Source organism: Borostomias antarcticus (genome assembly GCF_949987555.1).
Source record: "Borostomias antarcticus genome assembly, chromosome: 1".
NCBI lineage: Eukaryota > Metazoa > Chordata > Actinopteri > Stomiiformes > Stomiidae > Borostomias > Borostomias antarcticus.
Genome location: NC_140234.1, coordinates 46,073,238 through 46,132,250, shown reverse-complemented (window position 1 = coordinate 46,132,250; position 59,013 = coordinate 46,073,238). Strand labels below are relative to the sequence as shown.

The window sequence follows — 59,013 nt, the reverse complement described above, 5'->3', positions numbered from 1 at the left end:
TTACGGCGCGTACTGTACTTAAATGCACGTACTGTACTTAAAAGTCAGATGTTAAACAGTCATTCCTTTATGTAGTCCAAAAGATCTCAGGCCATATTGAATGGAAATGGTTTATCTTGGTCTAACTGATATAAAACTGCCATGGTATCAGTAGCATATCTCCTCAAGAAAAAGTTAAAGGAGTAGTAAAGGGAAAATGCATGTTTAGCCCTGTTTTAAGGTTACGCATGATCATATACAATGGTTCAGATCAAAACGTTGACAAAGCTAGCATTTTCGAGAAAGTGGATAATTGCTCTACCACCGTTTTGGTCATACAATGGATGTGGATGGGCATCTTGAAAAATCATTCAAAAACATGTTAAACTCTTGATTTCAAAGACAAGAATCTCACCGAGGGTGTAATTGGTGTCTGTTGGTGTTCTGACATCAAATTCGCCACAAAGTATGAATCCTGTAGGGTTTTATTGATCATTTTATGAAATCCATTGACTTGTATTGAAGCGACCGTTGTAGATGTGTAGATCAATCTGCAGAGGGGATTCAGGAAGCGGAACTACTTACGGTAGCTATTGTTATTGTTTATGTTGCTAGGCTACCTAGTTTGCGGAAGTTTACACACGTATGTGCTGCGACTAAATAGTTATATGCTAAATATTTAAAAAAGCCTTTCCAGATGAACTAGAATCTTACTTTATGGCGAATTATATGTCAGAATGCCAACTAACACCTCTGTGAGTTTCTTGTCTTTGAAATCAAGATGTTTTTGAATGATTTTTCAAGATGCCCATCCACATCCATTGTATGACCAAAACGGTGGTAGAGCAATTATCAACTTTCTCGAAAATGCTAGCTTTGTCAACGTTTTGATCTGAACCATTGTATATGATCATAAGTAACCTTAAAACAGGGCTAAACATGCATTTTCCCTTTACTACTCCTTTAACTCTCAATGATAACCTGTGACCATATGGTGGTCCGCTGAGCCCCTCCAACTGGTCAATTAGAGAGGGGTGCCTTGCTATTTACTCAAACTACTGATAAGATGTTTGTTGCCCACCATAAACTGCTCCCTGGAGCTGCAATTGTGTGCCTCTGTTATTTTTGGCAACCCTTTTTACTACCACCTCCTCGGAAACAGTGGCATGCTACTAAGACTTTAGAATACCACCATTCAGAAGAAACCAGGAGACTGACCTGTGTTGCACATACGTCTACCACAGTTATTAATTAGCCTATGTATTGAGACTGCAGTAGTAACATCATTGACAAAGTCCAATTTTCCTCCAATTGAAGTAGCTCTCATCTTTGTTGATATCATAGCCAAAGAGTTAAGTTGTAATGTAATTTTAGTCTCTAAGTCTAAAGCAGCAGATCAGATGACTGTTGTTGTGGTTGTTGAGGAGGAGGAGCATATGAGGGTGATTAATGTCCTAACTTCTATCTGGGGGCTGGCTTGCTCAAATATGTCTATGGTCACATTTTGTCTGTTATCAATACAGTTGTGATAGGCCTAGTCATGAGAATGCTGACAAGACACACATACACCAGGAAAACAGTTTCAAAATACTCTCCTGTTAAAGGGATACCTCACTCAAAATAATGATATAGTATTGTCTTGCCTGCAGCTCATTCTAACAAATAGTTTCATTTTTTTTCAGTAGAGCTGAAGGTCAAGGTCAAGTTTATTTATATAGCACATGAAAAGTTGCACCAAAGTGCTTTACAGTATAAATGAAATAAAAACAGACAATACATACAAACAATACTGAATATAAAAGTGCACCATTTTAAAAACTACACAGTCATACCAGGGCCAGGGATGTATGGCTTAACTAGCCTTAGAAAGCCAGTGAAAACAGGTGAGTCTTTAGCTGTGATTTGAAAATATCTAGGGTCTGAACAGACCGAATTTGTAGCGGCAGGTTGTTCCACAGCTTCGGGGCAGCCACTGCAAAAGCTTGGTCGCCTTTAGTCCTGAGCCTAGACCTTGGGACATCCAGTTGAAGCTCATTTGATGACCTCAGTGCTCTATCTGGGGTGTGAACATGGAGAAGTTCAGCTAAGTACTGAGGGGGAGATTAAAGAAGACACTTTTGGTAAAAGACATAGACATGAATTTCAGAGGTGCAAAGAGTGGGGCAAAGGTCAATGAGGTGCAGCTGATGAGCTAAGATCCTTGCTCTGGTTCTAATGCTGTGTTTGGTCTTTGTGTGGTTTGGCCATGGTTTGGTCTTGTGCGACTAGTTGGCCTAGGCATTTGTCCTTGGTTAGGGTTCTGGTTGGATTTTTCCCTGCCATTAGTATTGTTATGGCATCCATCCACCAAAACTCAGGAGCACCAGCACCAGCCCTTCCCAGACCGTGTTGCTTTTATTAGGCTTTTCAAAAGGTTTTATGTTGTTAGGGACTCATTTTCCCAGTCTCACACCCACTCCCACTGGGGAAATGTGTGTTAACAGAATATTGGCCAAGGGAACAGGAAACAGCAACTGCAAGCCCTTAAAAATCGGATACATTTAAGGGCATTACAGGACACTTGCAAGCACAAATTCCCTTGTTTTGGCCAGGGAGCACATTATCTCATTTTATCAGCTGAACTCATAACATCATATGATAATCTAATATACACATGAGATCAGACAAGGAATTAAACAGTATGGAGTTTATTTTACACTATAATATACTGTATTTACCACTGTATTATCTTGCGTACCCTGAAATTACTGCTAAAAGTTCAAGGTGCTGACATGTGATGAGAGAGACCATGAAAAATGTGCTTGAAAGCCAATCAATATCAATCACAAAGGTTACAACTAAATAGCCAGCAAATTTCAGCAGACATGTTATTTGGATATGTCATTATTGTATGTCCAGTGTATAAGGTGAGGCGTGACTATTATGTACTCATATACAAATTTAAAATGCACACAAACATAAAAAATGTTCTGCAAATATAACAACTGTCCTGATTTTCTTTTATTATGAATAAAAGGTCTTTCAATGAGCACTCATGAAAAGAGACCAAATGTATCTGTTTATGTATCACAGTTTGTCAATAATTATACTGCCATTGCAATAGTTTCTCAGATATTACACAGGTGTCATTCAAACATGCATACATAATTATACATCCTGGTTGAATTCATAAAATTCAAAATATTTAAGTTCCCAAAACATTCAATGATTAAATTATACAATTTAACTTAAGTATTAACTGTTATTAAATGTTATAGCTGAGTTCTGCTAAATATCGGCAACATTTTGATTGAATACGTAATTTTATTTAGCCTACAGTGCAGTTTTAAACATGGATTACATCCACCAAGTGATAACACAGCTGAATCAACAATCTTGTAATGTACATTCATAGAGTAGCTGATGGGGATCCCAGTAAATACAGATCATCAATTAAATCCACACACTTCAGTTATTCATATTTTGAATTGTGTCAATATGTGAAATCAAACTTTCTTTTAAATCATGCCAAACCCCGCTATAGATTTTGGCTTGGTCCTGAGACAGAAAGTAAATATTTGGTATTAGTCTGATCTGAACAAATATCCCCAAATATTCTGTGTACAGCTAGAACCTAAATAGGAAATATAACCTTCACAACAGCAGAAAAGGCATAAATGTCAGGCTTGGTTAATTCAAGCAAAAACAATAACGATTTCATTCATTCATTCATTTCCATTTCTGAACTGTTAGAAAACACTAGAAAAAGGCAGATTACGTTTAAAACAAATTAGTTCCTGAATTATTGAGGTTCCCCAGCAAAGCACTCGTCTCTTTTTCCTTCTTCTCATCTCCTCAAGAGAGACAGCAGCTGTACTTTTCCACAGCACATGTGAAAAGCTTTAGGTTTCTAGATTGGAAGGCTTTAGGATCATAGGCTCAAAGGTTTGCAGACTGCTCCACTCTACACAGATATGGAGCCTTCTCTGAAGTTGGTCTTCCCTATGAGAACATTAAGCAGTGTTGCTCTGCCTTCTTGGGTCTCCTTCTGGGCTTCTTTGATGAGGTCATCCAGCCTGTCCTCATCTTCACGCCCCACTAGGTAGCCCTTGCCTCCATAACCATCGGCAACTATGTGATAATCTATGAGAAAGGGAACACCAACAGAAAAGACAAAATATATTGGTTGTCAGGTGTGAGTGCGATTCTTCACATACAGTACAATCTTCACTTGAAGAATTATATTATACAAAGGGGTTTAGTATTTTGAGTGGCATCCGACCTAAGGTTATTTTCTATGAACTATGGAATAACATTGCTTATCATGTGCACAACTAATATCAAGGATTCACAAGGTTACTATGACCTTAGTGAGTAAGGTTAGATGCCCTCATGGTAGTGGTGGTGGATGCTAAAATATTTTAGATTGCTATTCTTGCACTTTGCCTTCAGCACTAGATTATGCTCTTAGTCACTTGTTTTAGAAAGAAGAATCACCTGTGAGTTCTGGCAAGTAGTAGTACATTGGCTTTTCCTACGTTAAATGCAATTATTGTCAGTCGCTTTGGATAAAAGCGTCTGCTAAATGACTGTAATGTAATGTAAATGTAATGTAAGATCCAGACCTGTGAAGGCCAGGCCACAGGCTACATTGCTGCCCAGGATGGGCACCTGCTCCCTGGAGATCTGGCTCCAGCACGCATCATTGCCTACCAGGGCAATCACTGGAGTCTGGGAACAGTGAGAGAGAAGTCACTGATGTCTGTGAACTAGTGCTGATAATAGTGCATCCATTATTCATGACTGAATGCCGAAGACCTGGATGGTGTTCTAGAAGTGCACCTTATGCCTGGTGAAGGTGTCAAATTCTGCAATGCTGTATCCCAGAGACCCATCACCATAGATGATCCACACCTGGATGAGAAACGCCGTGTTATTCCACCTGGTAAGTATGCGAGTCAATAAAACCTACAACAAATACAAGACTATTATGGCCTGCTTTGAATCGTACCTCGGACTCAGGTCGGCAAAGTTTTGCCCCCAATGCAAACCCGCCTCCAACTCCCAGTGTCCCAAATGCCCCTGTTGGGATGAGGAGAATGTTAGGCTACCATAAAAAGACAGAGAGAAGTTACATTTTTGAGTCATGATGTGTGTTTGTGTGTGGGTGAGACACAAGTAAAAAATCAAGGTACAAACAGAATGTTCCAGACCTGGGTCCAGCCAGCGGAGCGGGCCTTTCGGTCTCATGATGTATGCAGCACTGCCAACAAAGTCCCCTCCGTCCGCCACAATGATGCTATCCTCGGCCAAAAGCTCGTCCACGCGGTGGAGCACGCTCAGAGGGTTCAAGTGGCGGTCCGTCTTCTCATCAGCCTTGGCCCTGGGAGTGAGGGCAATACACAGACCATTTCGACACACAAAGAAGACAACCGTATCATGAATGTGCTGTGGGCACCTGTAGACTGTACAAAAGCCACAGAATTAAGCAACTTTGAAAATCTGAACTCCATCAATCTTAAGCAGATGCATTGTATTAGTAAATGATGGTCCTCGGTTTGAAGATCGCATTTATATGTGGACTTTTACCTGTTGGCCTTCTCTTTGGTGACATCTCCTGTCTTGAGATTCTGGGGCCACTCCTCTGGGCATTTATGGCCCTTCAGGCCTTCGGAGAGGCGGAGGAGGAAGGAACCAGCATCACCTAAAAACAACAACAGATAAATGGTCATCATTGGGCAGCAATGGGACAAATACAGACATATTTTGTTCACAAAAACAGACAGTGTCTTCAGTCACTGAATGAACAAACCCTGAATGGCCACTGTGGGTTTCCAGAACATGTCAGAGTTCTTCAGCAGTTGGGTCCTGTCTCTGTTGATGGCGATGATCTTGCTGCGCCTATTTAGGACCCTGCCATAGCTCAACCTGAAGTCGCATACAGTACCTGCAAAACATGACAATTCAAACAGATTCAAAAGAATTAAGACATGGAAGAAAAACTAGATTCACCACAACAGTGCTCAGACTACTATGCATACAAATGGCCCATCAATTCCCTCTAGAGTATGCAATATAAAATGTTTTTCTAACTCTGACTTGGCACTTCTTATATCAAGTCAAGTCAGTTGTATTTGTCATATACTACCGTACATCATACAGGCACAATGTGTAGTGGAAATGTTCTTCCGTTAGCTCCCTAGTTTGTGCACACATTAAGCAATTTAAATGTAGTAAAAAGGAGTATGCAGTATGACGTGAAACAATGAGTTATGTATCTAGATCCAAGATACAGATAAACTGTACATGTGGAGGGAATAGTAATATCTCTGCCCAGAGGGTTATTCTCTTGAATTGAATTGACAATGAGAGTGCACGTAATGAGGATAGTCTGTCTCACCAGCCAGCAGCACAAGATCTGCATCCTTCAGGGCGTCTCGTCGATTCTGTCTGATGTGGATGGGACTGTCCCTTCCCAGCATGCCTCGTGACATGCCACCCAGGAAGCAGGGGATGCCCAGGGACTCCAGAGCCTTCCTGGAACACAATAAAAACAACACACTCAGACTGCTTGCACTGAACAAATGTTGGGTGTTATGAAGCCCCTTGTAATAGTACTGTAGGAAATACCTGATAACGTCCACAGGTGTTGGAGGTAGTGTTGCTTGGCTGCCCAGCAGAATGACAGGTTTCTTAGCTCTGCTCACCAGTTCAATACACTTCTGGACCTGGGAACGTTAATAAAGACAGTGAGCAACTGTCCTCTATTTCATCCTCTCATTCTTATATAATAAGCCATCATTCAACATGGTGGCTCCAGTACAATTATATGCCTAGATCATCACTACACTACACTCACTGTATAGTCTCACAGATCTGACAGAATGGCACAGGCAGCCTTACCTGGTCGTCTGTGGCCTGTGGGATGTTGACAGGAAGTGGGGACACATCTCTGCTTTCCCAGGCCCCAGCAAACAGGTTTATTAGATGGTTCTGAAGATACCTAGCAGACCAACGTTCCATTATGTTATCATCAACAACAGTTTTGCATATAGTGTGCAGGCTATAGTATGTAGGCCTTTATTGCACTGTGATGTTACGTTGATGTCAGTACAAAATTGAACTGCATGCCTGGTGTTATGTTTTATTCTCCATGCCAGGCAGTTAATGGCCTTCACAGGCTAAATTGTCATGGAACTGGACACAATAAAATAGGCTTACATAATTACATGTAAATCTAAATAAAACTTAATGGCTAAGTTACATCATGCTAAATGGTGCCAAAAGATCACCTGATAACTTACCAAGAGACAACTTTCCCCATCAGTCCTTTGGGGGGATTTTTGACTCCGAACTCCTTGGAGACCAGGTGGAAGGGGTAGAGGGTGTCAATGGGAAACTCTATGAATACTGGGCCCGGGGTTCCAGACTGGGCTATAGCCAGGGCCTTCCTCATTGTGGGGACAATCTCCCTCACATTCCTGATCGAGGCACAGAACTTACACAGAGGCTTGAAGAGGGACATCTGGTCTATGTCCTGCAGCGCTCCTCTACCCTGCACAACAACAGCAGTACACCAAGACGTCATGGCCATGCATCGGGAATGGATGGACTTTCCAACAGGAAAGCCTGTGGGTGTGTGAAATGGTACTTATTGTGTAATTTGTAAATGTGTAAATTGAGTATTGGAGTCTGTTAGTGAGCATAATCTTGGAGTTGGCAGCAATATTTCACTGTGACTGTACACGTATGTTACATGCGACAAAGAAATCTTGAATCTTGGTAGTGTCTTGGTTATATCAGCGGGATGACTCACTTGTAAACTTGGTTTGTAAACGCTGGCATTAACAGCTCGTGGTCAGAAGGCGGGTCATACTGCCAATTCACTTACCTGAAGCAGAGTGCCAGCAGCCCCACCCATGAGCAGCAGTGGAGACTCGGCCATCTGGGCGTTCTTCACTGCTGTGACCGTGTTAGTGAGGCCTGGCCCTGCCGTCACCGCAGCTACACCAACGGTGCCTGTGTGACAGAGAAAGACAGCCATCATTACAGTACGAACGAAGGGAAGTATCCTTGAGCAAAATGGTACACATCAACCACCAACAACTTTACCAGAGAGCCTGGCCACAGCGTCAGCCGCGAACACCGCTGTGGCCTCATGCCTGGTGTCCACAATGCGTATTCCCAGCTTCTCACAGGCCACCAGGATGGGGGAGATGTGTCCCCCGACCAGGGTGAACACAAACTTGACCCCGTGGGCACGCAGAACCTCGGCCACACTCTCTCCGCCATGGCGTGGGCTCTTGGTCTCAGTCTGTGGGAAGGATTGAAGGACTTTGGTATTTATCTGAATGGCAGCATGAAGACCTCAGGGCCAGTGGTGTTCATGCAATATGCTTAGGGTCAATTTCATTAAGCCAGTTTAGAGGAAGACCATAAATAAAAGTAAGTATGTTTCACAAATATCTGAAGGGAAGGGAATTTTACTGCACAAGAGGCCTAGGCCTGCTGAGGTTATCTGTCATAACGTTGCCTGCATATTTCACAATGCATTTTGTCCTTGGTCAGTGACACAACCTCAACCCTTCACCTAGTGTTGTGATAGCCTTTGTGTTAGATAGCCATTACACAGTTCAAAGTTGACTTCCTCTCACATTACATGAATGGAATCCCTACAACAGGGGCTGACCCAGCTCCTGATTACTGACCTTATCCTGGAACAGTATGCGGATGTCTAAAAATACGTTTTATATAGTAGCTATATAGTAGGTGGTTATTATTATAAATATAGAGTTTAAAGAGTGAAACAGAAGACATTTGGACAAGGAGACAAATATAGCCTAGTAACCCTACCGATCTTTAGTCTGAAACGTGTCAGTTGCACCCGAGTGTCAGGTTCAGGTGATCAGTGGAGAAAGCTTGAAATGAGTAGCGTTATTAGAATAAAACAAGACAATGCTTCTAAATTAAATAACCTACCTTGTGAAACAACTGGTACAACAAGCCAAGTTTGTAGGCAGCAAATATCAGTCCTCCAACGGTAAAACCTATAGAGCACCCTAGAACGGTGCCAATGTCGTGCCAAAGATCCATCTCGCGGTAACGTCTGTTTACTAAAATAAGGAAGCTGTTTTAATTAAGCTGTATTTACAGAGCAGCCTTGTCTACTCGTTGCAATATCCAAGTGTTTTTATTGAAAGAGGGAGCACCGACAACTGCTCAACCTGCATAAATTGTCCATGTAATTTCTAGAAATCCACTGCATAAAGCATTACAAGCTGCAGCAATTCATTTCCAATTTGAGTGCAAGCGCACTGCAATGCCTGTACGCAGACTACAGTCACAATCGGACAATTTCAAATGACTGATGAATGCTCTTCCTGCTGCTGTCACTGAGAGTTCCGTATATAACCTACTGCAACTCCAAGCACTCTTGTGGTGGACAACGCTGTAATTCACTACCGGGTCTTTGTGAATATGGCAACATTATCACAATGATGTACAAGCAATTCGTCCAATAGAAAGCTCCTTTGCTGATGGGGGCGTCACCAATTCGTGTCGGAGAGAGCTCTAGGCTAGGCTATTTTTTGTGCATGGCTGTAAGCCAGCGCACCACAGATAACATTTGTCAGGTTGTCTATCCCCATTTCCCTCCATCCTGTTGTTGACCTGCATTTCTATGTTGCCACCACAAGAGGCAGTGGTCCCAGCACACCAAAATAAATATGCTATGACATATTGCACCTTCAAGTTCTTTGGTAGTAGTTCTTTGGTAGTGTAGTGGATAAAGCATCTGACTCCCATGCGGAAGGTAAGGGGTTCAGGCCCTGGTGGGGAAGAATTTGGGAAATAATACCCACACCCTCTGCTAGCCTGTGGGTTTATTACTGTGTTCACTTTTGGCCTTTCCATCCCTCTCCCTCTCTCCTTTCACTCTCCTTTCCCCTTTTTTGGAAGTACTGGAGAGATTCCATTGGAACAAAAACACTATAACATCGCACATTTTCAAGTTCCTTGCTAGTGTAGTGGATAAAGTGCCCGACATCCATGCAGAAGATCCTGGTTGAGCATGAGCCTGTTTGATTTTTAACTTTAGCCACGACCTTTCTTCCTCTCCTCTCTGCCCCCTTTTTTTCAGACGGACGGGAGATATCCCATGGGAACAAAAGTTTTTTTTGTGTGTGTGTCACATTGTATACGCTTCCATCGTATTCTTTTTTCTTTTTTTTTTTAAAGATATATATTTTTTAAAGATATTATTTAGGGCTTTTCAGCTTTAATGGGACAGGACAGTTTGAGAGAGACAGGAAACGTGGGAGAGAGAGAGGGGGGAGGACATGTGGCACAGGACCCGAGCATCGAACCCTGGTCCGCCGCGCGAAGGACTAGCCTTCATATGGGGCACGCCTTACCCGGTGAGCTACCGGGGCGCCCCTGCTTCCATCATATTCTAAGTCATCTTCTATATCCTCAAAATCCGATAAATATTCAGACATATTGCACACCATATTCTAGGCACCAACAAGCCGATCGTAGCATAGATAATGTGAGCCGCGAGTGTAGCCTACAGACGGAGAATAGGCAGTCTGCGTGCTGCTCTGCGCATGCGTGCTGGAGCAAGTGGGGAAGCTTTATTTCGTTTCTAGAGACATTTCTAAATATCATATTACAGAGGCATGTGAAAACCACAACAAGCCCTCACTCTATGGAAGCACAACTAGCGATTCATAAAAATAGATTGATGAAAACAACCGTTTTGCGGCAGAAAATACATTTTTTAGAAGTTGCATTCTCGGTGCCCCGTCCGCCGCCATTACATGGATATACTTACATTTCTTCTACAGGCCTCCGAATTACACCAAAGTTATCTCGGTGAGTCAAACGTCTTATAATATGCCGTAAATAAGGTCCAGGTTGTCAAAAAAGAGCCTTCTCCTTTAATGGGGTGGATCAGTTTTTCATTTAGTTCCGACTATATGCTCCTGATGACATTATGTTCAAATGCAGCTGGATTTGAAAGATAGGCGCTGGCTTCGCCCCTATGCCCATGTTTTGTAGTATTTTATTCCAGACTAGGGCAGAGGCAACAGACACATGACACTGAAAAAAATTACCTCTTGCCCTGCACTGTTGCTGGGGCAGAGGTAAAAATAGTGCCTGGAGAGCACAGTCTCCGCCCATGAATGCATTTGGTGGCTCTGTGCGCACACGTGCATGTGAGCAGGACATGTTTGGTATTTCTGCATTTGTTAGGCCGAGAGCTTTATGCCAGCCCAAGCCCTGTGTCTCTGTGACCTTTCCATGTTGAGATGTGGCCATTTGAATTCCCCCCATTGACAATGAATGGGGGGATTTTTTTGCTCCTGAGCCGAAAAGTAAAAAAAAAAAATGAATGGAGGTGAATGGCCGGCCGTGTGATGGACCCGCCGCGTGATTCGGATGCATACTAAAATTTAATGGGTTCACCCCTCTACTGAGTTTCGTGAAAATAGGTCTGGTAATTTTGGTGTAATCCTAGCCTAAATAATTAAAACAAAATATTTATTGAAATGGAAACCGTGGTGTGTTGCGCAACAGTGGAGTTTATAGTATATCAGTCTTACCAGTATTATCAGTCTGCTGATTGGGTAAGATCCACCAAATGAGAGAAACCTACTTCAAAGCAAGCCCTTTGCACACCGTTTAGAGGAAAAATGCTGTTCAACTTGGAAACTGTAGTAAAATGGTGTACACCGTTTTCAGATTGAACTCACCCCGGGCTAGTTACCTTAACAGATGCGTTGCAGAAGAATCACAGACCAGTGGACACAACCAGTGAGATATCAATAGTTGCGTTGGTTGTATCAATATTACCATTACATGAAACATCACAATAACATTTTGCCACTATGGCCCACATCACAATGATACGGCTGGTACAGGTTCAGCCCCGACAAAACGTTGCAAAATGCTTATAGAAATGGAAATTATTATGCAAGCGTTGCACCTATGGCATCTGAGAAGATAAGCCGGTGTTAATATAACAGTCTGCTGATTGGATCACACCTTTGGCACACCCACCAAACGATAGAAAACCTACCTCAAAGCTTGTTTCACACCATTTCGAGGAAACATATCTTTCAACCCGGAAACTGTGGCAAAACAGTGCACACCATTTTCAGATTGAACTCACCCCTGATTTTGATATAAAATAGCTGGTCTTGAGCAAATTAAAATTAATCATGCCACACACTGATATCTTACAGTTTATTGCTTGTAAAACAGTGTCAGTATTATAAAACCATGTCAGACAAATCTGACTGAATATATTATTTTAAAAATCCTGCCCTTACTCATGACAATAGTAGCGTAACCAGCAAATTTAACAGCCTCTCTAATGATTTAATCTTAGCTATTAATATCTTCATTTCTGGTCAATATTCACGTTTAGCCTATGTGCCAATATTTACACAAAAAATACCTAAACATAATTAAGACATAACATAAAACAAAACATCACAGTCTATTGGAGAATGCCTAACTTTATTTTTATTTTTTGGTGAATATTGTTCTGATTGGCTGGGAGTTAAGCTTATATACATGGTAGCTGCATCTATGTCCTTGGTTTATTTCTGTATGTTGGTTGAATGTTATAAAGACTTTATACCCCTCATTGTTTCAACTTAGTGAGGTTGATGATTTCAAAGCAGTGTACAAAATAGATGTTTGTAAACATCAATTGTTCTTCCATGGGCAGAATGGTCAGCAAATAGTATCTTTTCACCAGCTCTATCTTCTTCAAACACGATGATCTAAGAAGATGCAAATTAAATACATCAACATTCAGTCTTTTTTGTGGAATGATGAGAAGCTCCACCAGTAGCACTATACACTACACATATTGTATGGCATACTATACTGTATGTTCTCTTCTGCATATTTGAGAACAGGATTTCTGTAAGAGAATAATCATTTCCACATATCTTTTTGTAATTGAGATGCTTCAGCTGTACCTGATTACTCCCGCTTTTGAGCCAAGGTCCAGGGAGGTAAAGGAACTGCTGGGGGCCAATGGACCAGTGGCGTCCAAGATTTTGCCCGTTAATAAAGATCACTCCTTTACTCCAGCCCTGTGGATGCACACTAAAAATCAGTGACTACAGATACTCAAGATCCACGGATACAGAATAGACAGAACCTACTCTCATAACTACAGAAGCTCATTGGCTGCTTTACTCACAGGCAGCCTGATGAAGGTGTCCCTGGGAGGGCCGTCCACATCCAGACTGGCCTGGAAGAACCCTGGGAAGGACGGCTTCTGGGAGACAGAGTTCCACTGGCCTGCGCTCATTCTGAAATATGGGAGAGCAATGATCAAGTATAAAATACCTTATGGTTAGACCTGCTGTTATGTAGATGAAAATAAATGATTGGGACAAACTTGTGTATGAAGCTTGGTTTCATATCCAAACAGTACATAGTGAAGCCCCTCAGAGGGGTGCTGTTCAAAAAGATGTCTCCCACGAGACCTGAAACACAAACATGTGTGGGTAGATATCGGTAGATAGTAGCCATGTTTCCATCCACACGTTTTATGCAAATTAAGTTTTATCATGTACTAAACAGAAACCAATGCAGCAAATGAGTACACGTTTTCTGCTGAAGAACTCTAAAATACCTTTTCGCTGTTCGTCCAGGGCTTTCCCATAATTCACTCTTCCACAGTTCTCCACCAGTAAACTCAATATTCTTGCCTCCTTCCAATTAAATTACATAGAAAACAAGAAATATACAACTGTGAACGGTAACCAGCAGCTACTGTACACATACAGTATAATAGTCTGTGTTCACATGCACGCATATACTACTGTACCTTCCCATCAGGCAGTGAAAACCCCCCAGTCTTGTAGTCCAGAATGCCAACAAAGTGTCTGTTCACGTACACCTGGAATAAAAGAGAGATAATGATACAGTATCACAAATCATCTACTGTTACAGGGTGTAAATTTCCTGACTCCATTCATATTTGATATGGTATATACGGCTTTCTGTCTGTCCTCACCAGGGCTCTGTCCCTGACATTGTTCCAGGAGTTCAGAAAGCCTCCACTGGTGATGGTGGTCTCATACAGAGTGTAGCCGTACGACTGACCGTTACCATTGTGGACTGGGAGGTTCTCCATGTTGACTGGTCTCACAGACCGGTAGGGCTAGATGATAAGGGAAAGCAGTAAATTTTTGTTACAAAATAAAGGAAATAGGTAGGTAGGTAGGTAGGTAGGTATTTCATTAATCCCTGAGGGGAAGTTACAGAAAGAACTGCCAACTGGTTCACCAGTGACAGCAGATAAGAGTGCTGGAGCCGACCTTAGTTAACTGCAGGCTCTCCCACAGTGACAGGTGCTGGTGGACGACAACAGGCTCGTAGGCTCGCCTGGCCTGGAGAGGGGGTACCTCCGGAATCTGATCAACTGAGACACAGAAACATCATACAGTGTTTGTGTGTTTGTGTGCGTGTGTGTGCGTGCGTGTGTTTGCGCACACATACATGCATGTGTGTGTGTGCATGTGTGAGACTCACTGTGGAATTTACGGAAAAGGTTCCTCAGAAGATGGAACTTGGTGGTATAATCTCCAGCTTCAGATAATGGAGCATCATAATCTGAGAGATAATTGGCAAGTTGGATTAGAGAAAGCTGATGGCGTTCCTTTCCATACTGAACTGGGTGATGGGACATATACTGTATAACCTACCGTAGCTGCCAACCTGAGGTTTGTAGGTACCAAAATCTACAGCTCCATTCATGAACCCAAAGCTGGTTCCCCCATGAAACATGTAGAGGTTGAGTGACACTCCTCTCTTGAGTATCTCTGTCACCACATCCAGCATATCTACCAAAGATGAGATGCGACAGACAGAATCCAGACAAGTTGGCATCTTTGGTACTATTTCAATTATTATTTGATATGATATAATTAGGGGTTGTATGGTAGAAATAAATTGTTGACACTTTATCTGACAGAGCATGTTACCTTCAGCGTGGAAAACATGATGAGCCTCTCCCCAGACATCAAACCACCCCGACCAATACTCCATCACCATCAGAGGTTTCTCAGGCTGGAATAAGAATAGAAGATACATGTAAAACTAGAAATGGTGCTCTGACAGCACAGACCTCTGGCCATGAATGCATTTTGTGGCTCTGTGCGCGCTCACATGCGTGCGAGCGGGATATGTTTGGTAAAATATACAATAAAACAGGAAATGGAAAGCTGGATACTAACCTGCATATTAGCCAAGTACTGTATAGCACCATAAGACAGCTTTTGGAGATTAATGGTCTTGACAGCTTCAGAGGAGAAGACAATAGTCTTAACAATAGTTTAGACGACAATATTTATTCTGGCAGCAGTAGTTTTATAGAGGTGAAATGCGATGGAAATTTTTGCAATCTAGCAATAGAAAATCAATACCTCCTTCTACCCCTCCACATTTCAGGCCCTCCCGATTGTCAGATGTCAGCAGTAGTTCATTTATCCCCCTAGACAGCAGAGCCTGCCATAAGAGGAGAATACTCGTTTTCACTCTGGATTCAGAGGCCATTGCAGGTGCCTTGAACAGCAAATAGCAACAAAGCACACGGGGAGGGAGAAAAACAGCATTGTGCAGCGCTGCATTGGCTTACAGCACTTTGATATGGAACGTTTTTGCATATCAACAGATTTGCAGTTGATAGTTTGACCCAATAATTTCCCCACCTCTTTTATGAATGGCATGTAGGCTACATCTCTTGCATATGACCCATACTCGTTCTCCACTTGAACCGCAATGATGGGTCCTCCTTCCTCAAACTAACAAAACAAACAGAGAGAGAGAACAAACACTGACAGCTATACAGTAACCCAGGAGTATTGTTCTGAACATGACCCCAGCGTGGCTCATTGCTTAAATATATTATACTGTATTATATATGTATATGAAATATATGTAGGAAATATGTACCTCTTGCTCTTGAACAAAATGTTCTGACTTGACATTGCAACCGGATAATCTGGTTCACTCACCAACAGAGGCTTGACGATTGGGATGAGTTTGTCAAAGTAGGAGTTAACCGCCTCTGTGAAACCAGGGTAGGTTGTCCTCAACCTCATGTCTCTGTCACGTAGTAACCAGCTAAAAAGAAACACTACAAATATGTCTTACAGTGCCACATTTTAGTGACGAAGCAAATGTGACACCTAGAGTTAAAGATGTTAAGTCATAGAAGCAGCTTGCCTGGGCAGCCCCCCTAAGTCCCACTCAGCACAGATGTAGGGTCCCGGACGCAGAATCACCCACAGCTCCAGCTCTGCTGCGAGGCTGATGTATGCCCTGAAATACAAAGACACAGAGGTTGCGTCAAAGAGAGACAACAACTAAATAGCTCTAAATATATCATCGTCTAGAAGAGGAGCTATACAATGGTCGCAGTGCCAGTAAAGCCCACAACATTTTCAAAGACCCCAGGAACCCCAAGCCCAGCCCGTTTCAGCTGCTGCCATCTGGCAAACGGTACCGCAGCTTGAAGGCCTGGACCTGCAGGCTCCGGGACAGCTTTTCCCACCAGGTAAGCAGGCTCTTGAACAATGGACACTAAAGGCCTGTTGCCTGCCTGCCGGTACAGACACACTCAGACTTGGACTGTATAGACTCAAACAGTGCACACACAAGCACACACTAACATGCAAACAGTGCATATTTGCACTTTTCACAAACCTACACTTTACACACACACACCACACACACACACACACCGTATTTTAACTTTTTATTGTATTGTATAGCACTGTTCTATTGTATTACACTGTTCTTTATTATTATTATTATTATTATTATTATTATTATTAGTAGTAGTAGTAGTAGTAGTAGTAGTAGTAATAGTAGTAGTAGTAGTATTAGTATTGTTATTGTTATCATCTTGTATTATTATTTAGTTGTTGCTGCAAGGCTGAGAAGCCATAAGAAGCCAAGTATTTACTCTATTATACTTGTATGAAGGACATAACTATAAAGAGATGTTGAATGTTAAGGGTCAGCTTTCCTTACTCTAAATCCAACTGGTCTTGGAAATTGAAAACCCCTCTCTCTGGTTCATGTAGGTTCCATGGTACGTATCTGAAATAGAGAGATAGAGAGAGTATATATACTGTATGTATGTATAGAATCTTCAGAGGCTCTCCATATAATATTAAAGCAACAGGGATTCCTGATCAGATGTGTGTGTGTGTGTGTGTGTGTGGGGGGGGGGGGGGGGGGGGGGGGTCCTACGTGGTGAGAGTATTGACCCCACAGGCCTTCATCTTCAGCAGCCGGTCCTTCCAGTAGGCCCTGGGGACACGGAAGTAGTGGATGGACCCCCCCAGGATGTGGAAGGGCTCCCCCTCCAGGGTAAACTGAGAGGAGGTGGCTCTCAGACCCTCTGAACGGATCATTCTCCTCACTGCTGGTGGATGCCTGAGGGGAAAAGGGGGCAAAAACACATATTTTCTAAAACACTTTGCAGACAATGGCAACACTAATATATCTGTAATTCAATGAATATGTAATTCAATTATGGTTTTTATAAGGAATATCATGTGAGATATGGAATCAAATGCATTTCCATAAACATGCTTTACAGTAAGGCATCATCCATTACATAAAGGTACATTACGTAAAGAATCAGAGACTGATATGTTAGGACATACTTAAATACCAGTGATTTATAATAAGCACTGTAGCTGAAGCAGAGTTATACAGTATATCAAATTCTCACAATGTCCACCTGGCCGCTGGTTATTCAAGAATAAATTCAAATGTAGCCTACAGTTTGAGGGCGACTTACCACAGATGATGTTACCATACAGAAAAGCCCATCTGAAAAGTTTCAGAAATAGAAGCAGTTTTCAAAACAGCCAACAGACTACCTACACTGAAGAAATGCCTGCGCTGACAGCTTTAACGAAGGGTGAGCTGAATGTAGTAAGGTCCAGAACACTATGAACAAGGAGGACCATTGTTATATCGGAAAACAAATATACTGCTGTTCGTTTTGTGATGAGGCAGTAGTGGACTGTGTGTGTGTGTGTGCGTGCGTGTGAGAGAGAGAGAGAGAGAGAGAGAGAGAGAGAGAGAGAGAGAGAGAAAACATAGATAGGCCTAGTGGTTTTTAGTTATTTGTAGATTTTAAAGATATTAGAGTAGGCTACTGTACAGCTTTGCAAGAGGCTTAGGAGCAAGATGTAACATTATAAGCAATGATGGTGTGATACCTTCACTTCAGGGCTGTAGTGGTAAATACAGAGGTGGGTAAACTGTCCAGTGCAGAGTTTACCCACCGTGTTCCCCTCATTGATTAATAGAGTTGATCAGAAAGTAGGTGAGTAAACTCTCAGCCTTATTTTAAAGAGGTGGGTAAACTGAGTCTACTTGGGTTTTTCACTATAGCCCTGCTTCACTTCTTTCTGCTTTCAACACTACTTAGGCTACTTGTCATTTATTGCCTCCTAGTGGATACGATTAGAACACATAGTCCTAATGTAATTCTGAAGACAATTTGCACACGGCTAAAAAATACAGTCCGTGTTGCAGTAATGTAGTCAGATAAAGTAGAACTATGTAAATGCAGTAGTTTGCTTGTAGTGGGTGGTTAAACTAACAGTTGTGACATTGAATCTCTAAAGCTTTAAACCTTTTCGAGTGTCGATTAGATAGGATAGCCTAATGTTCACCGGGAGCTTTATCAACTAAATTAATTTCCTGTCTTAGCAAACTCAACTCATGGTCGTTCGTCTGTCCCTCAAACGACGATATGCCATCAATTCGGAAGGTAAGAAATATGGAACACTGGTTTCAAGCGCGTGGGAAGTTGTCCAGAGTGGGTAGGGCAAGTTGCTGTTCGCACTCGGAAAAATTATATGACAACGGGTGCGCATGTGTGTCTCTCTCATGTTGCACGGGTGCTTATTGGTGGCTTGATTGGGAACAGTTAAACTTTGGGTAAAAAAAACAAAAACATTACGGAGCCCGAATTAACTAATCACTGTGTAGGCTAATATCCTATTGTAATTTAGAGTAGTCCAGACAAAGAAAAAGTTTGCAGTATTAGCCTAGGCAAGGCAAGGCAAGGCAAGTTTATTTATATAGCACATTTCAGCCACAGGGCAATTCAAGGTGCTTTACATGAGACATTAAAAGCATTAAAACAAAAAGCAAGACATTATAGACATTTAAAACAAAAAGCAAGACAAATTAAAAGCATTAAAACAAAAAGCAAGACATATGGGCCTAGGCTACTATTAAAGCAATACATCGCGATATTTGGACCTTTACAAACATGTCTGGTGCTAATTCTCAATTAGATTTACTAGAAGTAGCCTAAGCTAAATCGTCCAAACAGTCTACTCAGAAAGATAATACATTGTGCCGAGTGGGACTTAGGGGGGCTGCCCAGGTTGGGCAGAGCTTCTCTGTGTGGATAAGAGATAAGAGACATATAACCTCTACTCATCAAATTACCTCAACAACTGTAATGCTCTCTGACTGCATCACACTCCCTACAGTCAGTCAGTGATACTGAGATAAACGTAAACTCTGCAGTTTGTTGGAGATAATTAAATGTGTTCAAATTAATGGCATAGAGGTGCACTTTCTGCATCTTCATGCTCTACAGTATAATCTTTTTAATCTGTTATTCTCAACCTCAGATCTAAATGGATGATGGCATATGTATCATCTTCTAGCAGGAGATAGTCATCACATTGAAGAATAAAATGAAAATGGTTCTTTTTGGGCCAGTTGTACCTCCAGGCAATCAGAGAAGTGTCACAACTTTGATGACGATCAAAACATAACTTCTGTGATTGCATCACAGACATTATGGTATTTATAATGTATCCGCGTGTTAGCAAATGAACCAGTGTACACTTAACCGCACAGCAAAAGTATAGGCTATGTTCTTGTAAATGGCAACGTTTGGTAGTTGTCCCAATCATCTTTCATTGCTGGAATGTTGCTCAGTTGGCTGCTGTGAGACGAAAACATGAAATTGAGGACAACTTACCCAGGGTTCACAGCGGCTGTCAACTCCTTCCTCAATCAGCTCATTCCCAGAGTTGGGCCATATCACCATTTATTTTATTTTAATACACCATTTGGTTTAAGAAGAACTGTGAGATGTGACCTTTACGTTGTCTTATACAAACATTATTATCACATATCACCACTGATGAAAACTATTAAAGTGTGTTAATTCTCAACGCTCAGAAATTTTTGGAATAAAGATGATTTGAGCTCGTTCACATTGTGAGCATAAGGGCTGGTGCCCTGGAATGAATAAAAAAAATCTAATTTGCTAATTCAATTTCAGTACACCAAGGGTGGCCCAATTATAGCAGTTCAAGTGGAGAATGAGTATGGCTCTCGGCAAAATATGCTGAATATATGCCATTTATAAAGGAGGTAGGACTCTTTCCCTCTCTCTCTCTTTCCCTCTCTCCCTCCCTCCCTATGTCTTCGTCTGTCTTGTCTCCCTCTCCCTTTCTCTCTCTTTCTCACTCTGTCTCCCCCAAAAAACAATAAAGACGACATCTTGATTTTAAAAAAAAAAAATCTCCTTCAGTTCACCATCAAAATGTCTTTGAAATAAGCACCTTATCTGCTTGTGTTATCACTCTAATCACAACTCTCCTCGTCACTCCAGGCTCTATTGTCCAGGGGCATCGGGCAGCTTCTCCTGACATCAGACAACCAGGATGGACTGCAGCGTGGACGAGTGAATGGAGGTATTGTCCTCACTGGCCAAAACAAGACTCGCACACACGCACTTGCACGTCTCATAGAAACTGGCCTGGTGAGTCAGACTGCACTACAGCAGTTAGCATTCTACCGTAAGCCAAGTCCGTGCCAAGGACGAGTCTGTGTCAGGCAGCAACTGAGAGGACCCAGCAGGCCTGCCTCTTCTCTCATTCCCTCCCCACTTGAAGTCTGAACACACTGGAGACAGATTAGTTTCCTCTCTTTAGATGGATACAGATTTAGCTTTGGGTAGAAAGCATGATAAATGTGTGGTATTGGTGCTGAGCAACGTTGTTGGATTTATTCAAGCTTACCGTTGTACAGTGTTGTTGTGAGGCCCAGTACATGTCTGATGATCAAGCAACCCAAGGGCCCTAGTCATGTACTGTACGTGCAACTAAATTACACTGACATTTTATTTTGCTCTGCCTCAAAAACATTAGAAACTATCAACTTCCAGAGGCTCAATCCAGATTGCATCAAGTATCTGGACGCAGTGCAAGTGAGTGGATGAATGTGGAGCTGACACAATTATTTCATCTATGTACAGTTGCTTGTGCATTGTCGTTTACCATTTGATTTACTTTGGTACCTGTGGGTAATCAAGATGCTGCTATTGAGTCAGTACAGTAAATTGTTTTGGGCGTCTGTCTTGTGTTGCCCAGACATATTAGTAATGTCAGATACTGTCAGTTATGCAGGATAGTCAATTAACAACAAATTCTACAGTGACCCCATACCTTCGGTAAGAAATCTCCTGATAAATCGGAAAGAAAAGCAATACGCAAATGAAACCTGATTCAGTTAGTCTTACCTAATACACAAGGTGTACACAATGTAATAGAAAACCTGTATTTAATCACTGTTGATCGTGCCAAAGAAATGAAATGACACAAGGTGTTTCAGCCACCTATGTGTTCTATTGTGCATTAGTTTTACTGCACCGTATGCTTGTGCAGCTGTCTGACTAACCTTCCTCCTCCGCCTGCAGCCTCAGAAGCCCAAGCTGGTGATGGAGTACTGGTCCGGCTGGTTCGACCTCTGGGGCGACCTTCATCACGTTTTTCCCGCAGAGGGTGAGGGAAGGTTGGCTTGAATCTCAAAAATCACTTTCCTCAATGCTATTTCGAGTTGGAGACGAGGAAAGATGTTTGATATACGAGCTGTGCTTCCTCCACCAGCAGGACTCCTCTATGCCCGGCATGTCTCCTGACTCATCGCTGGGGTCTCAGGGAGCTTAGCATATGGTCACTTCTTCTTTGAGCCGTGGTTCTGTCAGAAAGTAATATGACGCCAGTGCATACTGATTTGGCAGCCAACTGTAATAATCCAGATTTAGCCTGTATCCCCTCTCCTCAATTTGGACATGCTTCTCATATTCCGACGTATCTTTACATCCGTATCTAGAGTTATACACATATATATTATATGTTATATTATAGGTTTCCTTTCCACAAACAAACCATAGGTATTACGCACAGGTACAGTACGATGGCAGAATCATTAAATGTTCAATCAATCAAATTTTGATACATCAGTGAATGTGTGTAATAATACACCCAGCATTACTGCAGGTCTAACAGCCCTGTGTGTTAGATAAACCTGGCTCAGCCTCCACAGCAGGAGGGGTCAGTATGAGCGTGAGTCGATGGCTAACCCATATCATTAAAATCTACCACCACCATTATGATGGTAATTCAACAGTGTTTTGTGGTAAATCCATTGTTTTCTTGCAGTAGTCTCACTTGCAGTCTATCTACAGCTCGGCAATTTGTCAGGGTGGTTGAGAGTATTCCTGTCACGTTCATGAGCCTCCATTGGGCCCTCCGTGTTGTGATGATCACATAGTTATAAACTTAAGTATTGTTTTTTTTTACCCCCTCCTGTCACTGTCAGCAGTCATGTCACCGCAGGAAGCCAATCAGTTCCAGCTCTGCCACTCCGTTCAATTGTTATTCACTATCCCTCTGCCCTTGATTCAAATCGTTAAAGTCAGTCTAATTTGAATTTTTAATTACCTTGCGACACTATTCTGCACCCAGTATGGGCAGCCAATCAGTATGGGGTGGGGGTGGGGGCGGGCGGGGTGCAGGTGATTTGGAATGGGAAGGGTGTCGCTTGATGATGAATTACAGTTAGCTGTAATAACGTGCATCAAAGGTCATTGCATATCACAATAGAAATTGGATTGAGGGCAATGAGATTATTGAAACAAAGTTCAGCCCTACATCATAACATTATTGTCTCTCTACATTCATTCGACTGTGGATGTAATTGTGATCTTCATTTTGACAGATATGGTGGGTGTTGTGACCGAGATCCTGAAACAGGGCATGTCGATCAACCTCTACATGTTCCATGGAGGGACAAACTTTGGCTTCATGAATGGGGCATTCGCCACACACACCAGGCCAAAGCCAATGGTGACAAGCTATGGTTAGTTCTGATTCTTCATTTTCTATCAGTCTCTGAAGTGTATCAGTCAGCCACATGTTTTTGGTCAATGAGTAGGTTGATTTTTGAGATGCACTTGTCATTTGTCGGTTATGTCCCTATTGGCCAGTAGATGGTGCTGTGACACCTTAACAACTATTAACCTCAGGCTGCTTTTGAACGGTCCTGCCATAATGAATTCATTACCTCATAATGTGCTTGGGAAATGTAAATGAAAGGTGGCAGGGTGGGAGTTTATATCCTCCTCGGGGAGCTTAACATTCTAATAATTTTTGAAACACCTCACAGCAGAGAACCTGCATTTTTTGGCACTCAACCCTCACGTTATGTTTGTGTCCACTTCTTCAATTGCATTTCCGCCATCCTTACAAATCCCTCAAACAGCACCTGTCAAGATAACCTTAAAAATGTGCACCTCCTGTTGTCTGTAGATGTTTGTATAGAAGCGGGGGGATCGAGGTATCCCACCTAGCCTGCCCGCTGTTCTGATGTGTGTTATCTTCCAGATTACGACGCTCCATTATCCGAGGCTGGGGATTACACCACCAAATACTGGCTCCTGAGGAATTTATTCAGCAGCTACCACAGTGACTGTCACCGTGAGGGCCTCAGCTTCAGATCTCTCACCCCAACTCACGTAATGCTAGTCGGGGCCCTTGGGGCATTGTGCTCTGTCGAATGATGGATGGGATTTACTATAGGCTGGTTGGGTAGGTAGGAAGTGTGTGTGTGTGTGTGTGTGTGTGTGTGTGTGTGTGTGTGTGTGTGTGTGTGTGTGTGTTTGAGAGAGATATTGAGTGAGACTCCAGAAATAACACAATATTCAAGCACAGGTTTATGTTTGTTTGAATCTAGAACTCCTGGAAAGACATAGTATCAGTGTAATAAAAACTATTCATTCATTTATTAAGCCTATCAGAAGACATACTAAGTAGATCCACTGCCATGCTACTTAAACCTGTCCCAGTTCTCCCTGATCTACACAACAGTCTGGGAGGGCTAATCTCTGGAAGACGTTGAACAGTTAAAACAATACAATTTGTAAGCTTTGCTCCTGAAGGCAGCATAAAACATCCCTCTGCTCTGCAGTCAGAAGAACAGCAAGCTCTGGCCTGGCTGAGAGCAAGCTCTAAACTGTCTGATAGGCCTATGTTCGATTCACTAACCATAAACACATGACCTAGTTCTGTAATTAGATCAGGCGTTATACTGTATGTATAGCTATTGTTTGACTCTGAGATCGTATGCATTCTGTGCGTCACTCTAGCCTGCGGCTACAGACTGTTAGTATTATCTCCTTGTAATTCTGCATGAATAGAGCTAAATACGTCCAGTTCAATATCTACCACTTGTTTGACAACAACGTGACTCACTAAATAGTCCAAAAATACAATGAGCACCGCAAATATGCTATTGCTGGAACAAAGCTCTGGGGGTCCAGGCCTTTTGTGGTGATGATATGGAATATGGAAATATAGTTAGAAGTAAGCCCTCAGAACAGGATTTAACAGACAAAGATATACTGTGCTGAATACAGCATGAGCTGCATTGTATCTGTCCATAGCCAAGCTGAGCCTCATTAAACACCACTGGCTTGTAAACACCAGTGAAAGCAGATCCAGAGACCGGTGTCAGCCATGATCTTGAACAGACCAGCTAAGTGTCCCACATGTTGCACACATACAGAGGTGGTAGGGGAGCACTTTCAAGCTACACCCCAGAGTGCTGCTTTCAAGAGTACTTCAACACCATCAAAGGGCTGGATAACATCTCTTAGGATTAGGACTGGTAGCAACAAGAACCAGCAATGGTTATAAATGGGAAAATGGGTAGGTTTTGTGAAAGGTGCCTTGTAGTCGCTGCTATTTGTAAGGTGAAAATAGCATGTGGCTCTCAAAAGGCTCTCTTGTTCCTTGTTTTCTTATATGTATATTCACTACTGTATATATATTCCGTATTCCAACCTATGCTGTAATTTCCCACTACTGAAACGCCTGAACGGAATGTATTAAAGTATATATTATTAACAAAACCGCATTACCACTATTTGGGAAGACTAGTGTTAGCTACTAAGCAGCAAGGTACAGACTAGCGTTAGGACATGCACAATGTTCACGCAAAACATTTCTGGCGTCAATTTCCGGTGTTGAGGTCACGTGATTTCCTGTCAACTGTGGAGGCGCGTCTTGTGGAAGTCCGCCATTTTTTCTGCAGCTAGGTACTCTTGAAAGGCTCTGGCTAGTCTCAATGTTTTTTATGGATATTGATTGATGTGTTGGACATATGGTTTTCTAAATGCTACTTAAAATGCCGCAACTGTCAGTGTGTGTTGGACACATGCACACACACACATGCCTAGGGATAAACACATATAAACACACACACACACAGCGTATGATGTATCTTTGGGTTTCAGGTGAGCAGCTTCCGGAGGTACCCCCTCTCCAGGACAGGCGAGCCTACGAGCCTGTTGTCATCCACCAGCACCTGTCACTGTGGGAGAGCCTGCAGTTCATTAAGGTTGGCTCCAGCACTCTGCTCAACAAGCTGTGGCAAGGCAGGAAATTCACAGTATTGTTAGACCAGACTAGACTGCTTTACAGCATGCTTTTCGGGGCAGTTTATGTACAGGACAGATGTAGCATATCTGATATTTTCTTACAACATTAATTATTGACTCGCTACTGCAGTAATTTGCTCCCCTTTGAGACAACAAATTACACTTTCCCACTGTCCGTGAAGACACTAGTCTTAGTGACTGTAGAGTGAGAGGGCTGTATGCACTTGGGTTTGAAACATAGCTGCTTATTCCAGTCTGTAGCAAATGGTATAACATGCTTTGTTGTTTCCTCCAGCCCTTCAGGTCTGTGAGACCAGTCAACATGGAGAACCTCCCAGTCCACAATGGTAACGGTCAGTCGTACGGCTACACTCTGTATGAGACCACCATCACCAGTGGAGGCTTTCTGAACTCCTGGAACAATGTCAGAGACAGAGCCCTGGTGAGGACAGACAGAAAGCCGTATATACCATATCAAATATGAATGGAGTCATGGCGTTTAAGCCCTATGACAGTAGGTGATTTTTGATAGCATCATGTATTTTATTCTAGGTATTTGTGGACAGACACTTTTTCGGCATTCTGGACTACAAGACAGAGGGCTTTGCCCTGCCTGATGAGAAGGTAGTATGTTTGTGGATACTGGTTCTAGGGGTGCTGCTGAGCTGTGTTCTGGAGAACCTACGGTCGTTAATAGATGTGACAGCTTGTGGCGATGCTGATGAATACGTTTGTCGTTCAGGTGCCGGGATTAATTCAACAGGAAGTTTCCTGACAAATATTGTCATAACTAAGAGGAATCGCAGTTGCACAACTTTTCAGCTGCCACTTGCTTTTGGAAAAGCAGTTCATGCAATTTATACAGAAAGTGCAGCAGATAGGAATTGATCAATTACTTCATGAAAGAAAAATGCTACTTATGTTTTTTTGTGGTGCTTTGTATGGGACTCTCGCATCCCAAATAACAGTCTGTTCATGTTTTATTTATTTCCCATTGAAGGCAGAGAGAACATTGAGTTTACTGGTGGAGAACTGTGGAAGAGTGAATTATGAGAAACTGTTAGACAAACAGAGGAAAGGTACACATCCAGTTGTGTCACCGTCTAGGGACTGGGCGCCTTGTAAATCTTAATAATGGATGTAATAATGGATTACAATTACCGTGTATTAGGTGAACATTTTGCTAATTAACTAAATACCCCCAAAGAGCTGAAAGCAGCCCCTGCTTCATTTCCAGGTCTTGTCAGAGATATTGCATTGAACAACAAGCCGATTCGAGACTTTATCATTTATAGTCTGGATATGATACCAGACTTTGTAAACAGGTCTGTACTACCCATCATTTACACCCTTATTGTTCTCTTTCTCCATTGTTACACTAGCCTGGTTCAGTTTCTGTCTACAGTCGTTGATTATGTCTCTCCTCTTCTCGCACAGCGTAGAATTACAATACAGTCTTAGCTGGTGTAAATCACAGACTCAGCCTGTAATGTGTCCCTTCCACTTCCATGCTAAAAAAACATCGCTAAAACACTGTAATCAGCTTGGGAAATAATAAATAATCACCATAAATTATGCCAAATTTTTTTTTATATATCCCTGACTGAAAAATAAATGTAATATTTAAGATGGTGTTTGCTCACTGTAGATTATTACCCAAATGATCTTACTATATATCTTACTATATATTCATGGCCAACTCCTCCCAGCTGCTGTAGAAATAATGTACAGTAGGGAAAATATACTATCTGTATACTATCTGCCATGCCACGATTGCACACTGTCGATAAATAAATGAGATGATCTCCCATGTTTCAGACTGAGCGCAGGCCAGTGGAATTCTGTCTCCCAGAAGCCGTCCTTCTCAGGGTTCTTCCAGCCAGTCTGGATGTGGACGGCCCTCCCAGGGACACCTTCATCAGGCTGCCTGTGAGTAAAGCAGCTTCTGTAGTTATGAGCACACTTCCTGTGCATTCTCTCCCTGGTTCATCAGATACACAGCAGAGATGATGAAGGTTCTTAGAGAAACTCTGAACTGAGGACATCTTCAGTATCTGTAGTCAGTGATTTTTAGTGTGCATCCACAGGACTGGAGTAAAGGAGTGATCTTTATCAACGGGCAAAATCTTGGACGCCATTGGTCCATATGCCCCCAGCAAACCCTCTACCTGCCCGCCCCATGGCTAAACAAAGGAACCAATCAGGTATACCATTACCATGTCAACTGTGTCTTTTACCGGTCCTAACAGTGAACTGTAAAACTCTTCACACCCTCCACAGGACTTTATTCTAATGCCTGCGTTGGGAATATCACAGGTCAGCAGTTGATATACAGCTTCCACAGCTCAGCACCCTTCCTGCAGCTTTGACGGTGCTGAGCTCGGATTTCCTCTTTCCCTATGAATATGTCATATATGTTACGGCCAAATCTCCCCAGCCAAGCTTTTGATTTTCTTTCTCAGGTCGTGGTGTTTGAGGAGCAGGAGTTCAATGGTAAGATCCAGTTCGCCAGCGGACCTGACCTTGGGATGACTGTTGATGCTCAGTGAGGATGGGATGATCCAAAAATATGCGCTCAAGCCTCTCATACAATTCACTAGAGGGACCGGTTCACAATTGCTGCACATTGCTGCACATCGGTGCACATGGCATTTAGAGTTACTGTTTGGAAACCGGCACAGATATGACCCAGACTGGTGACGATCTTGTTGGACGGCAGACCTGTGTGCCTTCATTGCATTCTATGGACCATATCTATGTGTATCCTATGCATAATTCATGTGAGTGTACAGTATCATATTACTGTTTAATTCCTATATACTGTAAATAATAAGACTTCAGCTGAAATAGCTATTTGCAGTTCTGTAAATTAGTACTAATGATTATTGGTATAAACAACAATGGTTATTTGTGAGAATAAAAAAAGCCATATCCAATATTTAATCTATTGGCTTTTGGCCTAAGGGCCTCAACACTAATTGTATAGTATTTCCATGTATCTGACTAGTACAGGTTAAAATAAAAACAGAAAAAAATTCTGTTTTGTGCAGTAGAGAGTTCCCTGGCTCGTTGCTAGCTATGGGCACACTCGAAAAACTCTAAAAGTATGATATACATGGATTTCAAGTTCAGAAATTACATGGTTTATGCTTACCAAGCTCTGAAGTCGTTCTGTAAACACCATAGGTCCTTTCGTCTCTGCATTTCGAAACAACAGCTAACTTGTAAACAGTACTACTTTCACCGAACATACAACAACCATCTCTTCACGCTGTAAACCTCCGCGAAACTAATCCACGCTGCGGTGTGCAGAGGTTTACAGCATGAAGAGATGGTTGTTGTATGTTAAAAGTAGAACTGTTTGGTAAGCATAAACCATGTAATTCCTGAACTTGAAATCCACGTATATCATACTTTTTAGTGTTTTTCGAGTGTGCCCATAGCTAGCAACGAGCCAGGGCTCGCGCGCCGATGTTATTGACACAGAACTCTGTACTGCACAAAACAGAATTTTTTCTATATTTTAACCCGTACTAGTCAGATACATGCCAGGGAAGCCAGGAATAGGGCTAAACATGAAATTCAGTGTACTTATCCTTTAACTGGAAGACATAACCTGAAATTAACCAGTTTCCCTTTTTGAATTCACCGCAATTGGAAAACAATACAGTAGTTTAAAGTACACTAGCAGAGCAATGTTGTGTGAAGACCCCCCCCCCATACACACACAGAAAACTATGACACAGGACAAGTAGTTCTCAGTGGTTTATTACTGGACGTCATACGGTCATACGGTTTCTCTGTGAGATGGAGAGATGAGTGGGAAATGAAACAACCTTCAGTTACATGCAGAACAGTGATTCACAGAAGGATAGATGACACTGGGTCAAAATAGGGATTAGAATTGAGGACAAGTTTAGAGTAGAATTCGATTTGCTCGAGGAAAACAGTGTTTGACCCATCTATATACTGTACTACTATCAAAGGTGCTATAATACCATATGCCGGGTCTATTTCTGTTTTCTGCATGATAAACCTCTGTGCTCCATTTATGTGCGTTGATGAGAGCAAGGGAGGAGTGGAGGAATGGGTAGTTGTATCACCAGGGCTCTAAAATGAATTGAGCACTTGTAACTGGTAGGAAGAAACTGCAGAAACAAGCTAAAGTAAAATGTTGCAGAGGAGAATGTACACTTCCACTGTGTACGTATGTAAACATGACCATTTCACTGTCTCTCTGCTTTCCTATAGAGAGTTTAAGACTCAAACACTTTTCATAGTCAGGATTATGGACAAAATCAGTTATAAGGGTAATAAAATATTGGCTCTTGAAGTAAAAGCAATACAGCATATTCAAATAACATGCGTGACGTGTCAACTAATTAGATTTTACCTGGAGTCTATCTCAGAGTCTGAGGATAATGATAGAGCCGGGGCCATGGGGGCACATGCTGGACACAGATGTTCAATAGCAATTAAATGGGGCAAAGGACATTCATACCGGAAATAAATACATAAATAAATATATTAATATTGATTTTCTTCATAAATAAAGCCCACTTGACATTTTGAAGAATAGAACAGATCAGAGGACATTCATTTTTTGCCTAATGCCCTTAATGGCCGTGTCCCCTGAGTTTAATGTCAAACGACGACTGGTGAATTCAACATGAAAAATAAAAACCATGTGAAAATAAGTGTCTGAATGACCCAAAGAAACTTTCCTATATTTAATGTAATGACATGGAACAACTTAACTGCAGGGAGAGCTATCTTTCCATCATGATGTGGTGTGGCTTGCCCTGACGAAGAGTGAATCAGTGGACCTGCAGTGTAAGGATGTTCGTCAGCAGATAAAGAGCACTAAGGAATTATGTAATGAATCAAGTTATTATGAAATGATGTCGATAATAGCTTTTGTATTTCCAACTTGTTGACTAAGAACGTCTATTCATTGCCAACTCCCTTTTTCATCTGCAAGTTTCATTTCCCTATATTTACAATTGAGCATGTTTAATACTGTATGTACTGTAGCTGCATAACACTGTGTAGCTAAAGCTTAGTATAACACACATTCACTTGGCTGGTAAGTTGTGCTTCTGTCAGTATGTTTTGCCAAATATTGCCAAGAATGGCATAACTGACCTTGACCCGTAAGAATATGTGACAGATTTCAAATCGGTGGGGAGTGGGGGGGGGGGGGGACAGGGTTTGTCAATTTTTCACCATTAGAGCCCAGGCCCATGGATAAACCACTACTATAGTACTATCTTGTGTAGACATTTGCAAGGCCCATTAGTTTCATTTAGGCAAGGTAAAGCTGTCTGTTCTAATGAGGTGAATGTAAGATGCACATGTGGTGGCCGTGAACATGTACAGTATAATGAACACCTCTTGTTGGTAATACTACATGTGTATACAGGATGAAGGCTGTATCCTATTGCCTTTCATTTGGGTGATTAGCTCTCTTTCCTACTGTTATGTGATTGTTGCATTATTATTGTGTAATTGTTGCAGTATCAATTGTCCTATACTTGTAGTAATGATACTATAAGCTATGTGTATGTGACTAAGCTGTCTGGCCCTGGGCTAGGGAACACCTACTGTAAGAGTGAAAACCTGATGTGTTGTCATACTCGCCATGTGGTAAAACATGAGTAAACCTGTGTGTTGTACAGTATCATATAGTGATGTGTTGCTGGAAATGCCAGTTTGTGTGTGTGTGTGTGTGTGAGAGAGAGAGAGTTTATTCTTTACATTGATAATGTATATAAATGCAGTAGTTACATTGCTCCTTAAATTGTATCTAAGAAGATTTCACCATGAAACTTCTGATCATTGCTGTGTTAAATTAATATTTACATACAGGTGTGTTGCCACTTCGGAACACCGTCCAAACATTTTTTTAAGTGCTAAGTTAAGTTTTGGAATTTTTAACGCCACCTGAATGCAGCTCATAGGGGACCCATCATTGCAGTTATTTCAAGTGTCTGGGCGGTTTCAGGTCATGTAGAAGTATGACAAAATGGATGACAGACACCCAGCAGTCAAAATGGAGGCAAGAATCAGTAGTATTGAACTAGCAAGAAAATGCTTGTAAACACCCAAAATAAAATAAATCCAAACATTTTTGTTATACAAAAAAAGAACATTCCTTCCCTTTTGAACTTGTTTGCCCAAGGTAAAATCAGTTGTTCATATTATCCTATTTTGTTTGCACTGAAGACCCGGGCGGACATTTTCAGTCTTTAGGTTCAAATAGAAGGTCAGGGATCAGTGTCCTGTCTGGTCACTTGAGTCTTTATAATGACCATTTTGAGAGCAGGATTCATGACCTCCTTTGTGTGCAGAATGCAGATCCACCTTTATGGGGCAAGAACCACTGGATATCCATCTCCATTAACTAGTATGATGCTCCACTGCAACGGCGTCCTCCCTCATTTCCCTTGTGCTGTCCCTGGTGTCAGAGCACCACAGATGCAGTATAACACCATGCAGGTGCAGAGACGTCTCCCCCGTCCTTCCAGCGTCTCTGCCTGCTTGGCGTTGGTGTTGGCAACACTTGAACCTGATTAATATTGCCATCTTGTACAAATTAATCTGTGCTTTAATATGATACATTTGAACTGTTTTACTCTCAGTACTGAAAGTGTTGAGTTTCAATCAAGAGAATTAGATTTTTTTCCCTCCCCTGGAGGCAGCCTTTTTTCAAGATGATTAAGACGAATGTTGTTTGTACTGAAGGAGAGTCTTTTCTTTTTTTTTTTTCTTCTCAGTGTCCAAAGCCAACCACCTGGAACAGAGCACAGACAAGCTGGGAAAATGGCACACGTTTAATTAAGTACATCTGCAGACGGATAAATTAGCACTTCTTTTTTCACTTTTTTTTTTTACAGAAAAATGTGAACGCCTGTCCAACAAATTTCTGTCATTGAACAGTTTATTGGTAATTATTTGAGCAAAATGTTTTCGTTAATGAAATCATGTCAAGTAAATTAAATTATTTTTGTTTTCACAACTATTCTCAACTTGCTTTGGACTGCCCCGCCAAAAATACCTGTGAGGCCTCCAAACACTCTACCTAAAAGCGGCACTTAATTGCACTCTCAGAAAAAGAAAAAGAAACAACGCCTAGCGGATCCAAGCCCTTAACCATCATTATTTTCCTCCTTTCTTACCGGTCTTCCAGGGGACACTGTCAGATCTCCACGATGGGGTCTGTGAATCCTTTCTTTCCCTCATTAACAAGGACAGGTTTCTCTGTCCTGGTGTGCCAAACCAGAATCTGCAGAAAAAGACAGTGAAAAGACCATGATATGACAGCACTCTCTCACAAACAAGCAAACGCAGTAGGTTACTGTATAACGCACACTCCTCCACGCTTCCTCTCCATGTGGGCTGGATACACTCTCCTCCAGAGTATCTGCTCCCAGATATAGCAATGCAGTACACATGGTACGATCGCGTTCTTATCTGCAAAGACCAACCTTGGGCCTCTTCTTCAACCTAGAATGCGAGTGTATAGATGAATAGATATACAGGTACACTATGCCTGTGTGCAATCTCACAATTGTTATTCCAGCTATTCAGTCCTGCTCGGCTGTGTTAGACTGCTCATCAAGCCCACAACAGTGGAAATGTTGCTCAGAGAATCCAATCGATGCGAAGCCATATGTGCCACCACAAGGCCTGCTTTGTACAGCTCTTTGTGAAACGTAAACAGCATGGTCCCCTAAGGCTCACAGAGCTCCAATCAAGCCTTTTGGAGTAGGTGGATTTAGCCTTGGAGACCGGACACACATGCAAGAGGGTGAAAAGAAAAAAAGAGAATGTGATGTTAATTTTCCTCATCTCCGCGTCGGGAGCATCAATGCCTTTCATCTCCACCGCCACGGCCATGAATTATGCATGGCGCGTGTTTGAGATACACCAGGAGCCCACTCCTACTTCACCTAGGTGCAGCTGAGTCACACTTTCATCTGAAGAGGTAGATTATAAGGAGGAGAGGTGCCTGTGCATGGCCTGTGTCCCCCCCGCTTCCCTCTCCCCTCTCTCAGTCTCTCCATTTCAGTGGTGGGCTACGCAAAGCCATGCTAGGACGCCCCCCCCCCCCCCTCTCCATCCCCCAGTCCCAGCCCTCCACACAGTCCTCTCCTCTTCATCTAGACCCCTCCAGGAGTACTATGCTGGAAAAAATATATAATCAGAGCGAATACCCCCCTTCTCTATGTATGTGTGTGTGTGTGTGTGTGTGTGTATGAGCAAGTATCTATATGTGTGAGTAAGCGTGTGTGTCTGAGACGTGTGTGTGTGTGTGAGAGTTAGAGAGAGAGTAGTGGTGAGCTAAGCCCTCTGGCAGACTTCCCTGTGCTGGTGGAGAGGCTTAGCAGCTCAAACCACGGGCAGAAGGGAACATGCTGGAGGTGGAGTGGGCAGGGGAAAAGACAGCCTATTACTGTACACTCATCTATAGTGTGTGTGTGTGTGTGTGTGTGTGTGTGTGTGTGTGTGTGTGTGTGTGTGGAGGGTCAAGAGAGTCAGTTACCTAATCGATGCGCCAGAATCTCCAGCACTGAAAGTTTGAACTGTGAGAATATTGATTGCCTGTGTTTTTGCCTCATGGGGTATTTTTTTTGGGAAAGGTCACTAAGATGAAATTGCTTAAAAATGCCAAAGTTAAAATAAGGAGTGTAAAGTATAAATTGTTCATATACAGCATGTGCTGAAGAAGAATCAAACTCACTGTCTCCTCTCTCTGTGTACAGTATTACCTTTGTGCAATTAGCTGCTTTAGGCTCCAGGTCGTTGAGTGTGACCAGCTCTCGTAGCAGACTGCTCTCCTGGTATCCCCCCTTGACGCCCCGCAGTTTGAAGTAGGCCTGGGGCTTGAAGAGGATGAGGCGCAGGTTGATGGCGAAGCCCGCCATATCAATGGCGAAGGGTCGATGGGGGTCGAACACCGTCTTCCAGCCATACACCTTCCCCGCCGCGTTGACCTTGGGAGACTCGTAGCGTAACCCGCCCACGAAGGCCACCGGCCACACAGAGACCTTCCTGGTGGACCTCATCTAGGAAGGAGAGGAGTGAATTGGACCTTTTCACTCACAGTACATAATCACTGTTATTAACCAAAGGTTTGTTGTTTTTTATGATTACCACACATTTTTCCTATCTGTTTCAGGAGGCTAAATGAAATGCGAACCCGACATTCTCTTTACTAGTAAAGTGAATGTTCTTCAGGTGTGAAGAGTATGGAGGTTTTTCACCCAATGAAATGTGGAAATGTAGTACTCTCAGAAAGCTATACGCTTTTGATATTTTTATATTATTTTATTCAAACTAATAATTTAATTCTACATAAACTGTAAGACATTTAGTTGATATAAGGTATGGAGAGGGGAGCCAATGACGTTAGGTTTAGCAGGTCAGATGGTTTAGTGCCCGGTTTCCTCTAGAGGGCGCACGCGCGTTTCCTTTAGAGCAGATTTGGGAAGAAAGAAGCTGGTCCCGTCTCTTCATCCTCTGTCTTTTCTTTAATATTTTCCAGGTTAGTAAAACGTGACAAGCACTTAAAACCAACTTCCAAGGTTATTATATGAATGTAGAATACATTTGAGGGATGTGGTATGTTGTTGTGAATGTTGTGAAGTGTTATTTTGAAGAGAATTGTGCCTCGTGGCCGTCCTGTATTTTCGTTGCTAGCTAGCCAGCTACAAAACGGCACCCCAACAACTGGTGAAAGTGAGAGTGGTTTTCCTGATTACACTTGACCGATCTTTTGTACTATTAGTGTGTGAGTTTATTGAGTGATGAAAGTCTCATTTTGAGACTACAGTTCAAAGTGTATTATATTGATAGCTCCCAGTGTTATGTGCTGATAATTTGGAAAAGCCAATTTAGAATATTTTGAGTGAGTAACTCAGCTACAGTAGAGAAGTACTGTATTATTGATTGATATCAGAATAGGTAGGCCTTGACTACTGTATTTGTGTTTATTGAGCATGTGAAGAGTATTGAAGTATGAGTATGTGAAGAGTATTGAAGTATGAGTATGTGAAGACGATGTGTGAATGTATTATTTTCATCTAAATGTTTATTTGTTTGAGACTACATGGAATGTGGATCCTAGAACCAGCATGAATGTTGAGAATTTAGTATTGAGATTGATGGACAATAACCACTAGCACTAGGGACATTTTTGAATAGGGATGATTTGTATTGAATAATTGTGTAAATAAATACGAGAGCAGATTTGGGAAGAAAGAAGCTGGTCCCGTCTCTTCATCCTCTGTCTTTTCTTTAATATTTTCCAGTGGGATTGAAGAGCACGGGCACACTAATATTGTTACCACCGTACTATCGCCTCGTGCGGGTAACAAAATTTGGGGGCTCGTTCCGGGATCCGTCCTCGTCACAAGCATCAGAGCGACGGGTCCAGTGATTCCAGAACCACGTGACAAGGTGGGGAAGCGTACTGCAGACCAGGAGTCAGCCAGTGAGCGTCCGTCGAGGGAAATCTAGGTCAAGAGTCTTCGCCTCGCTACGGAGCTGCACAGCCGATCCGGGGGTCAAAGTACATCCGTCATCAGGAGCCGCAGGTTCATCAGACTAACAAACACACTACAAGGACTACAGCTACACACACACACACACCATGTCTACGACACGCAAAGAGCTGGTGTGGAACATTAAAAGGAACTTGTTCAGAATCTCGAACATTAACATCTACAACGTTGCAAGGGACCTGGCAACCGACAGTGAAGACCAAGCCAAGCTGAGCCCAAGCGATGAGGAAGGCTGCACAGACTTTGTGGTTGCCTACATGCAGTCTGAGAAATTGCTCAAAAGTGAAGATGAAGGTATGGCTCAGTTGTTGATGTTGAATGATGTGGTGAATAGAGTGATTGTTTCTGTTGATTTGTCACCTAATGGGACATGTGATGATGTTGTACATGTTAGTCCTACTAGTCCATCCACGGTGGGCCCAGAGCATGTAACCCAATCACACTCTGAACAAAACACAATCACACAACCACATCCCCACTCCCAGCCACATGTCCACACAACTTCACAGTCAGTGGAGGAGCTGAGAAGAATGTATGTACAGCTGGGTGAGCAACTGAGACTGTGTGAAGCCACTACGGCCCTGCCAGCCACTTTAAACAGCCAGCAAGGTGAGTCGCTGTCGCCCACAATGCCGACCCCAAGGATACCAGAGAGAGTGGTTCCGCTAAAGGACCTCCACTATCTTCCCCGGAGGGAATTTAAAGTACATGGGGGCCAAATCGGGGACCAGAGTTCTGAAATAGGCTATAACAGCATCAGTAAACAAATGGATGAGGGAGTCAGAGAGGGCTTTGGAGAGGCAGAAGTGGTCCGGGGTGTGTTAAGAGTGATCAAACCAGGAACCTTTAGGGACATGCTCGTAAATAAAGACGAAATGACAGTCTCTGAACTTAAGGGCTTCCTCCGATCTCACCTTGGTGAAAAAGCAAGCACAGAGATGTTTCAGGAGTTGATGTGTGCTAGACAGCTCGAACAAGAGTCACCCCAGCAGTTCCTGTACCGCATGATTGGCCTCAAACAGAAACTCCTTTTCCAGTCAAAGCAGGTTAATACTGACATCTCCTATGATCCTAAGACCATTCAAGAGGTTTTTCTCCACAGTATCTATCAGGGCCTGGGGCCAAAGCACACTGATATCCGACAGAGACTGAGACCTCTCCTCTGGGACGGTCAGCTCACTGATGAGGAAATCGTTGGCCAGGTAATGAAGATGATTAATGAGGAGAATGAGCACCAGCGCAGAATCGGCCAGCCCCCTCGTCAGTCAAAGGTAACACACGCACATGCCGCAAAGGTGGACACAGGTGACTGGCCAACCAATGACAAACAAAAGGGTGGAGCCACAGACAGTAATAACATGACCATCCAACAGCTCAGTACTCAGGTTGAGACCCTGACACGTATGATGACCACACTGCTGGAGAAACAGATGGGAAACGGCCAGGCGGCGTATCAACAGACCTCCCCAGCTCAAGTGTCGCCACACCCCCAGCCCTACCACACTTCTCAGCCACCTCCTAACCGATATCCCCAACCCCCACTGAGACAAGAGAGACAGCCCTGCCACTCTCCTCAGCCACCTTCCAACCAATATCCTCAAACCCCACAGAGTCAAGAGCGAGGACGAACATCTCGTTGCCCAAAATGCACTGAACAGAACCGACAGGAGTGTAACCACTGCTTCGTATGTGGAGAGACAGGACATCGGGCAGTAGGGTGCTTGAAACGGACCAAGTTTCAGGGAAACGGGAGCCGGTCTCAGCCGAGGGACAGCCAGAGACCGGGATACACCCTCAGTCCCAATCACTAAACCCCATCCCCATGCAACAACCCCAACAGCATAAGCCGAACCAACAACCATCACACAGGCCTGCCTGCCGGAGTGTCACAGGAAGCAAAGTTCCCCTAGTCGGAAAGAGAAGCTACCTCAAATGTCTGATTGGTGGATATCCAACTACAGTCCTGTTTGACACCGGCTCACAGGTGAGCATAATAGACAGAGAATGGGCCAATACTCATATCCCCAGCTATCCAGTGAGGCCGTTACAGGAGCTCCTTGAAGAAAATGTAGGCCTAGAAGTTGTCGGTATGGGTGGCCATGCGATCCCTTATGATGGATGGGTTGAGCTCACTGTCAACCTCACAGGTAATGACGACCCCAACCTCGCCATACAAACCCCCTTCTTAGTCAGTCGACTGTCTCTGTCCCAGCCGATAGTCGGAGCTAATGTACTTGAGGAGATCATCCATAGGCGAGAATCCTCCGGTGATGCTGTGAGCACAGTAATCAGTCTCCTACGAAGTGCCTTCGGAATGGAAGAAGAGCAAGTGGTGGCCATGGTCAACTTCATTCAAGTACCCCAAAAGACTGACTGCCGTCCAGCCACAGTGAGAGTGGGAAGGAACAATGTTGTCATCCCGCCTAGGAAAGCAGTGCATGTGTGGTGCAGAGTACCCCCGAATTTCGACACCTCTGACCCCCGTGTCTTGTATGAACCAACGGAAGAGAACCCTGTTACAGACCAGCTGAGCATAGGAGAAGGCCTCCTGGAAGTCAAGAACACTCGACGGCCTTACGTCAAAGTGCCCATCTCCAACCACTCTGAACATGGGATCATTCTACCAAAGAGGACTCCCTTGGGCACCATCCAATGTGTCGCCAAGATCCTTGAAACAGACGCGGCAGAACCTCAACAGATTGGAGTCACAGTGAAAACAACCACAACAGCAGAGGTCAACAAAATCGCCTCCTCCAATGGTTCTCCCACTGATTCCTGGCTACCGCCTGTTGACATCAGCCACCTCAGTCCAGAACAACAACAGATGGTGAGAGAGGTCCTGCAGGAAGAGTCTGGGGCGTTCGCTCGTGACAGTGGTGACGTTGGCTGTATCCCCTCCTTACAGATGGAGATCAGGCTCAAGGATGACACCCCAGTACAAAAAGCCTATGCATCTATCCCCAAACCATTATACAAGGAGGTCAAAGAATACATTCAGGATTTGCTGGTGAAGGGATGGATCATCAAGTCGCGATCGCCTTACGCCGCCCCGGTCATATGTGTGAGGAAGAAAGACGGTTCATTACGCCTGTGTGTCGACTATAGACTCTTAAATAGCAAGACAGTGCCAGACCGACACCCCCTCCCCCGGATCCAGGATCTCACCGACTCACTGGGAGGTTACAGCTGGTTTTCGATCCTGGACCAGGGGAAGGCCTATCACCAAGGCTTCATCGCCGAAGGATCCAGACATCTGACAGCATTCACAACGCCTTGGGGACTCTACGAGTGGGTTAGGATGCCCTTTGGGTTGTCAAATGCACCCGCTGCATTCCAGAGGAGCATGGAGGAGATGCTCGACACGCTCCGAGACGAATGTTGCATCCCTTACTTGGATGATGTTTTGTGTTTCTCCAAGTCCTTCGAAGAACATGTACAGGTGCTGCGCAGAGTCCTACAAGCCCTACAACACCACGGCGTGAAACTGAAGCCGGAGAAGTGCGAGCTATTCCGCAAAGAGGTCCGCTATGTTGGCCGGCTGGTGTCTGCGGACGGAGTGAGGGTGGACCCCAAAGACATCGAGGCAGTGCAGATCCTGAAAAACAAAAGACCACAGACAGTGGGTGAGGTCAGGCAGTTGCTGGGTTTCCTGAGCTATTACCGTACATATGTGCAAGACTTCTCCCGGATAGCAAAACCCCTGTACGACCTACTCAAGACTAAGACCAACACCAGCACACCCCCACCCAAACCACTGCGGGGAAAGTCAAACAGTCCCCAGCAGCCATCCCGTACACCTGTAGAATGGCGTGAGGAACACCAGCAGATTTTGGAAGGACTGATCGACAGACTGACCAAACCTCCAGTGCTGGCGTATCCAGATTTCAATTGCCCCTTCACACTCCACACTGACGCTTCTCAAAAAGGCCTGGGAGCAGTTCTATATCAGAAACAGGATGGGAAGATGAGAGTGATTGGCTATGGGTCACGCACCTTAACACCGGCGGAGGAGAACTACCATCTGCACAGTGGAAAGCTGGAGTTCTTAGCGTTAAAGTGGGCAGTATGTGACAAGTTCCGGGATTATCTGTTTTATGCCCCTCATTTTACCATCGTCACAGACAATAATCCCCTGACGTACATCCTAAGTACAGCCAAACTCAACGCGGTGGGCCATCGCTGGGTGGGTCAACTTGCTGATTTCAATTTCAACATCATCTATCGGCCTGGAAAAGCTCACATCGATGCCGACACCCTGTCCCGTTATCCCCGGGACATCAACACCCTCCTGGCGGAGTGTTCAGAGGAGTTGTCAGATGATGCAGTGTGTGCGATCTGGGAAGGAAGTCGAAGAGCCCAACAGAAGGATGTTGCCTGGGTGGCGGCTCTCAACTTAGCATCACAAGTTCAACCCCCTGTGGAGCCTCTGCAAACCATCAGCCATGATCAACTAGTCAGAGCACAAAGGGCAGACCCTGCAATCGGGAAGGTGATCACTTCAAAAGAAAACAACACACCACCAGATGAAGTCGACGCAAGCACGAAAAGACTTCTGCGGGAATGGAGCAAATTGCACATCGAGGATGGCCTGCTCTACAGGAAGACGATTGGTCGAAGACAACTGGTCCTGCCCTCCACCTACAAACAGCTGGCACTCACCCATCTACATAACAACATGGGCCACGTAGGTGTTGAGAAAGTCCTGAGTCTAGCCAGGGAAAGGTTCTATTGGCCCTTTATGAAGAAAGATATCGAAGAATATGTCACAAGAAAGTGCCCGTGTATCAAGCAGAAGAAGCCGACCACCCCTGAAAGAGCACCTATGAGCAGCATAACATCAAACTCTCCCCTCGAACTCGTCTGCATTGATTTCCTCCATCTAGAAACCAGTCGGGGTGGATATGAATACATCTTGGTCGTGATCGACCACTTCACTCGATTCGCGCAGGCGTACCCTACCAGGAACAAAGCTGGCAAGACGGCGGCTGACCGACTGTTCAATGACTTCATCCCCAGATTCGGATACCCTGACAAACTCCACCATGACCAGGGCCGGGAGTTTGAAAACGAACTGTTCCGAACCCTCAGACAGTTGTCCAGCGTCGGCCACTCAAGAACTTCACCCTATCACCCCCAGGGAAACCCCGCCGAGAGACTGAACCGGACCCTGTTGCAAATGCTTCGTACACTGGGTGAGAAGGAGAAGGAGAATTGGAAAGACCATCTTCACCACGTGATTCACGCGTACAACTGCACAAAGCATGAATCTACAGGCTTCTCTCCTTACTTCTTGTTGTATGGCCGTCATCCACGCCTGCCTGTCGACCTTCTCTTCGGCCTTATCACAGATGAAGATGCTGAAACTCCAAGAGGATATGCAGAGAAATGGGCCGGGAAGATGACAGAAGCATATCGGATAGCAAATGAGAACAGTCAACAGTCCAGCTCAAAAGGAAAGAAATACTACGACAGAAGGAGCAAAGGTGTGACTCTTCAGGAAGGAGACCGGGTCCTGGTACGGAACCTCAGCGAAAGAGGCGGCCCCGGAAAACTCAGAAACTACTGGGAGAAAAACATCTATATCGTGAGAGAGCAAGTAGGAGACAATCCAGTCTACAAGGTAACTTCAGAGAGAGGAGGCACTACTCGCACCTTGCACCGAAACATGCTGTTACAAGTGAACGACTTACCTGTTGAGCTACCCGAAAACACAGTCACCACCACCAACAAACCTAAGCCCAAAGAGAGAACTGGGAGGTCCCCATCAACTGAGACCACAGGACAGACACAGAGGCCAGATACCAGTGACTCTGAAGAAGAGGATGGGATGCCTGGATATTGGCTACGGATACCTGTGAGAGATCAAAGGAGTGCAAACCGACCAGCTCAGTTACCAAACAGACCTGAACCGAATAGAACCTACACGAGGGAGGAAACCACTGTTGAACCTGAAAGAGAGGAAATGGAAAATGGAACAGATGAGGACCAGGAAAATCACATTGATTCTGGACAAGAACTAGACTCATCTCAACTGAACGGTGACACCCCAGAAACACCCCAGGTAACTCACCAGGAGAAAGAGGTCCAACCATCCCCCTCTGATGACCAGGTCCCCCTGAGACGGTCTACCAGAGAAAGGCAACCTCGCCACGTGTTCACATACCCCTCCCTTGGTCAACCTACCTACCATCTAAATCCTATGGTGAATGCAGTCGGAGCCCAGCACACCCCATGGACTTACCTGACTAACCCATATCACTACATCCAACCCTTCCAACCCCCATATGTCAATCCCTACTCATACCCACCTGCCACATACCCCATCCATTGTTTCTGAACCACTAAAGAATATACACAGTTTACATTACCAGGTTGGTAACAAGTTAATGTTCAATTATTAGTGTCAAGTGTCAGGAGCCACTTTAGTTTGTGGGGGAGTGTGTAGTACTCTCAGAAAGCTATACGCTTTTGATATTTTTATATTATTTTATTCAAACTAATAATTTAATTCTACATAAACTGTAAGACATTTAGTTGATATAAGGTATGGAGAGGGGAGCCAATGACGTTAGGTTTAGCAGGTCAGATGGTTTAGTGCCCGGTTTCCTCTAGAGGGCGCACGCGCGTTTCCTTTAGAGCAGATTTGGGAAGAAAGAAGCTGGTCCCGTCTCTTCATCCTCTGTCTTTTCTTTAATATTTTCCAGGTTAGTAAAACGTGACAAGCACTTAAAACCAACTTCCAAGGTTATTATATGAATGTAGAATACATTTGAGGGATGTGGTATGTTGTTGTGAATGTTGTGAAGTGTTATTTTGAAGAGAATTGTGCCTCGTGGCCGTCCTGTATTTTCGTTGCTAGCTAGCCAGCTACAAAACGGCACCCCAACAACTGGTGAAAGTGAGAGTGGTTTTCCTGATTACACTTGACCGATCTTTTGTACTATTAGTGTGTGAGTTTATTGAGTGATGAAAGTCTCATTTTGAGACTACAGTTCAAAGTGTATTATATTGATAGCTCCCAGTGTTATGTGCTGATAATTTGGAAAAGCCAATTTAGAATATTTTGAGTGAGTAACTCAGCTACAGTAGAGAAGTACTGTATTATTGATTGATATCAGAATAGGTAGGCCTTGACTACTGTATTTGTGTTTATTGAGCATGTGAAGAGTATTGAAGTATGAGTATGTGAAGAGTATTGAAGTATGAGTATGTGAAGACGATGTGTGAATGTATTATTTTCATCTAAATGTTTATTTGTTTGAGACTACATGGAATGTGGATCCTAGAACCAGCATGAATGTTGAGAATTTAGTATTGAGATTGATGGACAATAACCACTAGCACTAGGGACATTTTTGAATAGGGATGATTTGTATTGAATAATTGTGTAAATAAATACGAGAGCAGATTTGGGAAGAAAGAAGCTGGTCCCGTCTCTTCATCCTCTGTCTTTTCTTTAATATTTTCCAGTGGGATTGAAGAGCACGGGCACACTAATATTGTTACCACCGTACTATCGCCTCGTGCGGGTAACAGAAACACATTGGTATGACAGGATGCTTCATTCCCAGCCTTAGAGAGGGTAAATGTGGATGGCGCTAAATGGATTTGCAGAATCTAGGCCCATTATACTGGGAGTCTGAGTTGCAGCGTGGCCCAGGAGATTCTTCAAACCCTTCCTCAGAGGGCTCGCCACTTTGTCCTTTAATCTTCCAGCATCAAAAGATCCTCTAGACACTTGGTTTTTTGTTGACTCTCTGTTTCTGAGTCACTGGCGAGAGAGATGCCCAGATCATATAAAATGGAAGTTTTCTAATGTGGAAGGGGAGGGGGAGGCAGATAAGAAGTCACACGGTGCAGCAGAAATGTTGGCGCAGTATAGCTGAAGCTAGTCTGACAACGGAGTTAGTGTAACTATCAATCACCTCACACTGGAAGATGTAGACCTGCACTGAAGCTAGCCCTTACAGAAATAGACATACACTACTTCTACTCTACTACTTCAAAGCTACTTTGAAAAGGTAAATCAGCATAAATCTTAATGTCGATACTACATGACATAACAATTTATCATACGCACAGCTAAGTGCCATATGATAAATGATGGCAAGTACAGATCAGGTTGGACTCCAATGTTAACAGGATGTGAAATTGAAAAACAGTAATAAATAGCTGTCATACTGCTACATTAGCCTGATATCAGTCAGAAAGTCAACTCGTTACAACTCTGTTGAGATCTTCAACTTCAGTGGAGTGGGTGGATTCGAATGTCTGGACCCACGCTACTGCTTCATCACAAAAAAATACTTAACTACAGAAAATGCATACTGAGTTTGGAATTTAGTTTAATTACCCCTAGAAAACTGCAAAATGTAATTAAATTACTGTTTGAACTGCCCTACAACGGAAGAAAGGGGTATCTTGATTTTTTATCAAAATTTAGGCTCCATGTCAATGTAAAATATGGAGATATTTGTGGGTGGCCTTAACTGTATCTCCCCAAACCCCAGGGGAAACAACGAGAGAATACCGTATCATGAGTTACCTCTTTCTCTCTGTGTATAGAACGCACAAACACACCCTGCTGTAAAACAAGAGAATACCGTATCACGAGATACCTCTTTCTTTCTGTGTATAGAACGCACAAACACACCCTACTGTACAACGCGCTGTAGCCGCAGTTGAGATACGGTCTTCTTTCTGTGTATGGGATTTTCATATTAATATACACAATAATTTACACTATATTTTATATAATACTGATCTATATATTGATTATAAATTGTGCTATGCTCTATTTCCTGTTAATTATCATAATTCTAATAAAGTGAGTGATCTTATGGAGACCAGAAACCATTTTATGAATCAAAGCTGAGATACCCCTTTCTTGCGTTTTATGACCAGCTTCTATTTTGCAGTCATGCAATGACAGAAATAGGGGTCAAAGGATGAGTTTGAGCAAAATATTTTTATACAGCGAAATTACTTGATACAAAAGCAAAGATCTGATACATTTTCATAATTCTACCTACAATACTTTTGACTGGACAACAAAAAAGCTTTAAACTAATTTTTCTCAGTTCTGCACTCTGGTGAGATACCCCTTTCTTCCATTGTAGGGCAACATGAAGTGGAACTACAGTACTCCACAACACTATATCTGTTCTGTTTTTGCATATGAGGTGCGTGTGTGTGTGTGTTTGAGGCAGGAGAGTGAGAAATTGGTTGTGTGCGTGCATGTGCCTTTCTGTGTGGAGTTTGTATGTTCTCCCCGTGCTCACCTGGGTTCCCTCCACATAGAACCCCAATATATAAAAAAAAACATGCAGAAGAACAGATGCTCTACAGTCCTGTCCCTGACCAGGACTTGGACTGAACACTTGGACTTGGTTCCCTGGCCACTGATGAGGCTGCCCACGATCCTGGCTGCCCCTGGAGGACAGCATGGATGGTGAAATGCAGAAGATTAATTCCACCGGTGACTGCTGTAAATGCATGTGTTTGTGTGTTCTGTGTTTTGTGTGTTGGGATGTAATTGCTTGTGTGGCGAAACAAATAAATATACCTGCAAGCAGGGATGTGGTTGCCAAGCAGTTTAGCTGCAAGCAGCCAAGGAATCAGCTAGACTGACGTGGCGACATGAGACATGTTTGACAAGGGTCAAGTATGGTCCCGAGAATTTCAAAAGTCAGACATATGGTTGAACGGGATTTGATCTCTGTACCTGCTGGCCAACATGCTAACCACTGTGCTACGCCGGATGTTGCAAAGGTGAATCGCCCTAGTCCACAAGGCATGTCAGCCTTCGCTAACCCCCTAACCCTATTAGCTGAATCCCAATCTGAGTCTGAGTCCTGAGCACTTAATTAATTTCAGCTGGAAGGGTCGCTTCCTCTCGGTTGAGAGAGAGGCGGGGGTGTCGTCATTTAAATTGGCACACCGCGAAAAGTATACATAGCAGAGCGTAACTATTTACTTCTATAGAATTCAGACAATCACATGAACATTCTGAGGTATAATATGTCCTTCTGTCTTCAAAAGTGTAGGAGAGGTGACGAGTTAGAAAAACAACATTGTTTCAGTCATTTTCTGCTTCAAAGTTAGAGTGTGGCTCCATTGTTTTCAATGGGGGGGGGGAGTCATCATTCGAACTGTCACACAGTGAAAAATATACATTGGAGAGCTTAGCTTTTTTGATTTTATGAATCCCAAGAGTCGTGTAAACGTTTTGATATATAATATGTGTATGAACTGTGAGAATTGGAAGAGGGATGGCAGTTTAGAAAATGTGTGACCTTTTCCAAAATGCGCCTTTCACCACTCTGAAACTGGTGAAATTGTGCAGAAGACCAAAAGTGTTCCTTGCATTCTGCAATCAAACAAATGAAGTAATGATGTAATGGGGTGTTTTGAACTCAGCATGAGCCAGGGAATCCATTGCTACCATAATTGTGAAGATTGGACATACAGTTCAAAAGTTACTGGCATAAACGCTACTCCAACTTTGACACGCTGGTGGTGCTAGAGTGCATGAGATGTCAACATGAGGCTTGGTGACAGATGTCATTGGTGTGTCCTGGATGAGTGTGCCAAATGTGGTTTTGATAGATTAAAATAATACTGAGATATGACCCCAGTTCCTGTTTTGCAGCTTTTCTGCCAATTTTGATTGGCTGTCATGAGCGAACACAATGGACAATCAAAAATCCTTGTACAACTTTTGTGGACATCGGTCTATAGATTGTGCATACTGTGTTTCGTGCAGATTGGGGAAAAAACCTAGGAGGAGATATATTTTAAGTGTTTTACACAAAGTACAAAATGGCGGGAAACGTCATGAGGTGCGTTGAACTCGGCTTGAGCCAAGGATTCCAAAGGTACCTCGTTTTTCAAAATCAGAATTACGGGTCAAAAGTTGCGTGCATAAAAGCATTGCCAATTTTGACACGTTAGTGGCGCTAGAGGGTTCGAGGTGTGGACATGAGTCTTGGTGAGGAGACTCAGGGGACTGTCCTGAATGATAACTTCATAACTTTCTACCATACGCTTCTATGGGCTGCCATAGACTCCAATGGCAGAAGAATAATAATAAGAAAAGGTAGAAACATAATGGTGGCCTACGCAGCTTCGCTGCTTGGCCCCCAATAATAATGTGTACATGATGTGTGTCTGTGTGTATGCGTGTTACAGAAAGAGGACTGGGACTGCATTACGGCAGTATCTGATCTGGCATCAGCTAAAGAGATCAGAGAGGAGGAGTGTGTGTGAACTGGATGGATTTATGGGAAACCACAGGGGTTAGAAATGCATCCGTGCCTCAGAAACTACGACTGCGCCAGCCACACAGATAATATTTGGCTGGATGGTCCCGCTTAACGAGCTCTGTTGGTGGAAGGTTCTGGGTGTGTGTCCTGATGTGTGCTTGTGTGCACCTCATTCCCACCCACCTCCACATGCTGCTTCCTCTCTAATAATGATCTCAGGAACTGACCATCAGGCCTGGGAATGCCTATTCTCCTCGTGGCTCTGGGCTGAATGAATCAGACCATGCACCTCAAGTCTATTTCTCCGTACTGAAATGTGAAAATGAATGCTTCATAGGCTTCATAGGCACTGATAGCAATGACAAGTTAACCGATTACAATGATTCCAATCTCAGTTGAGTTTGAGGTTTAGCAGGCAAAAAGGCAACAAAGTGCCACCACGAAATTTTCTTGAGAAGTGTTGTTTGTGCTGAGTTTCCTGTTGTCTATGAGTATATAAACCTTATTTCCTGCTCCATTTACCAGGGAGAGGGGACATGCCCATTGAGACAGAGGCCTTTGTGTCTGAAGTCAGAATACAACAAAGGCAGCTACTGTAGCTAATCCCAAACTCTATGGGGAGAATGCAGACACCCAGGTATATACAGTACATTAATTTGTGGCACATGAAAGGGGGATATATGAGTCTTTGCAGTGTCACTGCAGCCCCAAAAGCAAAGCGTAAGCGTCTTCATCAGAAATAGGATGCTTATGTTTGGATTGCTTGTTGATTTATAGTGTGTCCACAGACAGAGCAGTGAAATTATGTTTGCCCTGCTTTGAGATTCAAGGTGTTCAGCGTTGTCTTTTTTTCAGATTTTGAAGACGCTATAATCTAAATCTTACCGATGCAAGCAAGATAATAATAATAATAATAATATGAATATGAATCATCATCATCATCCTCAAATATATTAATCTATTTAACTCAACATAGCTAATGCTATCTCTATGTGTGTAAATATGATGTTACTTATCTGTGTAAAGAGTTTGCCATGTTAAATAATCCCTAATGCAGGAGAGGAGAAGATGGGATGAAAATAGTTAGACGCTACAAATAAGGCTTGCGGTTTTGGTTTTGCCTTTTTGATGAAAGCTTAATAATTAATGCAGCCCATGCATCACAGGGATGTAGTCCAACTGGGGACATGCATATTTCATGGGCTATTCTGATTTTCAAAATTTACAGCAGAGCCTCTGACATGATGTGTTCCTTGGTTTGGTTAGGACTGAAAAGACTACAAAGGAACATCATTTTGCAGGTGCGATTCAGAACATCGCTCTGTACAAAGGCATAACCTCAATGTGATTTCATGAAGGAACGTGAATGCTGTGATCAGGTTGTACTACATTTAGGCTTTGCATTTGTAACCTCTTTAGATCAATCAACAGTATTACTACTACTACTACTACTACTACTACTACTTACCTCTGCCTTGGGAATGCCCTCCCTGACAATCTGAGGGCACCACAGACTCTGGGTTCTTTTAAGACTGGTCTAAAGACTTACAGTACCCGTCAAAAGTTTGGACACACTTTGTTATTCAACTGAATGAGAAGGTGTGTCCAAAACCTTTGACTGGTACTGTACTTACAGTATTTAGGAAAATTGTATATGTAATATGTATGCATATGTATATATTTTATGTATTAATTGTCAAGGGCATAGGTTTGGTCTCAACATTAGTAGGGACCCGGGCGTGGAGGCGAATTAAAGCATATGCGGGGGGGGGTGGGGAGAGAGAGAATATATGAAACCTAAAATATGATGGGCCTATATGCCGGCTTAGATCGAAAGTAGAAAAGCCCACTCCACTTACACATTCATGACATGCATCATGGCCGGGGGATGACTGGTTCACTGTGTACTTGTTTCCTTTCAAAGCAGGCACAGTATACACCTTAATTTGATATCCAGGTTAATTTATGCTACCTTTAACCTTCAGCAGTGTACTGTGTGTTGCTATTTTAGCCTTACATTGCTATTTTACTCTTGTCCATAGTCTTGACCTCTACCTGTTAGTGGATCAATGAGAAGGTCTGATATTTACAGCGCTGTCAGCCAGGGGAGGGTTCGGGGTACTAAAGCCTTGACTGACTGTGGGGCGATCTATCGGTCAACTGAGAGACAGCTCAGTCCTGACGGTTGTTACTCCGGCCCATAAAAGGGCTTGCTGCTGGCGCTGATGGAGGGCTTCTGGGGAACTGTACTTCGACTGATTCACAGGGAAAGATAATGGCAGATTCATCAATATGGGGCAAACTACTACCACAGCACCCTTTCACACTAACAAGACCTGCGGCTGCTGATACTGTATCCCGCTGTGTCAATTTAGGGGCTGCAGAAGTCAACAAACATCTGCAGTTAAAGTGGATGGTTGGAGACACTGATCACAAGCCTAAACAACTCTTAACAGGTTCTTATGGATCTTTATTCTGACTGACCGTTAGCAATGGGCAGAAAAAATACTGAAATCACTTTTGTCAACCATCACCAACGCATCCACTATAATTGCATCGCATTGCTTTTTTTTCGAGCCAGCTAAATGTGCAAATGTGCATGATTATCCAAGATGTATTCATAGGTTATCCAAACTGTATATATATGTGTCCTATGCATAGTCATCAGTTCCAGCCGCACAATAGAAAGTGTTTAGGCTCTACGCACAATGTATATGTATATAGAGGTGGTGTGACATGAACTCATGTTCCTCCTGCACAGTCGATGTTGTTATAGCAATGTCAACAGCCAAGCGATTATGGCTTGACTCTCACCACTGACCTCCTCAAACAGCTCCAGGCTGTACGTGTTGTCGTCGTCAGCGAAGTACACGACGCCCGCCTGGCTGCCGTTGGCGCTGAACGTCTCCCGAAGCCAGCGGAGCGCCAGGTTCCGCTGCATGGTGCCGCGGGGGATGCGGGGGTCCCGCGTGTCCCCCCGCAGCTTATAGTTCCTTGGGGTCTCCACGTTGAGGTGGGTGTAGTTGAGGCCTGTGTCCCGGAGCAGCCGGGTGACCAGGGGCGTCCTCCGCTGCGAGTCCTCCACCAGGATCCAGTGCAGGTTGGAGACGTGCAGGAAGGTGTTGGCCAGCCGGGTCAGCTCCGCCTTCTGGACCGGCCGGCTGTAGGTGGGGGTGACCACGTGGATGGTGGGCAGCACGTCGGACCAAGGTGGCGGCCGCGTGTACACGTACTCGGTCCTCACCACCTCCACGATGTCCTTGTCAGAGGAGCAGTACTCTTTAGAGTCGGTGGCCTGGCCGCCCTCCTTCCTCCCCTCGGCTCCGTCATCTACGGGGGGGGGGGGGGGGGGGGAGAGGAACACGTAAGGCATTAGCGCGCCCCAGGGGGGGAGGCTGCCCCACGTGTATTCTTTTCAGGTGACACAAACCAAGAGGGCCGAAGTATACCTGCGAGTCGGTGCCGATGGATCGCAAGCCTCTCTGGTATGATAAAGATCTCTTTTACTAGGTGGTGACAGGCTGCAAAAAGCGAAAGCAAGCAGCGGTGAGAAGGACAGACACAGCTACCGGACAGCGGTGAGACACGGAGGACCTCCCGTTTACTCAGTCAGCCGCAAACGGCGTCAACCAGGAGAGAGACTTTATTTCAGGAGAAGATAGGTATGACTAGGAGGCCCCCAGTAGCCTTCGATGACAGATACAATATCATTATATGATCATTAAGGCTGTTAATTTCCGCCCTCTTTGTGCCACGGCTAACGGCAATCTTTATCACTGCTCAGCTAGAGCACCGTTCACAGTACACACATAAAATAGGATATTTTTGCACCACGCAGATTAACATCTCATGATGGCCAGATGTGCTGCTATGGCTGCCAGAAAGTATCTTGCAAAAAAAAAAAATCTAAATTTTTAAGACAAAACAAAAAAGAAGGCTGCAGATGATTTGTATAATCTGGCTTTGTATCGGTCCTCCACCTCTCACCCTGAAGGTGAAGGGAAAGGAGGAGAAGAAAATATATTGACTTACTGTCCCGCTAATTTGGCTTTGCTGAGCGTGCAGCATGCTTGACATTTCACACAGTTGGTTGATGGTCTCTTGGGAGTTACATTCAGACTAAGAGGGGCTCATTTGAGAATGAGTTTAAGGCTTGTGTGTACAGTATGTGAATGCAGTAGATACTGTGGAAATACTGTACATGCACACACACAAGCACACACACACATTCTTGGGCCATTAAAAAAAAAGGCTAGTCTGGTAACCATCAGGGTAGAAAAATGAAGCAGCCAGTGATTGAGTTCAATCACTGTGTGTGCTTTAAGCTATTATGTCACAGATGGATAAATGTTCAAAGTGCTTAGAAATGAAAAGCTTATGGAGGGAACGTGCCATGGAGGGCCCGCCTTATGACATCAGCAGAGCGGGGATTCACGTGGTCCTACCCTTTCTGATGGCGAGCAGAGGAGCGATTGCGCTTTGGTGCCAAACGGTGATGAGCAGAGTCCACGGTAACACGATCAACACGATGGCAAGAATATCTCTTCTCTTCGGCATCTCCAGGGTTGGTCTTATGCCTCGTCATTACCTGCGGAAGGAACGAGAGTAGGAGCGTGACACCGATGTCAGCAAGACCCTCCGCTGAATACATTCACTTTGCACATTTTAATTTGCTCTATTTGTTGTTGTGGGGTTAGGAATGAGTTGACCCTCCCCAGGCCAGGCGACAGTCTTATAGCACAACATGATAGCACATCAGTTCTGTTTATCATCTTTCCAGACAGACGCACCATTTATGCAGCTGTAGCTCAGTTGGTAGAGCGGGTCGTTCAATGATCGAAGGGTCACTGGTTTGAATCCCAGCTCCGACTGTCCACATGTCGAAGTGTCCTTGAGCAAGACACCTAACCCCAAATATCTCCCAATGAGCAGATTAGCACCTTGCATGGCAGCTACCGCCATTGGTGTGTGAGTGAATGGGTAAATGAGAGGCCATTGTAAAGCGCTTTGAGTGCCGCTAAGGTGGAAAAGCGCTATATAAGTGCAGTCCATTTACCATTTATGCACATGCTGTCAAGAAAGAAAATACTTAATTTTCCTGGTGTGAATGCACATCTGGGACATCCGTAAGCCACATAAAAGCTACCAACTACTGATAAAGAAATGGGTAGAGGAATTTAATGCCGTTTTTTTTTGTGCTTCAGTGCCGGGAAGTCCGCAGTGGAAATTTACATTGTGCTGGGGTATCTGGAGATGTATTCAGGCAAAATCATTTTTACCCTCCCTTTGTTTACGAATTTAACTGCATGGGCATTCCAGTGATTAGAATCGTGCACAGCACAGCATTTGGCAACTCAGCCTTTTGTGCTGTGCTGAGATGATCAGGATTTGGTTCAAGGTACATGGAAACCTAACAAACAATCATTTCAAACTGTATCCGATACCATTCAGTAACAGTAAGCCTGTCGCACAATACGGGAGCCTGCCTGAAGCTACAGTACAGTGTAGCAGGGACCCCATGGACACTGAGCTTAGCTCAGGATATTATGGCAATAAAGTTGATTGAAAGGGGCTGTGAATCCTCACCCACGGTTATAACAGGATCATGGCACCGTCGGCGATGCGCAGCTGGGGGCGCCGCACAGCGTAGGAGGAGCAGTGTGGCGGGATCCCCCAGGACATCTCAGCCCGTCGTGTTCCTGACCCAGACAAGAAACGCCTGGAGGTGAAGGAGATGAGGCTTAGTCACCTTGTGAAGTCAATACATGCATTGTATTCATCAACCCATGAAGGAGTCTTATGTGTGTGTGACATATATTTGTATTTAGCTGCTCTTTGATGTTAGCATGAGCTTGCAGCTACGTTGAGCTTGCACTTTGATTTTAGCACTTTGTCGCTTGCTTATAAAGGAGCTGCACTTGTGAGTTCTGGCGAGTAGTAGTACACTTTGGATAAAAGCATCTGCCAAATGACTGTACTGTAAAGTAAAAAAAAAAAAGAAGTTATATAAATTTGAAAACATATTTGGCAACTCAGCTCAAAGAAGACGGCGAAGTAGTCAAACATCAACTATATTATGAATAAATAGGAGCCTAGCTGAACACTTAGCAGCCATATTCTCGCAGCATAAACATTCAGAATTTAATATTACAAATCAAAGCATGAGAGTGCAGCAAGAGGTGAAAACCTCTACGACAAGGAACACCCCTTGTGATGTCTAAAGCCCCTTGTGATGTCTACATTCCGTCAAAAATGACCAACCTTCACTAAACCCTTGAATCCCATAAAGCAGCGTAATTTAATTTTGAAATTGAAGTCATTCATCACACACTTTGTGATCTGGGTTGTCCCTCTCCACAGTGCAGACTGCATTTAATCAGTGGACACCACTTGTTTTCATTACAACACACAATGAATACGAATAAAATAATTAAAGTACACATGTGAAGAGGCATGCATCTCGTCATCATGTACAGTTGTAGATTGAAATTGGTCATCTGGTAGTGGTCAGTTAAATCAACCAAATGTCAAGAGACTACATCATTGGATGTAAGACACATAAAAGCTGCACGCATGTATAAAAGGATGCACATACTGTACGTAAGCAGGCATGCACTAATGTATAGGGGTCGATCTTAAGTCCCCTCCTTCGTCCCTGGTTGGGACAATAAGATAATACTGTAGATACAATACGGGAAGGGGACAGCGTGGGGGTCTCCGGGGCAGCCTCCCGCACCCCATGGCGAAGACCCCATATCTCTAGCCCCCCAGAGGCCAAGCTAGGGGTCTCTAAAGTTCCCCAAAAGAGAATGACTAGCGGGCAGGCCCAACTGAATGGGTTTCAATGGGGGTGTGGGTCTGACATGCCTATAAGATGACCGAAACGGGCACGATCCGCTCGTGGGTAGGCTCGTTCAATTCTGTGCCAAGATGAGTCTAAGGACACCCCCCTCTCGACGGTGGGTAAATCAGTTCGACCGTGGCGGCCGTGCATAGGAGGAGCCTGCCCCAGGGGTGGGCATATGAACAAAGGCGATGTTTCTCTTTTATCTAATGTTGGAGTCACTCTCGGAAAAGTAATCAAATTTGAAGTTGAATATATAGCTGCAAGCAACGATACGGGGGCCAAGCATCAAGCGCAACGAGCACATCAAAGGCAACCAGGGAAACACCCCATAGCCACATTTGAACTATGTGGCCATTGTAAATGTCAATGAAAATATGATAAAAGCATGATGGGGGTGGCTTTGCACAAAAATGCTTATATCGACATACAAATTGAATCTGGTGATTTCGTGTCCAATTAGTAAGTTGTAGAGCATCCCCCATTTGGCCACCGGGGGCGCTACAGCAATCGATTACATTTTTGCCACAAACATTTTGGCTTGTTATAGCGCCACCCTGTGGTCATCCAGCTTAATATTTCTCCCGTGACCATTAGGCATGCCCATGCAACAATGTACAAAGTTTCGGAAAAATCAGCATGCAGTTAGGCCTACACCGGAAATTAGCTCTCTAGCACCCCCATTTTGTTTGATGTGCGGATAATGGAGGGTTAGCTGGTTAGTGTGGTGATATGTGTACAATGTGTCGTAATACTCTGTCCAGCTGTTCAGAACTTATACACTTGTATGTGAAAATCCACACCCTCCACAATTTTCATTGGCTCGTAGTGGCTTTATTTTTTGATCTAAAAAAATGTCAACCCATAACTTAGACAGTGGTCTTAGACCAATGTAGACATTGGTCTAGAGATTGTAGCTGCCGAATTTTGTGCAGATCGGTGAAAATTCCAGGGAGGAGATACATTTTAAGCATTTTTCACAAAATACAAAATGGTGGACAAACCAATAATGTGATAGGGTGCGTTAAGCTCGTCTTGAGCCAAGGAATCCAACGGTACCATGCACTTCCAACTTTGACACATTGGTGGCGCTAGAGTGTTTGAGTTATTGACATGAGACTTGGTGAGGAGGGTCATGGGACTGTCCCGAATGAGTGTGCACATTTCATACATACAGTTGGGCTGCCATAGACTTCCACTGCAGAAAAAAAAACTATAATAATACAGCCCACAATTACAATAGGTATTAGGGGGCCTTCGGTGCTTGGCCCCCTAATAATTGTAATAATACTAATAATAACAACAACAACAACAACAACAATAATAATAATAATAATAATAAACATGGTGGCAGGTAATTTTTTACCCTTAAGACAACACAAGGGTATACTTCATTTGTAGTGCCCTGCAGATGATATAACCATGCTGTATTTGTGCTCTGACTGAATGCTAGTATGTATGTCTATTACATATGGGGCGCTTTTCCTCATTGGCACTCTTTTGAATTTGTGCCAATTACATTGTCATTTCTGCCTTAGATGCAGATATACAGAGAAGAGCACAGCTACAACTTGCCAGGAGTCTGGTGTTGTGGATGCTGAAATGGCCTGTTAGGAAAGCTCTGCGTCTCATTCAAAGGCATCAGAAAGAACATCGCCGTCAAACATGCTAACACTCTTCTGAGTCATGTTACATCTGCGTTGGCTGCAGCCCAAATATTGGTCTACTGATAATGTGATTGGAGGCTTTTAGATGTTTTGTGATGAGAGATCAAATGAGTTCTAATATATATTTTTTATGTTCGCAGTGAGCAGCAGGTGCTGGTGTTTTTTATTGGGCCACACTATATATTGTACTTGGCGCTGTAATTTGGTGGGGAGTGTATTTGCTTGATGTGCATGCATCTCATGCATTCATGCATAAGAATCTCTACCCTGGCTCATCCATGCAGGAGGTACCCATGCACCCATCGCAGAGGCTATGCTAGGGGGAGAGGGGGGGGGGTATTGGCAGTATGATAATCCTAACATTTCGGTGAGGGACCAAGCACCCCCATAGCGTGGACAACCAAAACTATATCCCATCTCATTGACTCAAGAAATCTGAATGTCTTATGTCGAGACAGACAATGGTTCTGAATGGGGAGATACAGTAGTGCTGTGTTGTATTTCCCTCTCTAGAGTGAACAATGCTAAGTGTTCCGCTTAGCTGGTGTGCAAGGTGTAAAAAATACAAAGTGAGGTTTGACCAGCAGACAGCCACAATCAATGTCTGGCAGTGGGGTGTGACAGCGTTTCATATCAACAACGGCTAACCAGCCGTGATGGGAGCACCTGCTGCTGGCTAAATAGCATTGTATCAACACAAGCTTGTATAAACATGGCACTCCACTTCATTCTCCAGCACCTGGAGCCCGCAGGCACCTACGCCAGGATCCTGTTTGTGGACTTAAGCTCGGCTTTTAACACCATCCTCCCATTAACTCTGGAGGGCGTGCTTTCCTAGATGTGCGTGCCCGACCCCACCTGCAGACTTCCTGACTGACAGGAAGCAGCACATGAAACTGGGCAAGCTCTGGCTCCAAGGGTGACGAGTCCTCCTACAGGCTCGAGATTGACCAGCTGCTGTCCTGGTGCAGCCAAAACAATCTGGAGCCCAACACTCTCAAGACAGTGGAGATGATTGTAGATTTTAGGAAGAATCCAGCCAGGATCCTAAAACAGGCCAACAAGATTGTGGCCGACCCCTCCCATCCTGGTCATGGTCTCTTTGCCCCACTCCCCTCTGGCAGGAGACTGTGGGCCATCGGGACCTGGTCCACCCGCCACAAAAATAGCTTTTTCCCACGGCCATCAGACTCATAAACAAGGCTTGTGACCCCCCATGACGCCCCCCCCCCCCCCCACACACACACACACACACACACACACTGACTCTATACCCCCTGCACCACTTTCACACGACCCCTGATTGTTCCCCATACCATAACGGCACACACACACTGCACTCACTGTACATAACACCGCTCACCCATCACACTACAATCTGCACACACACTGTACATACACTCACCACACCCCATTCTGTATATAGTACACATACTGTATTGTGCCTTCCCCTTTATTTAGATTTTTAACTCTATTGATATTTGTACATTGCACTGCATTTTGTATTTGCACTGTTTTTTGTACTGTTTTGCACTGTCATATCTTTGCACTGTCCTGTCCTGCACCCTGTCCTATGTCGTCTACAACAGCGTATGCCTTAACCCTGTCAAATTCCTAGTATGTGTAAACTATATATACAGTACTGTACATGGCAATAGATCTTGAGTCTTGAGTCTTGTATAAAACATCTGTGCTGATGGTGAACTCATACTGAAAGGTGTGACCTTTGAACCCAACTCTGTTGTTTGGAACAATGGTTGGAACTTTCTGGTGTGAGAGGTATGAGTATGTGGATGAGAATAAGGATGAAAGCAAATACATCAGGAAGAATGAAGAAATGACTGTAATATACTTTATGGGATCCTTTCTCTTCCCCTATAACTCTAAAACTCTATAAATGTTGAATAGGGGCAGACTTAATATAGTATAATTATAGTTTAATACTGTAGGTGTGAATGTCCCTACCAAATTTTATTTTATTCGTATTTGCTTTTTCCCCCTCCTCTTTCTAAGAAAAAGCAAACTGTAAAAGAAAATGTTGTGGATATATCACTTTGATGTTCCATCATCCACCTGCAAGTCATTGTTGATCTTTTGAGAAGTGTGGGGGAGTGTGGCTGTTGGAGTGCACAACCTGCATTTGATTGTGTGCAGTTGTTTTGTTTATCTGTCTTAACACAATGTGAAAAAAGTCTTGTTTTTTTCTTCTTCTGTGCTGTTTTGGTGTTGCCTGTGCCTGGACCCCACGAATATTTGCTCTACCGATGGATTGTGTCCGGTGCTCAACATGAACTTAGTGAATGGTTGGAAGGATTGTATTGATTTCAGCGATGTATATTGCCATATGTCTTTTGTCCTGTCCTGTTGGGTGACTATTATGTTATATTGATAACAATAAAAGGACTTTAAAGAAATTTGGAAATTACTCTACAAAGTAACTGAAACTCTAATAGAGGTAACACAGTACTGCTCTAGTCAGACAATCATTATCCCAGTTGAGAACCTTCCATTCTGAGCAGTTCACCACAAACCTGTTCCCTGTGAGTATCTGACACAGTGGACCTCTCTACTGTGTCTCTGAAGCTAGACTGCTGGTCGGAATAAGCACTCTTTCCCTAATGGCTCACACAGTTCAAATTCTGCGAGAACTCATTATGGTGTAAACCCTCTTCGTATTGCTCACGCTCACTGTACTTCCTCTGCTCTGCTTGCTCAGATTCTTCAAAGGCATAGGGACAGGAACGAGTTTCATAAGATCATAATGGAGCCTGCCGCAGACTTCTCAGCTGCCTTGGCTCCCAGCTCCTCATATTTCTGGGTGACCAATAACAACACCATCTTTTTCTGCTCTCTTGACTGTTACATAATTTTGATATATTCCCCAGTCAGGGGGAAGAGAGACGAAGAG

General features: G+C 43.6%; 3 protein-coding genes and 1 pseudogene across 4 annotated transcripts; 1 reads left to right on the top strand and 3 right to left on the bottom strand.

The window, feature by feature from the left end:
* Nucleotides 1–3,023: 3,023 nt before the first annotated feature.
* On the bottom strand, nucleotides 3,024–9,333 carry ilvbl (ilvB (bacterial acetolactate synthase)-like). The gene is made up of 14 exons (XM_084439602.1): nucleotides 8,938–9,333; nucleotides 8,071–8,272; nucleotides 7,850–7,977; nucleotides 7,263–7,513; nucleotides 6,862–6,961; nucleotides 6,589–6,686; nucleotides 6,359–6,495; nucleotides 5,771–5,905; nucleotides 5,548–5,662; nucleotides 5,172–5,341; nucleotides 4,970–5,040; nucleotides 4,801–4,872; nucleotides 4,584–4,689; nucleotides 3,024–4,101 (listed from the first exon to the last, which is right to left on the bottom strand). The coding sequence occupies exons 1-14, from the start codon at nucleotides 9,049–9,051 to the stop codon at nucleotides 3,923–3,925; spliced, it is 1,878 nt and encodes a 625-aa protein (XP_084295728.1). The 5' UTR covers nucleotides 9,052–9,333; the 3' UTR covers nucleotides 3,024–3,922.
* Nucleotides 9,334–12,638: 3,305 nt separating this feature from the next.
* LOC311311127 (beta-galactosidase-1-like protein 2) lies at nucleotides 12,639–17,408 on the bottom strand (the record flags this gene model as incomplete). Its single annotated transcript, XM_084440774.1, has 18 exons — nucleotides 12,639–12,749; nucleotides 12,951–13,067; nucleotides 13,178–13,289; nucleotides 13,379–13,466; nucleotides 13,616–13,694; nucleotides 13,811–13,882; nucleotides 14,000–14,146; nucleotides 14,304–14,407; nucleotides 14,518–14,598; nucleotides 14,691–14,828; nucleotides 14,970–15,054; nucleotides 15,222–15,286; nucleotides 15,411–15,492; nucleotides 15,696–15,788; nucleotides 16,002–16,110; nucleotides 16,213–16,308; nucleotides 17,023–17,091; nucleotides 17,245–17,408. 18 exons carry the CDS (start codon nucleotides 17,406–17,408, stop codon nucleotides 12,639–12,641), a joined length of 1,812 nt encoding a protein of 603 aa, XP_084296900.1.
* A 1,327-nt stretch (nucleotides 17,409–18,735) lies between these two features.
* On the top strand, nucleotides 18,736–28,314 carry LOC311307146 (beta-galactosidase-1-like protein 2; annotated as a pseudogene). Its single transcript has 17 exons — nucleotides 18,736–18,836; nucleotides 19,355–19,408; nucleotides 19,975–20,083; nucleotides 20,324–20,415; nucleotides 20,657–20,738; nucleotides 21,195–21,253; nucleotides 21,743–21,827; nucleotides 23,047–23,187; nucleotides 23,712–23,792; nucleotides 25,622–25,725; nucleotides 26,061–26,207; nucleotides 26,318–26,389; nucleotides 26,766–26,844; nucleotides 27,003–27,090; nucleotides 27,584–27,694; nucleotides 27,853–27,969; nucleotides 28,228–28,314. The product of its transcript is annotated as a beta-galactosidase-1-like protein 2 (transcript).
* A 4,649-nt stretch (nucleotides 28,315–32,963) lies between these two features.
* On the bottom strand, nucleotides 32,964–52,151 carry b3gat1a (beta-1,3-glucuronyltransferase 1 (glucuronosyltransferase P) a; the record flags this gene model as incomplete). Its single annotated transcript, XM_084438572.1, has 4 exons — nucleotides 32,964–33,050; nucleotides 34,537–34,833; nucleotides 50,416–50,924; nucleotides 52,040–52,151. 4 exons carry the CDS (start codon nucleotides 52,149–52,151, stop codon nucleotides 32,964–32,966), a joined length of 1,005 nt encoding a protein of 334 aa, XP_084294698.1.
* Between the last annotated feature and the right edge of the window lie 6,862 nt (nucleotides 52,152–59,013).

Bases quoted from the DNA above. Each gene is read 5' to 3' on its own strand.
- ilvbl (XM_084439602.1), bottom strand. From the start codon at position 9,051: ATGGATCTTTGGCACGACATTGGCACCGTTCTAGGGTGCTCTATAGGT. The intron at 7,978-8,070 runs GTAAAGTTGTTG...TCTGTCACACAG, and splicing joins CGCTGTGGCCAGGCTCTCTG to GCACCGTTGGTGTAGCTGCG. The intron at 5,041-5,171 runs GTCTGGAACATT...TCATCCCAACAG, and splicing joins GCTCCGCTGGCTGGACCCAG to GGGCATTTGGGACACTGGGA.